We start from the raw sequence: 72,089 nt of genomic DNA, 5'->3' as shown, positions 1-72,089 counted from the left end.
ATAATATCACATAGAAAAAATGCATAATATCACATAACTCGTGTAAGCACATAAGACCTTTCGGTCACACATAATTACCACTCTAGGTAAGGTATAGTGAGAAGACTCACTTGGCACTGCTGATGTCCCGCAGACTCAACCCCAGCTACTGAATGACAAATTCCTAAACTGTCAACACCAAAATAACACCCAATTAATAATTGAGTCTCACTACATGACCATAAGTACATACTTGGGATAATTACTACATTACCCTAAGCTTGGCTTATTCAAGCCCAAGGCCTAATCCTTAGGCCCAAAGTCAACTAGGAATCAAAGCCCAACATATGGCCCAATCTTCCAAATTCAGCCTAAGCCTATACATGGTCTTATTCTAAGGCCCAACATCATGTAATCATTAAGGCCCAAACTGTGGCCCATTTATGGCCCAATTTTCCAAATTGAGCCCAAACCCCTTACATAGGCCTTACCCTAGGCCCATTATTATTCAAGTTCAATTTTTTGCTCTTGAACGACCAATTATTATCCGAATCATCTAGGCCCAATAGAAAGGCCCAACTTAAGGCCCAACGATAGTCGGTTCCATTCAAAGGTTTTCCATAATGGCAATAATAGTCCCTCCATGTCCCTTTATTCTAATGCAATCCGCATTTTACCTTTTTAACCCCTCATTCTGAAATTCCTAACAAATCAGCTCTATAGGTTACAATTTAGTCCCAATCCTCCAAAATCTCTTCAATTTGAGTCCTATAATTTACCAAGTAGCCCCTGCCTTCGTAAATTCTTTATAACTGTGACATCCCCATTTTCACGGCCAGAAAAGATCGAATTCGTTTATGCTTTTTAAAAATCAGAGTTCTTCTTTTAATAAAAATGTTGCGGAATTTGTTCCCAGAAAACACGATAAATACGTTATTAAAACATTTTCGAAGAAAAGTATTTTTTTCATTTCAAATCGTTTGGGGTGTCATCGTTAATACATAAACATAAGCATAAACAGAACTTACATTTATTTACACTAGTGATCTACATCTCTTTAAATCTCTCACTGTAATGTGACTTCATATCAACACCTGTGATATAAATAAATTGAGTGGGTCAGGTTGGGAAACCTGGTGAGTACATAGGGTTTTCAACCCACAATACTATAATTATTATGTTTTAACATCAAACAATCAACCCAATTACCCATCCCCATTATCTTCTTTACTCTTAAGGATTTATCCTAAGAGTTATCTATCCTGCATTCGTTTATTCCGAGGTCCCTTACTTCCAGGGTTATAGGACTGGCACTAAATCCATAGCTGCCAATGTTCGTTCATAAAGCACTAATTCCATATCTGCTATAGTCTATTCATCAGGTACTAAATCCATAGCTACCAGTGTTTATCTAATAGGTACTACGTCCATAGCTACCAATTCCTAACAGGTACTAAGTCCATAGCTACCAGTGTTTGTCCAATAGGCACTAAGTCCATAGTTGCCGATGTTATTTGTTAGGCACTAAGTCTATAGCTACCAATGGTAACTCACATCATCTTTTATCTCTCATCATTCATCTACCCATCTCATACCCAACATACTTGTATATTTAAAATACATATACAATTCAAATCATTTAAAACATGTATACAAAAAACGTTCACCCAGCATAGACAACAACTATTCAGATAATATGCACACACATAGCACGTAGTTTATATAAAATACTTCATATCTATGTGTAAGATGAAAGTAACTATGCACTCACCTGAGAAGGTGGTGACTCGGTACTCGTACAGCGCTTCGTTTACTTTAAAATAATTTCCTTCGACGAAACCTAGTATTATTACCATTAGATTTTGGTCTAATATTTACCATGACTAATTATTAGTCTTATTATTATTATTATATAAGAGTTTAAACAATACTTTCCAACCACTATGTACAGACAGGGGCCAGATATAAAACACCGGAGGGCATGACCATTTTGGTGTATAGCACTTCTAAAATCCAACAACCCTATGCGGCCCTTTAAACTAGATTCCCCGTATCGCGAGTAGTTAAAAAGATATTATAACGACACTTATATAAGTCATAATAATAGCTCAAATATTTATTATAAATTTATAATAACAGTACTAATTTTAAATATAAACTATATTTAAAATAGGGTAAACATAACTTACTTACAAGGGGATTTTAGCTAGGAGTCGGGCTCTGCTGGGGCAGAACTTCGTCGCTGAATCTTTCTAAGAAAGATTCGTGCAGCGCTTCAGCGCTCACCTTACTATACTAAAAACTATAGAAAGAGAAGTCGAATCACGAGGGACCGAAATGCTCAGGGGATAAGGAGAGAAAGACTCTTGAATCAAGAGAATGGTGGAAGAAATATGAGAGCCTAAGCCTCTTATTTATAGTAATTGAATTTACAAAAACAACTCTCCATAATTACTTATGGACCTTATAGTTATATAAACAACTAAACACCCCTTTATAATACTATTTTAAATAGATTTAATGATATTTGTACTAAACTAATATCGAAAGAACTCAACATTAGTCTTATAATGACCGCATCGCCGATACCTTTTTAATGATATATGCATATGTATATATATATATATATATGTGTGTGTGTGTGTGTGTGTGTGTGTGTGTGTGTATGTATATATGATTTATACTTTATTTTAAAAAGTAAATATGTTATTATAATTTGTAACTCATTCATACAAACTCCGTTTTTGACGTTATTTATATCCACGAGTAGGTGGAGACGTACTTTACAACTTTCATTTAGACTCCGTCGGCTAATTTTGACTTTATTTTTAAAGTTATATTTTTAACAGGTCGGGACAAGATTGGTCTGTTAAAATCTCATAACTTCTTCATCCGATGTCCATTTTCGTCTGTCTTTTTATCGTTACGATACTAATAACGAGATCTTCGATTCTCATTTAGGTTGTGTTAGCTAAAAACCTCTCGATCTAATATTCGAATTTCGGGTTGTACACTGCTAATCCGAAACTTTGAAAAATCATAACTTCCTCATACGAAGTCAGATTTGGGCGTTCTTTTTATGGACGCTTTCGGTTTAACGTATTCTATGACTTTCATTTAGATCGCTAAGGCTAAATTTCGCTCTATCATAAATTCACTATTTACGTTTCCCTGTATCATGTCGGTTCCGTCGCGAAACTTCGACATGTCAGATTTCGGCAGTCTTTATATGTACAAAAACCTTGTAACATATACTACAACTTGGTTAATATTATTTATTCTAAATAATATTTTTCCAAAAAGTCATTTTCGACCCCTATAATCTTTAAATTGACTAGCCTGGATCTACGGGCGTTACATTAACCCCCTAAACTTTCAATTATTTATTTATTTATCTAATAAATAAACGAGGTGTTACATTATGTAGCGGCGATTGGATACGTAAATGTTTTGTGGGTTTATTGTATAATTTTTAGGGTTAATTGTGGGTTTATTTTGGATTTTGTTAGATTTAGTTTTTATGTTAAATTGGTTAACTATTCAACTAAAATCGTCCGGTCCAATTCCAGGGCCGGCCTTGAGGAGCGAGGAGTGTGACCACATAAAGCACATATAGTGAACGGGGTCCAAATTTTATTTATACAATCTGCAACAGATCAGTGGTAAGATTTCTAATGGAAATCCATTTCTAAAACCTAACAACATATATTTTTTATGTCGAATCTTATCATAGTATTAATGAATCTTGCCTGTATATAAAAAAATTATATTTAGATGTCAATTTTTACTTTTTGCTTAAAGCCATCAAAATATATCTTATTCAATTCAATTGATAAATAGAGAAATTCACGTTTTTAGTTGATCCGTTTTCAACGGTTCACAGTCCAACCAAATCGATTCGACTCTAGGTTTAACGCACATTGCTCTTACTGGCCTTATGAAATGAAAAAATAAACAACAATACACAGGGGCATAACCAAAAAAAAAGTTTAGGGTGGTCCTTATAAAATAATTGAATATATATATATATATATATATATATATATATATATATATATATATATATATATATATATATGAAGATGATCAAATGAGAACACCTAAAAGGTTGAGAACGTGAGAATAGTTCTGGACCAATATTTTTATAAGGGTATATTAGTAACTTTATATAAATATAAATTAATGATTTCCTAAAATCTAGGGATAATGATTTTAATTTCCTAAAAAAAATTAATAGTTCTTTTTAGTTAATGGAATATATATAAAAAAAAATTATGATGATTTTTCCGAAAAATAATTTATGACCGTTTCTTTTTCTTTAAAAGGAAATCAGTACTCTTCAAATCACAAATGAATCCACTTTTATTTATGATCCCATTTTAATACACGTCTATTCACAATCACAAATGAATACACACTGTTATTCACAAATATCAAAAATAGATATTGTTTTAATCACAAATGAAGTATAACAAAATAGTACATAAATTACATCTAAAAGAAAATGATAAACACGAATATATGTACATTATCATTTATTCAACCAAGATACAAATACCTCTAATCAATATTGAATACATTTCAATCACAAATGAAATATACTTCTAATCAAAAATGAAATTACAATACATAAGTTATCTGTTTTTCTATCAGCATAAAAGCATACATATATCAACGACCATTGTCTATGAAGTATGAAAACTTTTAAATAGATATGATCTTACTTGTACTGTTAGTAGAAATTGGTGAGATTGAAAACCATATATTTGAGTAATCTTGTTGGTTCTTTTATCTTCTTTAGTATCCAAAATGTAACATCCCAATTTTCAAGGCAAAAAATTTCATTTTTAAATTAAGTACCTCATGAAATAGTATACCAAAACATTGTCAAGTTACATCAACTTATAAAAACCATAACGTCATGTTTCAAAATCACAATATCAAGAGTTATGAAAATCAGAGTACAATCCCAAAAACTCCATGTGGAGATCATGTGTGTGTGATGCGCTACTACACCGCCGACTCCTTCTCCTTGGACGAAGAGATATCTGAAACCAAAACTAAAACTGTAAGCACAAAGCTTAGCGAGTTCCCCCAACATACCACATACCAAAACCACATACATATTGTCGGTCAATTCCGGGGTGCCCGACCTACCCATGTCAAGCCATTCTGGGGTGCTGACCTACCCATGTCAAGCCATTTTGGGGTGCTGACCTACCCGTGTCAGGCTAATCTGGGGTGCCGACCTACCCTCCGGTCTATCTTAAACGAATACGGGGACTATTTCACCCCTACCACTAGCATATAATATCATATCATAATTATGATGTCAGACATATCTGGGGTTTACGACCTACCCATTATTCCCAGCGACCAAATCGGGGACTAGTCCCCTCCTACTGATACTATCTCACATAACATAGCATACTACCATACACATATATCAAGCACAAGCAACCTAGATGATTATCACAAAGACAATCTTCACAACTAAACAATTACCAGTGGGCCGACCTTGGTTCCTTAGACCCATTTTTACTAGAAATTAACTCACCTCGATGTCGTGTAGTGTTCGGAATGTCCTCGGCGTGAAATTCGACTCCCCTTGACTTCTCAATCCCTACACTACAAGCCTTCTAAGTTATCAATTCTAACAGTCAACCCAAACCAGGGTCAACTCAATTCAGTCAAAGTCAACATTGGTCAAAGTCAACATCAAGTTGACCTGACGCACCGAGTTGGTCTACCAACTGATCGAGTCCATACTCCTCTAACTCGAACCAATCCCCGTCTCTACTCGTCGAGTCTAGCAAGAACTCGATGGGTTCTTCTTCAATCATACCATTAGGTCCATCTTCATCCGACTCGCCGAGTTCGACCTTGAACTCATTAAGTTCATCTCCCTCATCAGAATGTGTCTAATCTATGACTCGTCGAGTTGTATGAACAACTCGTCGAGTCCATCTTCAAAGATTGGGAGATTGCATTGGACTCGTTGAGTCTGTTCATACAGTCGTCGAGTCCTATGATTTCCAGTTCCAAAACAAACCCCTAGCAGGTTGAGTGTTCCTTCCACTCAACCGAAACCATTTCCAAAAGTCGTTTTTGGGGAAAAAGCGTCCCGAATCGCTGAGTCCCTCTTTGTCCAACATTATACAGCCGATTATAATGGGTCTTAATGCATCAAAACCATAGATTTGACCTCCTAGGGTCCAATTTATACGTAAAGCTTCAAACTTGATGCACATGCATCGGGCCTTTAGCTCAAAAATCCATAAAAGCAGGTCTACAAGATGCATGGGGTGTTTATGGCAACAAAGTTGGCACCTTTATGCCATAAAGACCCCCAATAGCCCCAGATCCAAAGTGCAACTCTAAGTACATCCACAAAATTCGATTTTTGTTTCTCTATACTCATTAAACGGGTAAAAACAACCCCAAAACAAAATCTAAGAGATAGATGGTCAAGGTTCCAACTTTTTACATCAAATGAGCTGAGAATGGAGTAAAACTTCTGGATCTCCTTGCTTCTACTTGAACTTCCAAACTTCCTTCTCCTTCTCAAACCTCAAACACACAAGAAGATACACAAAATGGCTTGAGATCACTCAAACAAATCTAAGTTTCGAGTTAGGGTATTCTGGAAGTGATAGGGACGATGGAGGCTGGTTTGGGGGGAGTTAAATTGTTTAAATATGCAAACCCTAAATATTAGGGTTTTGTCCAGACAACTCCTAATCGTCGAGTCAGTCTTCCGACTCGTCGAGTAGGTCACTTAGACCCCCGATCAACAGTCGAGTCTACTCGACGAGTTGGGGCTCCAACTTGCTGAGTCCCTGAGTAAATTGCAATCTTCCTTGAATTTAAATATGTACCAGGAATCGGGTGCTACACAAAACCAACATCAAGTGTTATAATCATTAATGCGTCAAAGTGTTATAATCATTAATGAAAGGGACTCAACGCTTACCTCTTGATCTTTGGATCACTAGTAATAATTAATGATTAATGATGCTGGTGCTTTTATGCCTTTTGTAGTGCATCCAAATCTTGCTTTCTCATGCTACCCTCTTGATCTATATGCCTCTTATATCCAACTACTATGAGTTAGAGCGAGACTCAACCAACTTTGATTTATGATTTTTCGCTAGTATCCAACATCACCCCCAAAAACAAAGGAACTTGTCATCATTATTGTTCTTAAATTCATACCTGTAAAATGAGTTCAATGATATTAAAAAAAAACAATTCACAAACTATAATAATGTATAGGGAATGTATATATACATCTTCATTTATTCATAAATGCTTGTATATATGGTTATAGTTATATTCGTGCATAATTATAGCTATATTCATGTATGATTATTGCAGAAAAGGAAGGAAAAAAAAACAAATGGCAAACAGATAGAAATATTTAAGTAATTTTGTTTGCATCAATATAGAGAAATTTGAATGTTCTATTGTTTTTTCTTGTCATTGAGGGTGTAGCAAAAGGTTAGCTTTGATTTTCATTCATTGAATATCATAAGGAAAAAAAATCAAAGAAAATATTGAGAAAGAATCGAACAAGCATTCAAGTTCCAGTTTTCTGAATTCGGGCATTTCATCGAGCCCCTTATGTGCACAACTTATCTTTTTCCCCTATTAGTCGATTTAAATGAGTAAAGTACCATACCTGAGAAACATACACATGCAAAAGAATGTCGACTCTTGAATCAAGATGCAGGTCTGGAATATTTGTAACCAAAATGATATGCAATCAAGTATTTGCTCGAATAGTGGAAGAAGATAAGTTGTATGCGATTTATGTATCGAATATTTGACATCCAATTTATGCATCAAATTACCTATATGTGATTCAAACGACACAGTGGAAATCGAGATTCACTTTGGAAATCGACACATTGGCACAATACTCGTCGATCGATTTGGAGTAGATCAGGGGAAGGTCGTCTCCTCTTCTGCACGAGTGATGAGTAGATCAGCCATTCATTGTGATGGGTTTTATGCATAAGAACAATCCTATGTGCTCATACAAACCCTAATGTTTGGATCTAGGTTTATCTATTGTACATGCTTTGAATCCAAGACTCGCAACCCTAGATCTATCACATATAATTCGAAAAATAACATCATAAGAACATATCTAAGTGTTTACATCTTTCAAATAGCTTGAAATCCTTGTAGTTTCCTTGATCTTGAGCTTAGAGTCACAATTGTAACTCTTCTAATGATTCACAAACCCCACAAGCAAGAAGGCAATATGAGAGAGGGTGAGAGAAGCTAAAATCGGCCCTAAGGTTCTCTTGGAATAAAGTGTAGCCGGTTTTCATAGCCTATGGGTCCTATTTATACTACAGGCTGCTAGGGTTTCAGTCTAAACCCTAATGGACAGCTTAGCCACCAAGCAGCCCAAGGAACCTTCTGGAATAAGGCCTTGGATGAAAATATGATGGATCCCCCATCATAATTTCGTTCCCCCTTTAGCCCATTAGGTTTCCTAGCCCAAAACTCAGCTATCACACATTTGACAGTTTATGCCCCTTTATTTAATTAATTTCTTTTAGTCACCAAATTAATTCCTAATTAATTTATGACCAATACTAATTAAATAAATATGATGTCTCCTTTAATATAATATTCTTATAATATATTAATAAACCATAATATTCTCTCTCTTTCTCTCTCTCTCTCTCTCTCCTTAAATTACCTTGTCAAGTTGCTTTGGTGAAAGCAACCGAAAAGGACCATGCACAACCGGGTCAACTACATACCAAATATAGTTACGGGCTTAGACACTAATCCAACACATCGTCACTCGATTAGATGAGGATCGAACATTCTCCAATCGATTATGCCTCCTGATCTCTACTCTGTTCGTGAATCCTTCTCCTCCAATCAACAACAATTTGGAGATCTTGTTTCCCTTTCCCTTTTTTTGGCTTCATCGATTCCCTTTTGGTGGTGGATCAATGATGTAGGTGGAGGCCTACCTAGGTTTACAGAGAGAGATGAAGAGAGAGAGAGAGAGAGAGAGAGAGAGAGAGAGAGACGAGAAATGGAAGGAAATAAGTGATTGGTTGACAAATTATATGAATCAAACAACGGTGGTAAAGATCCAATTACTATAATACCCTTATCACCATTTGAAGTTACACTTTAATGTCTATAACTTTTAAAACTTTACATAAATGACCCATTCGATAATAACCTTAGATTTAGTTTTTTAAATGGTTCAGATCCATTTTTGCATTCTCAACCTTTTGGGTGTTCTCATTTGATCCAACTCCTATATATATATATATATATATATATATATATATATATATATATATATATATATATATATCCGACCATTGATTTTGAAGGTCTTATACGAAAAGTGAAAATAGCCTTTGAAATACAGTTTTTTTTATGTATAAGAAAAATAAATCTAAAAAACTAAAAGCTAAATAAAATTATCTAAAAATGGAATTATGTAAATTTATAAAACTTGAGGTATGAAATATATAAAATTTGAAAACTAACTTACTAAAAGAATTGAACTTCTAAATATTAAGGGTCAAAATGTAAATTTAAAAATAAATTACTTAAAAAAACTCAAATGTAATGGAGTAGAGTCTGTGTGCTTGGAAAAGAAATACAATGTCTTACTAACTGAACTACAAATATCTTTTAAATAAGTTGCATCCAAATAATCTATTAATTTTATAGGCAAAAAAAATGTTTGGGTGGGCCTGGGCCTACCCTGGCCCTAAGGTGGCTCGGCCGACGATACATGTCAACTTCTCTCTAGCTTTCTCACTAATGTAATTTCTCCTGTTAGAATTAGTAAATACGATTATATACTTAATTAATAATGTAATAATTTGATTCTGGATTTTGTGGCCACGCCCAAACAGCCGCTTTTGGACGTGCGCCGTGGGGAGTAATGCAATGTCATTGTTAGCCAACAATTATATCTTCACGTGTGCATACCGGATTTTCGCTTTTTAAATATATTTAAGAAATGCCTATAAAGAGGAATCATTGTACTTTTTATTTTTTCGAAATTGAATATTATATGCCACAAATTATGAGTAAATTACACTAATAGTCATGTGGTTCGAGGTGATCAACATGTTTCATATATATATATATATATATATATATATATATATATATATATATATATATATATATATATATATATATATATATATATATATATATATATATATTTTAATTCGAACTATCGCATGGTATTTATTTTGTTGTTATTTTAATCGTTGTCATACTTGAAATCACCGTTTTATTCATAAGGGAGTCCAATTAATCCCAAGATGGTAACTTGACCTACCTAATTTTAGAGCTTTTATTACAAGTTATATATAAAAATTATTTATGACATATAGTATTTTTTTTAGTAACTATCTTAATTTGTTTACCATAAAAATATAATATAAATCAAAAATTGAAAGCCCATGTTTTATATTTCGTTAGCTCAAAACTGAATTCACTTAACCCAATGCATTAAAATTAGATAAAAAAAAAAAAATAGGGAAAAAGAATTAACAAAATAATCGTCGGTTCATTCCTCCCATTCCGCACACAAAGAGGCAACAAACGCCGATCAAACGATTATTGTCGTTGCCTTTCACACCGTAAAAATCGTTGATGTCTGACGACCTTCCCCTAAGCCACCAACCACAACAACGCCAACTCCAACATAAGTCATCAATGGCTCCAATAATCCAATTGCATCACAACTCACATGCTTCAAACTTCTTCATATCATATTTGTAAATTGTAATTGATTACTTTCTTCAACTTGGATTGAGTTTGATACTTTGACATACCGTTCAAAATCAGAAATTACTGGTTTGTAATTGAGTAATTTTTGTAATTTGGATTGTGTTTGATACTTTGATAAATTGTTTAATAAGTGATACAATGGTATGTTTTTAATACCTCAAAATTGATATTTATATATATCTGGATATTTAAATTGTCTTTACAATTGATACTGTAACACCCTGTTTTGATTCGTTTCATAATTCGATGTCGTGACCCAAAGATCAAGTATCTTGGGTGTTATGAGCTTTTGGTTACTTTAGTGTAAAAAGTTTAGATCTTGAAAGTTTGTGACCTTGTTATGGATAATGTTGGAAATTTTATCCATCTAAACATCATATTGTTTTAGATCTAAAAGTTGGAGACTTTGACTTAATAGATTAAGTTAAAAAAGATGCACTTTTGGTTTATTTGAGACTTAAAGACTAGATCTTGGTTGTTTGGACCATTCTAATGGATAAAGTTGGAAATTTTATCCATTATGGTGTAACATTGTGTTTATTAAATAAATAAATTAATTAATTAGCCCTAAAATCAATAATTATATAGCAAAATGTTGGTCTCGAGAAGCTATTTGGCATAATTTAGAGGTTGGGGGTTAAAAGTGTAAGTTCCGGGATCAATTTTGTAAAGATTGTTATGAAGACGGGGGCTCTGTGGTAATTATTGGAACTTAAGTAGAAAAGAATGAGAGGATGAGGGACTAAAAATGTTAACATGGGTGAAGTTTGATCATAGGACTTAAATTGGAAAGAATTTGGAATGCAGGGGCTAAAGAGTTAATTATGGATCTCATTTGAAAATAACTGTAGAGGGAGGGGCTACTTGGTAAAACATGGGACTTAATTTGTAAGGGATTTCCATGGATGGGGTTGAAATGGAAAATATTGGATTACATTTTAAGAAAAGGGGCATGGGGGACTATAGTTGCCATTATGGTAAACTTCTAAATGAAGCGGGTATTTAAGGGTCCCGTAACCCTAACCCTAGGGACCATATGTGCAATCGCCATCTCCTTCCTCATTTCCGGCAGCCGCCTCCACCATTGAAGCCTCCTCAGTCGTTGTTGACATCATCGGGTCCGACAGCCGTCATTCCGCTTTGCTGTTGCCGTCGACGTCATTTCCGACAAGTAGAGAAGCTGAGAAGCGCTGGAGCATCTAGCGTTGTTGCTGATCCAAACTGCCGACGAGGAGACGTCGAGGAAATGTCCCAGTCTCCGCTGCCAACTATCGCCGTTGTTCTGTTGCGGCGGCAGAGAGAGAGAGAGAGAGAGAGAGAGAGAGAGGGAGAGATTGATGGTGGGACGTCGAGTGTGTGCAGGGGTTGGCCATGGCTGCCGTTAACTGGTTCTGATGTCGGTTATTTCGTTCAACGCCATTCGCCACCATGGCCGTCACCGCTGCCAGCTTTCTTGTGTTGCTGCCTTTGCCACCCACCTTAGTGGGTGTTGGATTTATTTTCTGGGCAAGGGATGTGTGTCCGTGTACTGTGATGGGATGAGGCCGCCAGAGTGTCCTTTGACCGGAGATCCAAAGAAACCACCACCGCCACCAATGTAGGGTGGTGGCTGCTACCATGTTCAACCGTCTGTCGCCATAAGGTAGCTATATGTGTGTGTATGTGTGTTATTGATGAGTGTGTGTAGCTTAGTGTGTGTTGATGTGTGTTCGAATATCGTGTTGTAATATTATAATCGATCGAAACAGTAAGAAAACTCTAAACCACCATCGTAAGGTGGTGGCTGCCGCCACCTGCCGTTGTGTTGGGTGGCAGTGTGCCTAGCTTACGTATTGACTCGTCTGGGATGCTTGGATGGAGTGGGCCCAAAGAGACCCCAATTGGCTCAATGAAGCCCAAATTGACCTAAAAGCCCAACCAATTGATTAATGGGATTGTATCGGTTTGGAAACCCTAATTAGGGTTTAGAAAACCCTAATGCAATGAAACCCTAATTTTGGGGATTGGTCGGGACCCGCATCAGAATTAATTAATAAACTTAAAATATTAAATTATAATCATTGGCAAATTAACCTACGGAAATATTGGACTTAATGGATTAAGTCCTTAATTGGTTAAGTAGGAACACTTATCCCAAATTGTTATTTTATGTGAAAACCCTAATTTCACTTGGGCCTTGAGTTAGGCCTTCCTATTGGGCTTGGCGATTGGACTATTGATGGGCTATCCGAGAACAAAAGTAATGGACCAAGATAATTAGATGGGCTTTAGGGTAAGGATTTGACGTAATGGATTAAGTTTAAAAAGATGCACTTTTGGTCCCTTTGAGACTTAAAGACTAGATCTTGGTTGTTTGGATCATTCTAATGGATAAAGTTGGAAACTTTGTCCATTACGGAGTTATTAGGAACCAATAAAAATATGATCTTGGTCCTTCTATTCCTTCCATGCATGAGCTGGTGGTCTTTTTTTCAAGTTAGAGATTAAGGGCTTTGGTTTGGGAACCATTAAGCCATGCAAAGTAATAAAGTCAAGAACTTTATGACTTATGACGTACCAAAAGAGTCGTATCTAGAAGTTTTGCATGTTTTCTTAAGGTATTAAGAGGTTTGTAGATGAATTTGGGATTCAACGTCGTACGCTGGGCGTACCAAATTAGTACGCTAGGCGTACACACCTGAATGGCTTTTGGGATATTTTTAGGCCTTGAGTCATTTTGGGTTTGGGACTTGCTTTGTTGAGCCAAGTATAGGAAGGGTAAGATAGTCTTTTACCCATTTTTATGAGTAGATACGAATTGAACCTTGAATTAAGGGAATTAACTTAGATTGAGTTTGATACTTTGACATACTGTTCGAAATCATAAATTAGTGGTTTATGATTAAGTAACTTTTGTAATTTGGATTGTGTTTGATACTTTGATAAAGTGTTTGATAAGTGATACAATTGTATGTTTTTTATACCTCGTAATTGATACTTTTACATAATTAGATATTTAAATTATCTTTGGAATTGATATTATAACACCTTGTTTCGATTCGTTTCATAATTCGAGGTCGTGATCCAAAGATCAGTGGGTAACGCTCGTAGATTCGGAGATGAAATTAGGCTTCAGCGTGTAACTCCCGCAGATTCGGGCTAGTCGGTTTAGAGATAATAAGCGTTAAATAATAATAGAATATAATTTAGAGTAAATAATATTAACCAAGTTATAGTATATGTCACAAGGATTATGTACATATAAAGAACGTTGAAATCCAACTTATAACAAAGAAGTTATGACTCGTTGAAGTTTCGCGATTAAACCGGCACAACTCTGCGAAACGTAGAAAGTAAATTATTGATAAATTACTCTTTAGCCTTATTAATCTAAACTAAATTCATAGTATTCATTAAATCGAGAGCGTGCATATAGAGAACGTCCAAATCTGACTTCATAAGAGGAAGTTATGATTTTTCAAAGTTTCAGCATAGTAGTATACAGCCTAGAAATCGAATTTTAGATTGGTCAATTTTTAGCCAAAATGATCTAAATGAGAATTGAATATCTCATTAATATAAGTTCAACGATGAAAAGACAGTCGAAAATTGAGGTTGTATGTAGAAGATGTGAATTTTACACGGTCGTTAACAGTGTAATCTTCTCAGACTGATAAATTTAAAATCGGTCGAGAATTAGCCAATGGGGTCAAAAGTAAAGTTGTAGATCTTGTGAATACCTACACGTGGATATAAAGAACATCAAAAATGAAGCTCGTATGCGAAAGTTGTAATTTTTTTTTAAATTGGTTGTTTTACTTGCGTCCTGCGCCACATGGCAGCACCATGCGAAGCCTTGGTGCCTACGCAAGTTCACGACGTGATTTTTGATTTCACGATGTGAATTGCCCCTAGACAGCCTATAACTAGAGGCGCAAATCACTTGTTTTCTTCACCCCTTTCCAATCCTCTTCTCCCAATTATTCCCAACCCATCTCTTCTTTTCCATAATACTTCCTAAGTGCTATAGGTGAGTCCCAGAGCGCTAGAAGGCTCCAATAAGAAGAGTTTTCGGCTAAAAAGTTTTGCCCCCCGTACAGCCCGACTCCTAGCTAAACCCCCTTGTAAATGAGTTATGTTTACCCTTCTTTAAGTATAATTTATATTTAAGTTCATTATCATTATTATGAACCAATAAGCAATAAATGTGCTAAGTATAAATTATAAAAATTGTTATTATAATATCTTTTAACTGCTCGCGGTACGGGGAATCCGGTTTGAAGGGCCGCTTAGGTTATTGGATTTCAGAATAGCTTAAATTCCAAAATGGTCATGCCCTCCGGTGTTTTATGCCTGACCCCTGTCTGTACATAGTAGTTGAAAAGTATTGTTTAACGCTTATATAATACAAGAAAAACAATATTTCTCGATTAATAATTAGACACAATAAATATTAGAATAACATCTAGTAATAATGATACTAGGTTTCGTTGAAGGAAAATAAAATTGTTAGAAGTGAAGCGCTACCCGAGTTTGGAGTCATCGCTTTAACAAGTGAGTGCATAGTTACTTTCATCTTACACATATATATGAAGTATTTAATTTATTTGCATATTATTTGTGTTCTTGATATTTATGTTGGATGAACAAAATATACACGTTTTACTTGATTTAAAATGTATATGTATTTTTATACCAATAAATATATTAAGTAAATATTGGTAGATGAAAGATGAGATGAATGATGAGAGATGAAAGATGACATAGATGATGAGAGGTGAAAGATGATGAGAAACCTTGACCCAAGCGATGGCCCAGTTATCTAGCAGAGTATAGATGACAACCACAGACTATTCTAGACAGTCCAGTGGAACGCTATCAGGCTCGCAAATTATAGGTGTCGTGAACGATATGTTCACCAGATGTACTCTAAAAACCATGGCAGCTATGGACTTAGTGCCTTACAAATGAACGTTAGCAGCTATGGACTTAGTGTCTTATAAATGAATGTCGGAAGCTATGGACTTAGTGTCTGTTAGATAAACCCTGACAGTGATGGACTTCGTGCCTTTTCCTTAAGACAATCCTTATGAATAAATGAATGAAGAATAGATGATTCTTACAGAAGATTCTTAATATTAAGGAAGATAATATGGATGGGAAATTGGGTTAATTGTTTAATGATTAAATATAATAATTATATTATTGTGGGTTGAAAACCCTATGTACTCATCAGGTTTCCCAACCTGACCCACTCAGTTTATTTGTATCACAGATGTCAATAATTATATTATTGTGGGTTGAAAACCCTATGTACTCATCAGGTTTCCCAACCTGACCCACTCAGTTTATTTGTATCACAGATGTCAATACAAAGATACATTACATTGAGAGATTAAAGGAGATGTAAATCATTAGTGTAAATGAATGTAAGGCTTGTTTATGCATATGTTTATGTATTGACGATGACAACCCAATGTTTTAATAAAAACAAAATACATTTCTTCGGAAATGCTTTGATAATATCATTATCATGTTTTTACTGGGAACAAATTCCACAATATTATTCTTTAAAACGGTCACTTTGATTTTTTAAATAAGCATAAATAAAAAATTTAAAATGACTGTGCATTTGGGGATGTCACACAACATCATACGATGGGCATACTAGGTTGGTACGTTGGGTGTACACACTTGAATGGATTTTGGGCTATTTTTGGGCCTCGAGTCATTTTGGGTTTGGGCATTGCTTTGTTGGGCCAAGTATAGGAAGGGTAAAATAGTCTTTTATCCATTGTTATGAGGAGATATGAATTGGACTGAATTATGGGAAATTGTCCTAATTATTAATTAAGGATAATTTGGATGTATTCAGTGTGAGGTAAGTCTCCTCACTATACGAAGGGGGTAGAAGGCACCAATGACAACCCATAGGATTATGTTATGTAAAAGGACCAAGTGGTGGCACCTGGTAATTGCATGAAAGACTTGGAAACAACTCCCGACAAATTATATGCAAGACCAGGGTTTGGACCTTGGAAGATATATGTAGTATGCTAGTTGTCTTTGTGATACTTGCATGGAAGGCCAGGAGGTGGCTCGTGGCACTTGTCTGTGAGACTCAGGGTTTGGACCTCGACCAGGCAAGTAAAGACCATGATATGGCTCATGGCATAATGGCAATTATAATACTATGAATGGCACATAACAATCTCTATTATATGTATGGTTGCGGTATTTTAAGGAACTCACTAAGCTTTGTGATTACGGTCTATGTTTATGGTTTCTGTAACACTCATAAAATTTTCTCCAATTTAAAACATTTTAATCCATTCAAAAAAACCATTAAGTTATTACAACTTGTTTTCAAAATAGTTTAAACATCAGAGTATCCCCAGAACCAAATCACAAAATCATGAAATATGAGGAGCGGTACGATCACGCCTTTGCCTTACCACGATCTCCTGATGTACCTGAAACAATAAAGTGAAACTGTAAGCCCGAAAGCTTAGTGAGTTCCCCCCAAATACCCATACACACATAACCATACACATACAACAATGAACAGCATACTATGGGTCCAATCAACCGTCGGGTTGGAATAACCCAGGCCCTCAACCATCGGGTTGGAATGCCAACATACTACGATCCCAATCATCCTCGGGATGGAATACTCTCAGCCCACAATCATCGGGTTGGAATGCCCACACACATATACATACAATAACTACTATGGGTCCAATCATCCCTCAGGATGGAATACCCTAGGCCCTCAACCATTGGGTTAGAATGCCCACATACTATGAGTCCAATCATCCTACCGGGATGGAATACTCCTAGCCCACAAACATCAGGTTGGGATGCCCACCTACTATGAGTCTAATCATCCTACCAGGATGGAATACTCCTGGCCCACAACCATCGGGTTGGAATGCCATACTAGCAAACATGTGCACCTATCAAATACTCACATAACAGTCTACAAAACGACATTCTAGGGCCCTATCATCCTACCGGGATGGAATACCCTCTACTACTACTCAATCATGTGCACATATAAGAGGTAATCTCCTACCAGCATACAGACAAGCAAACCAACTCCAGGTCACTAAGCATAGCCACATCCAATCTACCAGGATACCGATGCAACCAACAATACTAACACATAATCATCCTTTCTACCAGAATGCCAACTAACATATCACAGCAGTAACTATCTCAAATAATCAATCAAAGGGCCGGACATGGTGCCTTAGACACTTAGGTATAGTAAGGATAACTCACCTTGCAACTGTCGAACCGAACCATGAAAGCACAATCCCGAAGCACTGCTCCAGACTCCAACACCTATAGCCACTAATGGTTCATTGATGAGAATTAAACTCTAGATCAATTAGATCTTTCACAGGTATGATTGTGGAAATCAAACAAGTCAAAAACAGTAAGAGAATGAACACAGAATAGAATCAAATGTATGCTTATGATTCAAAATAAAGTCACTCCTCAGCAGAGCTCGATGAAGAACTTCCGATGTAGAGGCGAGCTAGGGTTTACAAAACTTAGAGAAAATAAATGATAAAAGCAATGACTTCTAAGACTGCATGCATGCAGCTTATATACCAAACCCTAGTACAAAAACATGCACGGTTGGACAGGCCGAATACCGGTAATCAAAACCGGGCTAAGGACCGAGCCCATGACGCAATCTAATAGACCCAACAATCTCCCCCTTGGTGTCAAATGAGGTGAGGGATCATTACTTTTGAGTTGGATTCACTGTCTTTATTACTTTAAACAGACGAGGAATTCTTACGAGAAGTGTCTATCTAAACTGTATGTACTATCTCAGCATCTCAGTGAATAATTTCTTATCAGCAGCACTGTTTTGATTGCACCTCTGAATTATTTCCAAGATATGCTCCAGGCAAGACGTAGAGAAGAGGTGTTTGTCAACGAGAGAGAACAGGCATTTTTTACCTTCGCCTCTGATGAACATAACGGTGTGGTACTTTGAATCTATCTTCTCGTTGACCATAGTGTTGACGTTGCCTGCTCTGCCCATAGTCTTTATCGTCGTTCGCTTGTGAATGGCAGAGGTAATCTCCTGGTCCATCTTTGCTACCTCGTGAATGTAGCATACAAGCATACGCTTGACATGATCAATTATTGGCTGGTACTCCTGAGGATTTGACAGAAGAATGTTGTTGAGGAGTATCCAATCATGGGGATTAAGGTTCGGTAGATCAGCAAGGGTAAAGTGGTAGACTGAGCCTTCGGTTCCTCGAGTCACCCTGAATTTGACATTAATAAACTTCCCCGATGAATAGGGCTTCATAACCTTGATAGTGGTGATTTTCTTGGAACTCCATGTTAGGTACTGAGGTTGAGCAAACTCCAAGTAAAACTCCAACAGATCCCTATCTACCTTCAGGTCTGGGGAAGGAATAGCAGCAGTCGAATTGAAGCAATGGAAGATAAATGCCTTTCGTGTGATTGGCATATCGAACTGTACATCCTTGGAGTTTTCAAGTCCAAAGGACATTACTGGATCAAGCCAGAGAATGCTTGGCTCATCAACTGCACATCTTTGAAGTGAGTCTATAGTCCAGACAGGAAACATGCACTTTTTCTTCTCTAGGAGCTCCGCTTCCTTTCGCTTCTGCTCTAGCTCAGCTCGTTGTTTCTTGAAACTTTCTTCCATTTCCTTTTCAGAGGTCTTTACTTTATGGAAGGGATTCGTGGGATTCTCAACATAGACATCATCCTCATTGTCTATGTCATCCTCGCCAATTATCTTCTTCTTTTTCTCCTTGTTACTGACCGAAGCTTCATTACCCTTCGGTTCAGTAGATGGTTTCGGTTCAGGAGGAGGTTGAGTTGTCACCTTTTCTCCCCCTTGTTTCGGTTGGACACCAGTCACCGGAACACCCTTGATACAACTAAGGATATCCAATGCCGGTCTGAGCTTGTCTGCCAGATGATGCATGATGGTTATAGTAATGATCGGATCGTGAGCCTCAATGAGATGAAGGAGGATGGAGTGAACATCAGCAGCAGAACTCCTAATGACCTCCCTTTCTAACTTTAGGTCATTAACCTCAGCATTAGCAGTACGCATCTTGTGGGTTTGCAATTTGAGCTGTGAGGTGCGTATATCCAACTCATCCATAATGCGATTCTCTACAGCTAACTCCGCCTCCAGCTGAGTCAATCGGTCATTGATGTTAGCGTGTAGAGTTTCATTAGAAACTTCAATGGCCTATCGAGCAGCTTCAAGGTTTGATCGTTCAGATTGAAGAGACCATTAAAGGTTCTCCACTGAAGCGTTCACAGTTTGAGCGCTCTTTGCAGCAGCAACCTGCATGGAATCTAAAACAAGTGAGCTTCAGAGACTAGTTTATCGACTTTTGCGGTCGCTTCCTTGCACTCCTTAGTAGAAGCATCAACAACAAGAGAGGCTTGTTGACACTGTGAAGTAGAGGCTTCAATTGCTCTGGCTGCAGCAGATAATGTGGCACTGTGTTTTGTAACAACATAGGAGAACAAGGTCTTCAATGCAGCTTTAGACTAAGCGCCGGAGGAAGAGGATGAAAGCAGTTGATCAAGCTTTTCATTTACCGCCTTGAGATGATGCTTTTTGACAGGCTCATCGTCATCATCATCGCTCTGCACACGGTACGGACTGAAATACGTGGAATCAAATTCCAAGTCCTCACCGCCTAGAATTGGGGTTGTTTCGGTAGATTGAGTGGGTGATAAGGGTTTTGAAGTAGGTAGAGGGTCGGTTGTGACAGGTGGTTTGGTTACACATGGATTGGGAGTAGTAAAGTGAGCTCCTGTGGTAGTAGTGGTAGTAGTGGTATCTGTAAAAATAGGAGGAGGGTTGGGAATTGTAGTGGATGGTTGAGTGGTTGGAATAGGAAATATAGGAGGGATGGATACTAGGATGGTTATAGGTGGAGGTGAAGGAGGATTAGATTGAAATAGAATTTCTGGGGTAGGGGAGCGAGGCGAAGTGTCACCCCGGCCCGAAGCCTCATCGTCTGAGCTTTCACTCTCAGATTCCGAAGGAGGAGCATTCTTGTGCTTGGAAGGGACATATTCTGAATCTGAATCACTTGAGGATTGCAAAAAAAACTCTCCTAGCGGGCTTTTTTTTTTTGTTTCTTTGGTGGAGCCTGTGACATTGCAGCCTTGTCGGACTTTCATTTCATGGGGGTCTGCCCCTTGGTTGTTCTAGAGGTAGGTCCATCCTTCTGAGTATCAAGCTTCTTTCCCCTTTTGGTTGGCTTGTCAGCCTCTTCGATAGAGAGAACCATTACTGGTGTAAGCTCCCTTGGCCCTGATGATTGAAGCTTCCTGTATTGTTGGAGAACATTACTCGACGCAGAAATACGCCCGAGCATTGCTTCAGGAATGGATCCAATAAAAGAGAACTTGGTTGGATCGGTGACAATTATTTTGGTAGTATGAAAGGTAGCAATGGATGAGAGAAGAGAATCCGCCATTATTGGAACGCGAAGACGGTCCATTGCCCAATTCGTGATGATCGACCAAAATCATCCACATGAAATCTCAGAATGCCTTGATGAAGAGACCAAGCTTTGAACCAACTGCTGCCAGATAATAGACCCGTAATCCAGCTCAATCCCATGCTACAACCCATACAGCACAATCATGAAAGACTTGCTCGCACCATCTGAGCCAGCACTTCGCTCAGAAAGTCCCTTGAACAGCAGCGTGAAAAGGCCATTCCATTGAGGAGGAAGGCAGGACTTCTTGAACTTTATGAAGGTGGTTAGGGTTTCAGTATACCCCATCTGATGAACATAGAAAAGAATTGACCAGTTGTAACGGAGTCAGGTTTTACCAGAGATTGATCTTGAGAAAGACCAATTAGGGCACATAATCGATGCTTAGAGATGGAGGTCTTCTCATCATGGAGTTCGAAGTGAATCCTTTCATTAACCTTATCGTAGTAGGCAGTTGAGTAGACAAGTGAAAGGCCAGACATCGGTACTGTTGGATAAGGTGTCTAAGTCCATAACTATTTCTGGTATGTACTTGACCTGACCCGGCATGGTCCATTTGGGTTGCATGGCACCATGCAATTGGATAGACTAAATGAGAGAAATAACATTTGGGGATTATTAATATATTATAAGTTCTAATATATTAATAATATTATTTGATTAGTTTGATCAAGAATTAATTTAGAATTAATTAAGTGATCAAAAGATAACTAATTAAATATGTGGGTTGATTATGTAAATCATCCATATCTTGTATAGTGGGCTAAGAGGCTCCATGGATTATCAAGTTGCGTTCCACCCATAGGATGCTCCATGGATGATCCATGGGAGTTACAAACCCATGGGTCATGGAAATGAAGAGTCATCACACATTAGGGTTTACATGGTGTAACCTTAGATGTGTCAACACTATATAAGAATCCCATTCTCCACCAAAACCAGCTACACATATGAAACAAGAGGGATAGGCCGATTTCAAGAAGTGTGCATTCTCTCAAAAAAATTTCCAAGAGCATTTGGTGTTGTGTGAAGCATTTGAGGCATCACACTTGGGGTGCTAGGCTCACAAGGTTTCAAGGAACATAAGCAACAACAAGGTAAGTTATTCTATCTTTCATTCAAGTTAAAAATTGTTCCCCATGTATGCTAGATAGGAATATAGCCTTGGAATTCAACTTTGCATGATAATTAGACAAACATAGATCCAAGGTTATTAGGGTTGCATGTACACTTAGGAAGTGTTAGAATGCTCAAAACCCATCAGTGGTATCAAAGCCTAGGCTTGTTTGTTTGTTATTTGTGCTAAAAGTTGAAAAAAAAAGTTGAAAAACTTGTTGTCTGCCTGATGAACTTGCCGAGTCCATGGTGGGACTCGTCGAGTTCACTTATATCTTCAACCTACTCGTCGAGTAGGTTCATGCACTCAGCGAGTAGGAGCGACAGAGTGCAGATTTTCGACTTTAATTGCTGGAAATGGACTAGAAACATTACCCTAAACTGTTTTGGTACTTGAAAACTTGTTTTAGATGGTGTAATGTCTTTGCTAATTCATTTACAACAACTAGTTATCAAAATTACAAAGTTTGAAGTGTAATTTTGATTTATGAAGGTGTTCATATTCATGTTCTTGTTCTTATGATGTTTAGATGATCATAGGAATTATTTGTAACCTATGTGGTAGATTAATTCTTGATCATAATGTGTTTTAATGGAGTCCATAACTTGTCCTCAAGTTATGGAAAACCAAAAGTCACTTGAATTAAAACCATTAAAAGAACACAAGAGTTAGGAAAATGAAGAGTCTTCATTTTTATTACTCTATTAAACTCATAAGTTACAAGAAATGAAAAGTTTTGAAAGTTTACAAAACTTGCCCTCAAGTTTTGGAACAAGTAAAGTCATGTTAAAACTTTAGTTCCAACCCTTAGAATTTTAAAAGTTAAAATTCAACCCTTATACTTATATTATCATAATTTAATAATTATATATATATATATATATATATATATATGTGTGTGTGTGTGTGTGTGTGTGTCTATGTATAAGAACAAAGTCGTCTTACCGTTAGTACGCCTCATTCACGAAGCCGGTCTATAAGGTAGGTATAAGGTTGTTGCCTATAAAATGGCAACTTAATGGGTGTCCACTCTCACCCACCACTTGCTTGACTGGTGGAGGGTCGTTAGCCGAACGGGTAAGACAAGGACTTATAAATTCTCATTAAAAGTATGATGAATATTATAAAGTAACTAAATGTTTTATTAAATTCCGAATCTTAGTTACTTTAGGAAAAATGTGAATAAGGTGCTAATCCATGAAATTACACTTTACACTTTGTTTAAGTCGTTGGTGGAGCGTGTGTGGTTAACCGGCACACTAACTTGGATTTAACAAGGTAGGTAAAGGGTGACTTAAGGTTTATTATAGTATCGGTGGAGCGTGTGTGGTTTACCGGCACATCGATTGAGTGATAAACTCTAAGGGTACCAAGTGATTTGCATGGTTACTTCACACCTCGTTTTGTGATCCTCGGTATCCCAGTCACAAAACTTGGAGGGCACACTCGAGATTGAAACATGCCTTTGAAAAGTTCATTGAATCTCAAAGAATCTAGGAATTTCTAAGAACCAATCAAAAACCTAATATCTAATATTTCGGTTTTCGTGGTGGAAATTGGTGAATCGTCATTCACCTACCTTTCAAATATGTTGTAGCTTGGATTACGGCATACCTCTTCTAAGTTATAATATACTGTGATTGGATCCTAGCCTTAATATTACATTTGGGTGTTTTATTAAGGACTCTCTTAATATCTAAACTAATTTTATCCTCTTCCTTCAGATATCTTCAAACAATGATGCTTCTGGCTCTAATCCAAATGGCTCCTTTACCCTTATGAACTTGTGTGGGAAAGTCATTTTTGATGGATCCAACTTCAATGAGTGGATCGGAAACATCAGGATGATTACCCACTATGAGAACAAAGAATATTTCCTTGACAAGGAGCTTAAGGAGATTGATGAGACCACTGCAACTCCTCAGGAGATCGCTGACTTTCAGGCACATGAAAGGGATGCTACGAAAGTGGCATGCATCATGATGGCCATGATGACAGCGGAACTCCAAAAGTCCTATGAGGATTTCTACCCTTATGAAATGCACCAAGATTTGATGGAAAGATACCATCAAAGTGCACAACAAGAGAGGTATGAAATCATATGCTCCATGATAACAACCATGATGAAGGATGGGGATTCCGTCACGAGCCGCATGCAGAAAATGCAAAGGTATGTGGATCGGTTGCTGAAGCTTAATGTGAACTTCCCTGAGGAGCTTGCAATAGATATGATTTTGCACTCTTTACCATCGTGCTATGATCAATTCCGCATGACATATCACATGAATAAGGAAGAGGTCACACTCAGCAAACTTCAGGGACTTCTCAAGACCGTTGAATTAGGTCTTAAGGGGAAGTCGGTTGTTAACACTCTTACTCCAAACTCCACTCCGGTTTTGGCAATCAGGAAAAGTCGAGGGAAGAAGAGAAAGAGTTCTTCGAAGGGTACCAAGGTTAGGAACCTTGATGGCTCTTCTTCAATTGGAACCAAGAAAGGTTTCGTCACTCCTTCTTCTAACCCAAAAGAGGATGAATGCTTCTATTGCTATGAAAAATCACATTGGAAGCGGAACTGCCCAAAATACCAGCAAGTTGTGAAGGATGGGAAAGTTAAACCCAACCATGGAGGTATTTACACTATCATTTCTAATAACTCACCCCATTCTAAATCTTGGGTCCTTGATACCGGTTGTGGTATTCACATTTGTTGTGTCTTGCAGGGACTAAGAAGAAGTGAGAATGTGGAGCAAGGAAGAATAAACTTAATCATGGGAATAGGAAAGTTACACCTGTCACCAAGATTGGAGTTTATACTTTGTCGCTAAGTAATGGGTTAAATTTAGATTTGAATAAATGTTGTTATTCGCTAGAAATGGCAAGAAATATTATTTCCTTTCATGCATTGTATAAACAAGGTTTCACCTTTTCATTTGATAATGAAGTTGGTTCGATTAATGCTTTCTTTAATAATGTTCTTTATTTTAAAGCATTACCTTGTGATGGTGTGTATGAAGCTGTATCTGTTGTAGATAACTTAGGAAATAATGTTTTTTATATTGATTCTCCTAATAATAATAACTTGGATAAAGCATCATTATGGCATTATCATCTAGGACATATAAGCAAGAAACGCATAGGCCAACTCCAAAAGGATGGAGTCTTGGAGTCGTTTGACCTAAGGTCAGGTGATAGTTGTGAATCATGCTTACTTGGAAAAATGACAAAGTCGCCCTTCACAGGCTCGTGTGAGAGGGGTGAAGGTTTGTTAGACCTTGTACACACGGATGTGTGTGGACCATTCAAACATGCCACAAGGGATGCTAATCGTTATTATTTGACTTTTACTGATGATTACAGTAGATATGGATATGTCTACTTAATCAAGCATAAGTCAGAGACTTTTGAAAGGTTTAAGGAATTTAAACATGAAGTCGAGAATCAATTGGGCAGGAACATTAAGATGCTTCGATTCGATCGAGGTGGTGAGTATCTTAGTTCAGAGTTCCTCGACTATCTAAGGGAATGTGGGATTGTCTCACAATTGACACCTCCCAGGACACCGCAGTTGAATGGTGTGGCTGAGAGGCGTAATCGAACCTTGTTAGACATTGTTCGTTCCATGATGAGTCGAGCTTTGCTACCAATCTCATTCTGGGGGTATGCCTTAGAGACTGTCGCCCATATCCTTAATCTAGTCCCTACAAAGAAAGTTTCCAAAACTCCTCACGAGATGTGGACTGGTAAAGTACCCAAACTAGACCACATCAAGATTTGGGGTTGCGAGGCTTTCGTGAGACGCGAGACTCATGATAAGCTTGAACCTCGAAGCGAGAGGTGTATTTTCATCGGCTACCCACAGCAATCCTTTGGTTACCTCTTCTACAGACCTAGTGATAATGTGGTCTTTGTAGCAAGAAGAGGAGTCTTTCGAGAAAGAGAGTTTATAAGCAAAGGAGACAGTGGGAGGCAAATTGATCTTGAAGAAATTCAAAAGTCAAGTGGTGAAGGAACTTCAAACGCTATCCCTCAACTTGAGGAGGAAACTCCTGTTGAGCCAATTGACGAATATGTACCTCTGAGGCGTTCCACGAGAGTTAGGAATGCACCTGAGCATTACTATGGTTTCCATATTCCTGCAGAAGGTGAGACACTTATTAGTGATGAGACACTAGTAGGTCTGGATGAACCTAACAGCTACGAGGAAGCCATGGCAGGCCCCGAGTCTGCTAAATGGAAAGAGGCTATGGATAGCGAGATACAATCCATGTATGAAAATCAAGTTTGGAACTTGGTTGACCATGTACCTGATCGTAAGGTAGTTGGGTGCAAATGGATCTTCAAGAAGAAGACCGACATGGATGGTAATGTACACACTTATAAGGCTCGACTGGTTGCAAAGGGCTTCTCTCAAATTCCTGGAGTGGAATATGATGAGACCTTTTCTCCAGTAGCCAAGATTAAGTCTATTAGGTTTATGTTAGCCATAGTTGCATTTCATGACTATGAAATTTGGAAAATGGATGTTAAAACCGCTTTCCTTAATGGAAAGTTGACTGAAGATGTTTACATGAGTCAGCCAGAAGGTTTTGTCAGCAACGAGTACCCTAATAGAGTGTGTAAGCTTGAGAAATCCATTTATGGATTAAAGCAAGCACCTCGCAGATGGAATCTTTGCTTTGATTAAAAGGTCAAGGAATTTGGTTTTTCTAGGACTGAAGATGAATCTTGAGTTTATGTCAAGGCTAGTAGGAGTATAGTTAAATTTTTGGTATTGTATGTGGATGACATACTACTCATAGGAAACGACACCCCAACCCTGCAGGAAGTAAAGTCCTGGCTTGGGAAGTATTTCGCTATGAAGGACCTTGGTGAAGCTGCCTATATTCTAGGGATAAGGATCTTGAGAGATCGGAGTAAAAGACTAATTGGACTTAGTCAGAGTACTTACTTGGATAAGGTTTTGAAGAGATTCAGCATGTAGGACTCCAAGAAAGGAGAGTTACCCATCCAGAGTAACGTCAGATTGAGTAAGACACAAAGCCTTAGGACTGAGGCTGAGAAAGTAGAAATGAGTCGAATACCTTATGCTTCGGCTGTAGGATCGATCATGTATGCTATGACGTGTACTCGACCTGATGTAGCCTTTGCCCTGAGCATGGTTAGCACGTATCAGGGGAACCCTGGCAAGGCACACTGGACTGCGGTAAAGAATATCCTCATGTACCTACGAAGGACTAAGGACTGGGTCCTTACCCTCGGTGGGAGTGATGAGTTGAGAGTTGTAGGGTATAGTGATGTTATCTTCCAGACTGATAGGGATAATTTCCGCTCGCAGTCGAGCTGGGTCTTTACCCTAAACGGAGGAGCAATTTCTTGGAAGAGTTCCAAGCAAGAGACAGTGGCTGATTCAACTTGTGAATCAGAGTATATTGCAGCAAGCGAGGCGGCAAAGGAGGCTATATGGCTAAAGAACTTCATCGGAGACCTTGGAGTTGTACCAGCTATCAAAGAGCCAATGGAAATTTTCTGTGATAGTGAAAGCGTTGTTGCCTTAGCCAAGGAACCAAGGGATCACGGGAGATCCAGACACATCGACAGAAAATACCATTTTATTAGACATCGAATAGAAGAAGGACTCCTCGTGGCAAAGAGGGTATCATCGGATGAGAACCCAGCAGATCCCCTCACGAAGGGACTGACTCAAGTTAAGCATCTCCAGCATGCTCGGAGCATAGGGCTAAAGGATGATATTAGATTTAGTAGTTAGATAACCTCGAAATTTGTAAAGTGTAATTGACATTAGATGATGAATAAAAGATCTCTGTTGATCCCTCTGGTGAATCAGTGGATCACAAGACTTATAGAGGTATCATTGGTTCGCTAATGTACCTCACCGCAAGCAGACCTAACATTGTCTTTGCAACTGGTGTGTGTGCAAGGTACCAGGCTGATCCAAAAGTGTCACACATGACTGCAGCCAAACAAATTCTTCGGTACCTAAAAGGAAGCAAATCTCTGGGTCTATGGTACCCCACAGTCAATGACTTCAGTCTTCAAGCATTTACTGATGTAGATCATGCTGGATGTAAACTTGATCGAAAAAGTACATCTGGTGGATGTCAATTTCTAGGAGGAAGACTTGTCAGCTGGTCCTCGAGAAAACAAAATTGTGTATCTTTATCTACCGCAGAAGCAGAATACGTGGCCGCAGCTAGCTGTTGTTCCCAAGTCCTTTGGATGAAGACACAATTGCTAGACTACGGGTACAGAATGGTGCAGATACCAATTTTCTATGACTCTGAAAGTTCCATAGCGATCTCTCATAATCCTATTCAGCACTCCAAGACAAAACATATTGAGTTACGATATCATTTCATCAAAGATCATATTCTGAAAGGTAATATTGAACTCATCTTTGTTCCTACCCATGAAGAGATTGCTGATGTCTTTACAAAAGCACTTGACTCTACAAAACTCAATGTATTCCTACAAATGTTGGGAATGATGAATCCAGACCCGCAATTCTTTTTGAATTGTTGGCTACTGAAGACCATCCTTGGTCTCCATTGCCGTTCTAACTGAGAATTACATATGATAGATGATTTTAGTACTACAGTCTAGGTACCGCAACCATATGTCATACGTATCTCTCATGGGTCATAATGGTTTGCTATTACTAATTTTTGTACAAGTGTTTTCCTCTCAGTTCCTCACTGCAGTCTTTCCTTAGTTCATCCGCGATGAAGATTCTCAACCGCAATGACGTTTTCATTCGTGATCTTTGTGATAATTTCTCAACTCTTGTTTTCAACTCAAAAAAAAAAACTTGTGTGCTATTTAATGATCATTCATTAAATAAAATAAAACATTCTCATTGAAACTGTCACCTTTCAAAAAAAAAACTTCTATCAGACCTATTTTAGGGATGATGACAAAAAGAACATATTTCCATCCAACTCATCCTTAATTTGTCCTTTCCTCTCCCAAACACGTCCCATCCGTTACACTTCCTCTCGCATCACCCCCACGATTACCTGACGTATAAACATGCGTCCTCCTTTACATTAAATGCAAACCGTTTTTGGAAATCTCCCAAAATCTTTTCCAACCCATTTTAAATATGTGGCTGAGATTCAATCCATATTTCATCGATTCCCCCAAAAAAACCCATTGTTTTATCCTCTTCTTATCTTTTACCTAGGGTAAAACCTTTTTCACCCCCCTTTATAAACTCATCTTCTTCTCCATCAATCCTTTACGCTTTCTGAATATCGATTGTCTCTCTCAACTTTCTAAAACCTCCATAACTCTCAAGAACTTTTTCTCACAATGGTGAAATCTAGTGCATCCAAGAAGCAATCCAAGGCTTCAGGATCTGTGAATCCAACAGGTTCCGACTCTCCAACAATAGATTCAAGCAATTTCAGAGCAATTTTTGAAGATCACCCCTCATACAATGCCCCAACCAAGCTTATGATCAAGTTTCTCAAGAACCATATTCTGTTTGGTCCATTCGATGCTTTTACAGACGTCGTTCCAGTTTTAACACTCTCCAAATGTGTTTTTTCTGCATATCGTCCATTGTAGAACCCCTAAGAAGTGCATCTCAACCTCATCAATGATTCTTTGGTCATTTGACCAAAGAGAAATTCTTATCCGCCATTAATCTTCTGATTCACCCCTCCATCAAGATTTTATCACCATCAATGTCTGACATCACAACCGCACTCTACCAGATGGGGTATCAGAAACCAATCCGAGGTATTGGTAAGTTTAAAAAGAACCAACTACCTGCGGTTTGGCAGTTTGTGTGCCACTTTGTCATCCGTTGTCTATGCGGTAGAACCGGAGGCATCGACAACATGGGATTGAAGCTGCTAGAACTGGTGTGGAGCATCTACACAGGCCACGATGTCAACTATGGATAGATTCTTTGGGATGATTTCCTCTAATATATCCCCAAAGAGCACCAAAGGGAGAACCCAACCGAGCTCACATTTGCTCGGTTCTGGTCACTATGCATCTCAGACTTGCATGCGGATGCTGGCATTGACATGGGCAGTGACATCAACTTCTTTGTCACTAAGGATCTAAAAGGGTACAACCCTATTTCTGACCAAACTTTATTTGGACCGATCCGCAGGCTTCCCACCCATATTCTTATTTTTCTTGGTCTTGAGATTGCTGATGTCTCAGACCACATTGAGGCTACGGAGGGTATTGCCCCATACCCTTCTACCCCGCCTCTTCCATCCGCAGCCATTATCCCTGAAGGTACCGCGGTCCCCTCTGCCACTACACTATCCAACCTTTCTCAAAGAAGAAAGAAGTTGGCATCCAAGAAGAAACAAAGCACACCTAAGAAGGATGCTCCAAAACGAACCGCACCCTCCAAGAAACGCAAGACAAAATCTTCCCCAACCGTATCTAGCGCTGATTCAGATAAGGATAGGTAACCTATCTCTATCCTCAAGAAAAGGAAAACAACCGAAACCTCTAGCCATATGCATGACCGGACAAATGCTGAAGTCTCTAAAAAGGCTCTGGTAGTCCTTGGAGTGGTTGCACACCCATTCGATACCTCTATCTTTTCCGAGTCAGACTCAGAAAGTGAGTCTGATTCTCATCTACGTGGAGACTCCCCCCCCCCCCCCCCCCCCCCCCGTGAACTCCCAAGTGGATGACACTCATTCACGCCCTAAGGTCTTCAGGGCTTCCCGACTGCATTGCATTTCCCCATAGGAGTTGCACTCCATCCATCTTTCTGTTACCCAAACACTACAAACACCTTCCCACCCGCAGGGCAATTCTTTCTCCCATGCCAGAACTGGGCCGAGGTCAGACTTGACCACGGGTCAAGGAGACCGAGGAAGCCCAGGAAATCCTACTCTGCTTTCATCTTTTACAGGTGGTTTAGGCATGGTGAGCACAAATGTGCAAGGATCCGTGGACTCGAAGGACACTTCGGTGCGTTTTGAAGGATTTGACGGTGATAACTCAAATGACTCCTGGTTACAGTATAACCCAGTAACCGAGTCGGATAAAAAGAAGTATGTTGCATTCAAGAGGGCTTTCCAAGCTCGCAAGGAGCAACAGATCAAACAGGAGATCCAGTCTGTGGCTAGGTATTGGGCAAATGTCATCAGCAATGCCAATACCGTAGCCACAATTCAAAAGGTTCAAAACTGGACGGATCAGATGGCAGAAACAATGCTGAAAGCTCAAGCTTCAGGCACAGCTGCAGGTACCTCCAAAGTTCCTCCTACTCCAACTCCTATTCCATCTCCCACTCCTACATTCAACCCATCACAAGATGAAGGGCCTGCAATCGAACTAAGCTCAGCTCCTACCTTCGGTCTTGATGATGAAGACGTCCAAGAGGTCAACAAACCCTCTCCTTTTGACGACGACCTGATGATGTTTGATGAAGAAGAGGATTCCAGTGGTTCTCATCATTCAACTTCCAAGCCTAAAGAGAAGAAGAAGAAGAAGAAGAAGAAGAAGAAGAAGAAGAAAAATGTTGTCACCCGGAAGGAGTTCATGAGCCTTCAAGCCAAAGTAGATTAAATCTTGGTTGCGGTTAAATCTACTCAACCTCAATCTAAAGACACTCCAGGACCGCAGTCATTGATTGAAAGAATTGAACGACTGGAGATAAGGGAGCGTATGGCTACTGAACGCATCTCTCTCAAAGTAGAGATGGGGATCCGGTCCCTTGATAACAACCGTAAGGCTGATCATAAGGACTTCATAGTTGCAGCAGAACGCCTCATTACTGAGGTGACCACAATCAAAAAGGATCTTCAAGCAGCCATCGCAGATCAAGCTGCTCAGTCTCAGAAAGTGATGAGACTCATACTGCTTATGAGTCCACTATCTCTGTTCTTCACGCAACCATCAACAAAATGCAGAAATCTCTTACCTCCAACTTCCATGGCCCTAAGATCCTCCAGCTTACCAAAGAAATACATAAGCTACTCTTCAACTCCTCCACTCCAAACAATTCCAATTGGCAGAGGCTATCAAAGCTCAGTTTTAAGAAGTCTGTGCCAAGGGGGATGGACTTAAGCAATGGGTTGAGGAAGCACCGGCATTGCATTCCTCAAGAGGGGGAAGTGAAGAAGAAGAAGAAGTCCACCACTCTGATACATCTATCCATCAGAGTCCCCCTCTCACCACTGAAAAAAATCCAACACCGCAACCCTCACCGCAACCATCTCAACATACCCCATCTCCCTACACTTCACCTCAAAAGCATACTCCCAAAAAGCCTGAGACTCCTCTTCACTTCAAAAATCTTGAGGAGAACATGTCATCCGCAAGCTCCACAGACTCCCCTGCCACAGCCCAAAGAAAGCATGATTGGAAGGCGGCCAAGCTTGCTGAACTTATCTGGAGAGAATGCGGATTCAACACTATGATAGATGAATCCTTGATTAATTCATGGGTCAATCCGCACCGCAGGCTATTGGATGAAGACTACACCCCGCACCTCACATATGTTGAACCCTATGCTGATGGATACTGGGATATTCTAATTTCTCCAAATGCAAAATACTTTGCAGTATTTGAGTCATTTGACTGCAGCCTTCCTGCTCACAAACAACTGCCAATGGAGTTTGAAAGACTTAACTGATATTATGCTAAGCATGGCTCCTCTATTGAGAATGTTTGGTCTAACGATAGACCATCCGCAGTCAAGAACTACAAGATGCGGAAGTTTATGAAGGCTGATTTCATCCAGTATACCCTCACCAGAAGGGAGCATGACTACATCCACACCCAGGCAGACTTCCCATGCATGAATCCGGAAGAAATCTTCCTTATTGCCAGGGTGTTCCAAAACAAGGCAGAAAAGCACCCTAAAATGCAAATAGCGCTTGAAAAAGCCAACTCTTTTCTGAGGGATACAGTCTGTGACTTTGCCAAGATAGATGCGGATATCTACCCCACCATCATCAAGAAGTTTGATCTCCCACCACTTGAACCTATGCCAATGCCTACCGAAGGCTTCGAAGAAAGATCACTAGGCGCAACAAACTTCTCTGAACTTGGAATCATATTCAAACGGAAGACTGACAATGTCAAATACTTCATTTCGATGAATGCCATGCACCGCCTGCCCAAGAAACAACTTAACATCTGTCAGACCGCCGTTGAAAAATCGAAGCATACTACTGCAGAAGTCAAGTTTGAAATTTCAAGAAGAATCACATGGCTAGAAAATGTCAGAAAGTTCTGGTGGATTTTGATCAAGTTCCTCAAACTTGATAACTGAACCGCAGTTAAAGAGGTCACTTAGGGGGAAATTATTGAATCATAAAAGTGATCCTCTTGAACTCAGCTACCGCAACCATCTCTCTACCGCAACGGTTCAACACCCGCAGCCAATCCAGCACCCAGAGTCAGTTCTTCATCAGCAACCGCAATCAGTCTTTTGCTACCACAGTCTACTTAACTAGATTACTTTATTTGTCATTTATGTAATACACTCTATTATCCAGTATGCCTTGCACGGCTGCTTATAGAGTTGTAGTCTAGTATAGTTCAGAGTCCCTATAAATAGAGACTTATTCTCTTGTATTAAATACCTCTCAATCACTGATAACTTATGTATTATTCAGAATACATTTCTCCAAGTTATCTTCTTCATTTCTCTATCTTTCTATTCTTCTTACACTCAATTGGTACCAAAGCATATCTGATTATAACCTCTCTCCGGAGCAAGTCCTTATGACTTCTTCACTAAGTTTGATCTCACTTACTAACATTGGTTTGAATGCATTCCAAGTTATGAATCAACTTAAGTGTATTCTTGATATAGCAATTGTTGTCATGTACATTACTTTATGTTCCGTATCTAACTCACTAACTTCTAACTATTAATATTATTGTTGAGCTAACAGATCCTTGAGATTAACTATTCCGCTATATACTTGTTCTAACCATTTTGTTCAAGTGTGTCTCAAAGTTTTTCTCTCAACATCTAGCATCTCAAGGAGGTATAAAGTCTTTATCTTAACGAGTTAATGGATAGATCTTTGGATCCCCCCCCCCCCACCCTTTTCTCTATCTCTTGTTGCCTTGGATGGTTGAACCTCATAAAGTTTGCAACTTTATGAGTCTCCAGGCCACTTGGAGCATTTGGCTCTTTTGGATCTAGTTTGGAATTGAGGTTTCAAGCCATGCATGGAATCTTAGCATTTTTGCCCTATTTTGACATAATAAGAGCTTAATACATGCATTAGACATGCATGTCTGAAAACCACCGATTTTTTATGGTGTGCTTGGTGTTAGAGACTCTTTTGAAGCTTTTGGTCAAGAAACCTTATGATTGGATGGTTATTGCTTAAGCTATGAAGTGTTTTTGGATCTTAAAGTTGAGATCTATACATTTTGGAGGGTTCTATTGGATAAAGTAGGAAACTTTATCCATCTAGACCCTATTTTGGGACCAAATCTGGGTTGGAGACCATTGGAATCGAAGATATTGGTTGAATGCATTAAGCTGCTGAAAACCCTGTTACCACGACGTGGCAAGGGGCTGGTCACGACTGTTTTGTCGTATTTGAAACCACGACGTGGCGGTCAGTTGAGTTAACTTTTCATGACCTTTTTGACCCTTTAGCATAGTTGGACCCAAAGGGGTATTTTGGGTATTCTGGTTTATATTGAGAATTGGTCTCTTACCCTAGTTTGGACTCATAGTGGAGTCATGATCCAATTATTAATTGGATGTTATTTTGTAATTATAGCGCGTGAGATTTTAGTGGGCCAACAGTCAGAGAGTTATCTGTGAGATTCAACAGTCTGAGGTGAGTCTCCTCACTAGGTTTAACGGTTCTAAGGCACCAATATCGTCCCATTTACTTTGTTAGGTAGAATGCTAGTTGTCTCTTTGATACTTGTATGGAAGAACAGGATCTAGCCCCTGGCAATTATATGAAAGACCAAGATCTGGCCCCTGGTAATTGTGTGAAAGACCAGGATCTGGCCCCTGGCACTTGTACGTAAGACCGTGATTTGGCCCTCGGCATTGTATGGAAAGACCATGGTTTGGCCCATGGTAGGAAATGGTTATAAGACTATGATTTGGCCCATAGCATTTATTTTGTATGGTATGTGGTATGTTGGGGAACTCACTAAGCTTTAGGCTTATAGTTTTCAGTTTATGTTTCAGATACTTCAACCAAACAATATAGTTCTTCCATGATTGTCAATACTAACAAATATGCCAAATGTCATGTCGTATGAATTCACCTTGTATGTAGTATCAAATACCACAACATCTCTGTATTTTTGGTACAATTCAAAACAATGATCATGACATCAAAAAATATGTTCTAGCCTATTTTCACTATCTAGTGTAAATGCATATTGAAAATTAAGATTTTCACTTTTAGCACTTTTACAATACTCCAAAAACTCTTTGCATCATTCTGTAAGTGTAGTTCATGATTTTTGATAAAAGGTGTATATATATATATATATATATATATATATATATATATATATATATATATATATATATATATATATATATATATATATATATATATATATATATCAACTATAATAAATGAATATCCAATTTGCCAAATGTCAATCTCTCATTAATTTTGACACTTATCATTTTGTGATATTTTTGAAATAAATAATATTCACATGTCAATTCTTAGGTTTTTCAAATTTTAAAATTAAAAAGTCACAAAATATTTATATATTTATATATGTAAAGTATTAAATGTTATAAATATGATATTAAATTGCAGTTAATACATTTCTTTATTTCTTATTTCAAAATTTTAATTTTAAAAATATTTATTGTTTACACTTTAATATTTAATTTCTTTTTTAATCAACCCGTGTAATACACGGATTTTATACCTAGTATACTAATAAAAGAATAACTTTAATATTATTTTGACATGTGTTACTATAATACAACTCTTCAGTAATATTATACCACGTGTTAGGAAGATATATTAGGCAAATCATTATCATAATTAATGACAATAAGGTTTTAAATAATATGATTTAAACCTTTTATAGAAACATTTTTTTTTAATTATATGTTCAATTTGAAGCTAAAAATAACTTCAAATTTTTGGTATATCTCTTAATTAATAATTTGATTAAAATTATTTATTTAAAATAATTGATTAATAAGTATGAATTTTTCATGATTACTGTTGATCATAAGTTTCTATTTTTTTTTTCTTAGAATGAAACTCACAAAAAAGAAAAAACTTTTAAATTTGTAATTTTTTACAATTTTACTCTTGAGATATTCCCCCTTCCCTCTCCGCGCAATTTTAAGCCATAATTTCTATGCAAATTCTTAATTTCAATATATAATAGTATTGACTTCGGCCACCAGGCGACCCAATCATTTTCGTCATGTTGGACTGGATTTTTATGGTAAAAATGGAGCTAAGATTTTTTAGTATTTTGGGTTAAAGATTGTTTGATAATCTCTAAATAGAATTGTTTATGGGATAACAAAAAAGTATGTTGCTATTCCCTGCAACTTGCCCTAATAAAGGGGTAACATAAACAAAATTGTTCAACCATACATTGGACACGCACTGCAAATTTAATGACCAAAATACCCCCCATAATACCAACTTATGGAGGAAACAGCTTCCAGGTTGATTGAGGTTAAAAACTTAAATTATTCCTACATTTAAAATGTTGAAATCTATTACACTAAGAAAATAGCAACAAACTTTTTCAAGATTCTAAGTAAGCTTCCCAACCCACTTTTTCAAGCTTCTCGGTTTTTTCCAACACTATGTCTCTTGCATCTTCTTGGAATTGTACCATCCTGTGAAAAGACAATTATGCCCACGTCACATGTGTGTCCAGATTTGATTTTGTGTTTTAATTTTATCTTTGTATTTTTGTGTGTATTCATAGAGAGGGAGGGAGAGAGAGAACCTTGCTTGAAGGGCAGTATCGGAAACTCCCAGCATTCGAAGAGCTAACAAGGCTGCGTTAGTGGCATTATTGATTGCAACTGTTGCAACAGGAACCCCTCTTGGCATCTACAAGAAATAGCAACGTACTTTCACTTATTCACAAGTTTCAATATTTTTACAACAATAGGAAAAAGTAAAATCAGAATAGTATATTATAATAAACAAATAGATGAGATGAAAGTAGATTGGTATTTTTTGTATCTATATAATATAATATAATATACCTGAACAATTGAGAGAAGGGAGTCAAGCCCATCTAATGCAGAAGCACGTACAGGAACTCCAATAACAGGTAAGGGTGTCAATGCAGCTACCATACCTAATTACATTACACACAACATGTTCAAATAATCATTTATATATTTTAAATTTGGAAAAAAAAAAAAATGAAAAATACAAAACCTGGCAAATGGGCTGCACCCCCTGCACCAGCAATGATAACTTGGATGCCTCGTTCTCGTGCAGATGAAGCATAAGAAAACATCAATTCAGGTGTTCTGTGTGCTGATACTATTCTAACCTTCATGTCATGCATTCATCCAGGAAGGATACGTTATTTTAATATCATAAATCATAATAAAGAGCTAAATGCAATAAATAATGCTATAAGAAACAAAAATAAAGGGAAATACATTACTATTTCTTGCATTTAACCCTTATAATAACCTCACCTCAGCAGAAACATCAAAATCTTTCAAAACTTTAGCAGCTTCTTTCATCACTGGAAGATCTGAATCAGAACCCATTATGATTCCAACACGTGGGGCCACTGCATCACCAACATAAATTCTTCACCATTAATTTTAGACCGGTTTGGTTTCTTTTTCTTTCTAAAGATGTGGATGAGGAGGGCATTTATGTCCTTTTGCACAGATAAAATTCTACTAATTTTGGCTGGGTACCTGGAGTCTCATCTGCATTTTCTTCATTTAGAAGTGATTTCACACGTGCTTCCACAATGCCCATTGATGGGCCCACAACCGTGATGTGTCCCATCTTCCTTTGCTTTCGCATATCTAAAATAAGCACAAAGAGTAAATTACAATTTAGGACCATGAGTATACCTAATTTTGGTTCTTGTAACGTTTTTTTGTCATGGTTCCAAGTAAAATAACCATTTTTTGTCCCTAAATAAAGCTGATATTTGCAATTTAGTCCCAACAATATAGTCATTTTACTTTTAACAGGGACCAAAAATGTTGCAAAAAACCTTCAAACAAGGACCACATTTGCAAGAGAAAAACTTTTGGGGACCAAAACTGAAAAATTCAGCTATACTCAAGGACCAAAAACGGGCTGATTATATCAAAGTAAACAAATAATTTGTTACATGGAATCCATACCCGGCTTATCATACCAATGAACAGATGCCCCTGGAGTACACAATGCCCTTCTAATAAGCTCATGTGCCAAAATAAAACCTCGTTCTCCCTATACACCATTATCACATATTAAATACACTTTTCTAAATTTAATAATTCATCTATTGAAAAATTTAATAAAACTTAGTACCTCATCTTCACCTAAAATGTTATACATAATGGAAGCTGGAGCTTTCATTGATGGATCACCAAGAGGAAGACCAACAACTGCCCTCAAATGTTGCTCATATTGTGAAGTATAACAAGACTCAATTGTATGGTGTCCACTGTTATGAGGCCTAGGAGCAACTTCATTTAATAAAATCTGTATTCAAACATAATAATAATTTCAGTAATTTTATACCTAAATAAAAATGTAAAGAAAGAATCAAAAAGTATTATTAGAAGAAAAAAAAAAAACCTGGCCATCTTCTGTTAGAAACAACTCAACTGCAAACACACCAGCACCTTCCAATGAAGCAACAGCTTTTGAAGCAATATCAGTTGCAAGTTTCATAATCTTCCATGACTCATTAGCAGGAGATTTAACAATGTGACATATGTTTTCCCTATAAAAATAAATTAAAAGAAACCACATAACATATAATATTATTATTAATTCATACTATTAGCATAAATAATAAAAATAACTACATCCAGATATGATCTTTCTTGCCTGTGTACAGTCTCCACAACAGGATAGCATGATATAGAATTATCTCTACCTCTTGCAACAATTACTGCAAGCTCCTAAAATAAACATGAAATTATTGGAATCGTTATATTATATAAATTTCTTTTTATAAATATAAATTGAACTCCAAATACATGATTATAAAATATACTGACCTTAACAAAAGGTGCCCATTGCTCAACATATAATCCATGACCAAATCCTCCTAGAGCTGCATATGATAAATATATTACAACTTTGTCAAGGCTAAATCTTATTATAACACCAAAAAGATTAATAAAATATAAAATTATAAATTAGTACCATTTATAGCAGAAGTTAACACTTCTTCACTTTTAGCAACAGCATTACCCCTTCCATCATAGGCTAGCCTTCTACTTTTTACCATTAGAGGATAACCAAATTGTTCACCTGCTCTTTTAGCACTTTCTTCATCTTCTATCTGTCCCACTAAAAAATATAAATTATCTTTTTTTTTTCAGCTAAAGATTAATAAAATAAAATGGTACTTAAAATCCAGACCTGTATGAACTTTGGAAGTGGAATGCCATGTCGAGAAAAATGAACTTTTTGAAGAAACTTATCCTGTGACAAAAAACTATTACTATCATCATTGTGTCACCATAATCCAACATACAACGTTACTTAAAGGGGCAATATTAGAAATATTTAACAAAGAAAATAAAATACCTGGATAATGCGAATGGTAGAAGCTTTAGGCTGGCAATCAACCCCTTGTTTTTCAAGCTTCTCCAAAGTATCAGCATCAACATGCTCAATTTCAACTGTTAGTATTTCACACCTATGTAGAAAAGTCAAGTTAGATTGGGACACATTGACCAAAATAGGATCCAAAATGTTGACTTTAACCTCTTAGCAAATTCTTCAACTGTGGTGCTATTGTCATAGCTTCCCACCATATGATGGTGGCATATGGTACTTGCAGGGCAGTTGACCATAGGATCCAAAATGTTGACTGTTATTGACATTTGGGAAGCTGCTTGACAAAGCATGCGTCCTAACTGTCCTCCACCTAAAACACCCACAACTGTTTCAGAAACTCCATGAGCTGGTGCATTCTCCTTCCTACATTTTTGAAACTTAAACAGGGATTACAGAATAGAAATCCTAAATTCATGAAATTATATATAAAAAATGTTGTATAAGTTATAACCTTTGTGAAACATCAGTTTCCATGGATGCACGACAAGATATCGAGCGATTAACTTGTTGGTTGATCATTGAACATGAAGAAGAAGGGCATGAAGAAAAAGATGTGCTGTTGAAGTTCCTCTTTTGTAGTTTATAATGTGAGGCTGGAGTAACACCAACTTGATGGGTGGGAGTGTTGTGAAGGAAGCTGCTTGGGCTCAGCATTCTTGTAACAAAACAGTAACAGTTAGTAATTTTATTGATAAGAAGGTGAAATATTGCATTTCATGTGAGATAGAGGAGGTATACATATGAAAATAAAAGTAAAAAGTACTTACAAATACATAAATATGGAAGAATCCAAGAATTTGTGAAATGAATTTGGTTAAAGATCCGCAAAGGCCTGCAACAATGAAACAATAGAATTATAACAACTATCCCTGACCTCAAAAGTAATAGAAACTTGTTAATCCAATTTCCCATGTAAAAAGCAATAGTCCCCGTCCAACTTGGGTTAAAAGATGAACAAGAAAATCACCATAATTGATTTATAAAATAGAATCTAGAAGGTTTATGAGCAAGGAAAAAATATGATCCAAGTATTCATCTGCAACAACATATTCAACCTCAATTACATGAATTTGACCTAAACATTCAAAAACCAAACACTGTACACCAATGCATGGCTACCAGACTAATCGATTTCCCGTTAATTCTTTAAAATAGGTCCGAATAAACTCTAATCATCTGGAATGAAAATAGAAGGAAGAAGATAGTAAGCTCCGAATACACAGGGAGAACGAAATCAAACTTCCCGACATTATTTAACTGTAAAATCGATGTCCGATTGGAGATATAAACAATAAAGCAAGTTGGACCAATAAAGTTTGGGGGAATCAGAAACTCCTTTACTAGTGGAGAAGACTTGCCCTTGGTCGGAGTTGCTCAACGTAGAAAACACGCTGCCGTTAGATACGCCGTCGTGAAGAGCTCAAAAAAGTGAGCTACAGAGAGACAGTGATTCTGTGAACGAGGGAAAATAAATTAGTACTATTACCTTTTCTTTAACCTATTTTTCCTTACCCTTATATTTCGAGCTTTTAGTGGACAGACCCCCGATCTTTTTGAAAAGTTATCATTTTAGTCCATCTACCAAAGAAAATATCAAAGCTCAACCAATGGTTTATGGTTCCTTCACTCTGAAAAGATATTAGAGTAAGTGACGAAAATAGTCCCTGAACTACGTGATTTTTTCCATGTTTAGACTAAAATCCAAACATTTTTTTTCTAATATAGTGCCCTTACAAGTTACAACAAGGTTTTATTAAACGTAGATCTGGCAATTCCAGATACGAATAACACAAATCTGTAAGAGACATGACACGACACAAATACATATTGAAAATTGAGATAAAGCTTATTTCTTATCGTGCAATCATATCGTGTTAAATTCATGGTTGATACGTTTTCATGATATGAATATACGAATTATCAAGTCTAGTTAAACATCCTTGTGTCCTCAACTTTAATGACTTAGTTGTTAGATCAATGAAATTTTGAAAATGACGAAATGTAGTCTTGTCTTCTTCGTCCTTTTATTTTTCATATAGCTAACAAAATTTAACTTTTTTCTAGCCAAACCATAAGTAAAATCAATAATAAATTACATAAATCATGAATGTAGTTTGAGATAATCTAAATATTTTTTAACTCGAACCATTCATATAATTTGTTGTTTTTCAATTAAATATACTTCTTTTAACTCGTTATTGTTTTAATGTAATTATACCATACATACCGAATATTGTATCGTACGCAATTAATGTTGTATTGTACGCATGAATATTGCATCAGTCCAACACAATGAATGTAACATATGTTTCATCAACTTGTACCATACACAATGAATGTTGTATCGGGCCAAGAATCGGAAAAACTAACATTGATATGTCACAATCGGTCTGATCCACAGTTCGTAGAATGCTCCCAAATCGGTCCGGTTCCAGAATTGGTTCTAGTCCGATCCAAATGCTCACCCTAGTTGGATCTATAAATTAAATATAAAAGAAAATCTTAAACCTAGTCCTTTCTTCTCCCACGCTCATGCCTGCTTTCAAATGTTTAATGAGATTGACAAAATAAGTTTAATGAGATTGACAAAGTTTTATTGAGGGTATAAAATGATATCATTTTACATAGGTTTTAAAGTAGTTGTATATTGGTGGTTCTTTATTAATTTTCTAATGATATAAAAATAAATATATAATAAAAAAAATTTTAAAATACAAATATTACCCGCTAAAGTAATATAGTCATTTTAAATAGGAGCCAGAAGCGTTGTTTGAGGTTAACATCTATAAAAGAAGAAAGATAAGTTTTCATTAGATAGAAAATTCTTAATATAACACTCAAATGAAATATTAAGGCTATGATCCAACACAATAATTCACAATTCATAAAAGGGATGTCGTAATCCAATTGTAAATTATTTGAAGGTAGGTAAATGACGATTTACCAATTCCAACATGAAAACGAATTTTTTAAATGAATTAGGGTTTGAATGAAATTAAATTCCTATATCTTTTGAGATTCATTGAACTATTCGATGGCATGTTTAATCTCGATTATGCCCTTCAAGTTTATGATTGGGGTATCGAAGATCACAAACAATGTGTGAATAACCATGCAAAATAGCTTGGTACTCTCGATGTCATTTATCACCCAATCAATATGTCAATTAACCACTCACGCTCCATTGATCAATGATAATTTACGAACTACCCATTGCCACTCTTTGTTAGTCCAAGTTAGTGTGTTTGTTAACCACACACGCTCCACTAACGACTGACAAAGTGCAATATGCAATTTCATGGATTGGCATCAAATTCATATTTTCCTAAAGTAACTAAGATTGGGAAATTATAAAAATATTTAGTTACTTTAAAATAATTATTAATGAGAGATTAATGTCATATCCTACCCGTTCGGCTAACGATCCTCTACTAGTCAAGAGTGTGGTGGGTGAGAATGGATACCCAATGGCGGTCATTTCATAGGCTACTTCCTTAAACACCCCTTATAGACCAACTTCGTGAATGAGACCTACTAACGCTAAAACTGACTTTTCTTATACATACATACATACATACATACATACATACATACATACATACATATATATATATATATATATATATAAATTAAATTTTTTTAATCTTATAATTGTATAAGGGTGTATTTCAAACTTTTAAAATACTGTTATTCTAGAATTGAAGATTTCAAAATTAAGCTTTTATTTAAATTTTAAATTCCAAAACTAAATGGTGTAATTTGAAACTTTTCAAAATTACTAGATTAACTTTTAAATAATTAAATTATTAAAATAATTTTGTCATTATCTTAAAATTTGACCAAATCAATCTTATTTGATAAGGAAATCAGATTATCATTCAGAAAATTCAATTTAAGACATTAAAAACGAATTATAGTAATTATCCTAATCCAAACAAGATATGAAAATCGAAAAATCATGAATCTGGCAAGTCAACTCGTCAAGTCAGGCTATGAACTCGTTGAGTCAAACCAACTCGTCGAGTTCTACAAATAGATTACGAATCTGTTTTACTTCTACTTTAGACAGATCACAATTGCATCAAATACAACTTAAAAACATCATAGGTTCTGATACCAATAATGGGTTATAAGCATAATAACATCATATATATATTCATGCAACACTAATTGCTTTGGGTCTAATTTTTTCACTAATTGAACATGCAAATGAAATTCCAAAGCAATAACCCTAAATCTAGCATATATGATTCGAAATTCATATATAAAGAGGGTTAAAAAGATTACCTTGCTTGTTATGTAGCAATAACAAGAAATCCTTGATTGATCTTGACTCTTGAAAGCTTAGTACCTCAAATGTTGCACCTCTAATGGCTCATAAACACCTATAGCAAGAGGATGAGAGGAGAGAGGAGGGAATATGAAGAAAATTGTCTAGGGTTTCTATGCTCTTAGCATTAGCCGAAACCCTAGGTAAAGGGATCTTTAAATAGTTGAGGTTGCTAGGGTTTTTAGGTGGAAACCCCAATTTCCTGCTAAGGCCTTAAGCATTTCATGAACCTCCTCTTCTAGAAGCCTTGTACGAATTCTATAAGGTCTCCCTATAGTTTTCGTCCACTCCATTCTAAATGAGTCTAGCAGCCCAGTTTTGCAACTATTAATGATTTGCAAAACAGTCACCGTTCTTTTAATCAACTCCTTTAATCCTAAAATTAATTCCAAATTAATTTATGATCAAATAATAATTAAATAATATGATTTCTAATTAATATGTTATCTCATAATATATTAATAAATCATTGATTAACCTCTATCTCCATAAGTCATCATGTTAAGTTGCTAAAGTGAAGGTAACCCAAAAGGACCATGCTACTATCAAATCAAGTTCATACCAACTATAGTTATGGGCTTAGATAACAAATCTGTCACAACTAGCATTTTTAGCTAGGAAATTATGTCCTCATGTAAACATCAACTATTGAGAGACTTATAATCTAAGTGGATATCATATGTTATGCTCAATCAAAATCATCCATTTGAATCAAAACTCCCAAGTGAAGTTTAAAACCTAATACAATGCATCTCATGTACTTAACTATGGATCTGAAACCCTAAATATCCTAGTTCAAATTTAGTATGGACTAGGATCCTCTTATTGGGCCTAATAGGCCAGTAAACCTTCTATTTGATGATTTTGGCCAGTAAAACCCATTTAGTCTCTAGTTAGGCCCACATTCGTCAAACCATAGCAATTGGGCCATGTTGGGCCTTAAATAACTCACTTATTTATCATGGGCCATGATGTGCCATGAACCATTCTAATGAACCATGATGGGCCGTGAACCTAACTCTTCATCGAAATTGGGTCGTAAACCCAATCCTTTCACCACACTTGGGCCGTGAACCCTCAAGAAGGGCCCAATGGGCCGAAAACCTTCAACTTAGGCCTCATAATTTCGAACCAAATCAAGAAAAGGCCCAAACTCTTTCATTCCTTTTTCCTTTCTCGGTTTTGTGATATAAAAAGAAAAAAAAAGTTTATATGATGCAAGACTTTGACACACCTCATCTTTACTTAGTGGTAATCTAGGTAAAGTAACTCACATATAACTAAGCATCTACTCTCTAAACCATCATGTATTAACCACTTGATCCTCTCTCCTCCTTCTTCTCTATTTTCGGCCGAGAATCACAACCCACCACCATTCTCATTTCAACCTGAAACACATACTATAATTCCTCTCATATTCCTCCAAGAACTTCAAGAAAATCCTCCCCTTCCCTCTTCAATATTCGTGTGAGCTAGTGTGTGAGTTCAAGAGTACTTCATCTAAAATCCACTTATCTTGGTAAGCTACTTCCACTCAAGAGGTTCAACTTCATGTTCATGTTAAACTTACTTCTCCTAACATGTCATTTTATGATCATATATCTTGAAAATCTCCTCAAGGAAACATCTAGGGCCAAAATCTCCTTCAAACTCTTCATCAAACTGAAATCATCCAACAAAATTGAGTTCATACCCCTTATTTTCAGTTTTTACTTTGGTTTGGGGGAGAATACAAGTTTTTTTGTGTAGATCTATGTGTGTATGCATGATTTTGTGTGTTTTTCATGTTATATATGTGATTATGTGTTATAAACTCCATGAACCTAAAGATCTACTAAAAGATGATGCTACTTGTAGAACATAACACTCATTTCAACTTATCTTACAAGGAAATGATTTTAAAATACATACAAGTTACTTAAAACTAAGAACTTTGCATAAAAGGGCTATTTTTGACAAAATTAACAAAAAGTGAGGTTCTCATGTTAAATAATACTATTATGAACAATAATGTGTAAGACTTGCATTAGATGACCATTCTATGCATAGACTAGTTTTCATGACCATTAAGACTAATCACTAGATCAACTCTTTCATAATTCGAACATTTAGTTAATTGCATGATAATTGAGTTAACAGTTTTTATAATTAATACTATTAATTAATTGGACCAAGATAGTTAATCATATTATAAACCGTTAATTGATGAGATAAATCCATTGTGCTTCTCAATATTCAATTGTAGGAAAAAGGAGGAATTCGAATCTAAGTGAAAATACCTTTAAAATACTGGTTTAAAGTCATTCTTTGTTTGTTAGTTAAATTGATGTTTTAACAAAGCCCCGACTTTACTTTATTTGTCTTTAGTTTAATTAATAGTATTTATCTGTTCTCAAATCATACCCATTCCCTTTGTGTTCGATATATTTTCTTACTATAACTATATTATTTCACAATTAGGTACACTGCCTAGTGTGTAACAACTAGATGAGATAAATTATAATTTATAAATTCAAAACTAGTGCATTTATCATACTTCAATATGAAATCCAAAATATGACCAATAGTGTGAATTGAGGTATATATATATATATATATATATATATATATATATATATATATATATATATATATATATATATATATATATATAACTTACTCTACAATATATAATTAAGGACAAATTATAGGGATGGTCCATGTGGTTTGGGATAGTCTACACTTGATCCTTAACTTTTTTTTAAAACTCATACAATCCCCATGATTTGGTTTTGTTTTAGATATGGTCCCTGTTAGACATTAACTGAATATATTACCCTTATCCTATCTTATTGTTAATTTATTTACCTGTTATTCCATAAATCGTTAAAATGGCCCAAATTTATTACGAGGAGATGCGGTTAGGGGGGGGGGGAGAGGTTTCACTTTTGGTGTAGATAGATATGGAGATGTAGATAAGGACAAATACGATTAAACTGGACTTCATAAACTCAGTTCTCGATCCACGATCGAGGTCCGTGGAAAGGGTGTTCCAATTAACGATGGTGTAACCAGAAAATAGGTGTCATCTACAAGTGTGATGACCTGGTTATCATTAGTAATTTTTTGGTTGAAACTGGTTAGGAAAACCAAGACGTAATCGAGTCTGATTGGTCTAATCTGGTCTCTCATGTCGATTCCCCTAGTTTATTTTTCTTGTTAATCGATTTTTCTCGGTTTATATTTAGGGTTTTTGCATCTGGGGTTGCATCTACGTTTTTTGACTTAGGAGCTTTGGATTTGGATTTGACTTTGAGTTTCTAGTGCAATTTTGGATTTGGATTTGAGTCGTAGGTGATTTTGGTTATGGATTTGATGTTCAACTTTGAATTTCGTTTTTAGATTTGTGTTGCAGATTGAATTTTAGTTTTATATATAAGTTGCAGGTTCCATTTTGAACATTTAGGTAACTTTGTGTTGATTTTGAGGCGATTCCCTATGGTAGTGGATCTTTAATGGATATTTTTTTTACCTGAAAATATAATTTACTTCTAAACTAATAACACCTAATTTCACATATGCCAACGACGTGACATGGACCCTCAACCTCAAAGAGGAAGGGCACCATTTTCATTTTATACAGTTAGGCTAGAAACCCATTGGTCTTTAACGAAGATGATGACTGAAGTTGTTGTGCTATCGGGAACTGAGTTCATCTATTTAGGGAAAGAAAGATGGAGATGATTAAGGTGGGGTGGGTCCCCTTCAAACAGTATATCAATAATTTACTTTGTTTGATAAAAACTAGAATAATAAATAAAGAATAACAAAATAAAATTATATTATTAAAGAAAAAATAGTTTATGTCTTATTATAAGGACCAAATTCGAAACAAAACCAAATCATAAGGATAGTGGAGTTTAAAAAAAATGGTTAGGGACCAACCATGTAAACTATCCCAAACCACAGGGACCATTTGTGTAATTTGTACTATAATTAAGCATGGGTAAGCTTCTTCCCTGCTTCGGTCATGTAACAGCCAGAAATTCAGGTACAACCATTTAGCCTTCATCTTTTCATAATTGTCATTTTTGGCCCTTTGTGTTGGGCGAGTACGTTGGGCGTACAAAGAGCATGCTACGCGTACTCGCGCGCTTAATTGAAATGCGTTGTCACCCGGGTACGCTGGGCGTACCTAAGGTTACGTCGGGCGTAACCGGTCCAGACCCAAAACCCTAATATGGCTTGAGGGCTATAAAAGGAATGAGATGGCCTTGTCCCTCAGCCACCATCCTTCAGAAAGAAACCCCAAGAGATCTTTTCCTTCGTTTTAGGTTGGGTGTGAGTGTTCTAAGCTTCAAGGTGTCATTTCAAGGTAGCAAAAGAGAAGAGGAGTCCATTGTGGAGGCTAGAAGTTGGTGGACAAGTGTAGATCCGAGGATAACAAAGGTTGGAGCTTCTTCCTGAGGTAAAAAGTTCAGATCTTGCCTTGTAGTTCTATTGGTGTACTTCTTGGACCAAGTTCTAGGGTTTTTGGTCCCAAGATGGAGACTTTATGAGCAAGTAGTCTCCATTAGCCTAGATCTATCATATTCCAGGTCTATTTGAGTTGTATGTTCATAAAAATGTAATCTTTGACGTAAATATGATGGGTTTTGAGCATTCTAACACTTCCTAAGTGTACATGCAACCCTAATAACCTTGGATCTATGTTTGTCTAATTATCATGCAAAGTTGAATTCCAAGGTTATATTCCTATCTAGCATACATGGGGAACAATTTTAACTTAAAGTATAGATAGAATAACTTACCTTGTTGTTGTTTGTGTTCCTTGAAACCTTGTGAGCCTAGCACCCCAAGTGTGATGCCTCAAATGCTTCACACAACACCAAATGCTCTTGGAAGAACTTATGAGAGAACACACACTTCTCAAAAATTGGCCAAGCCCTCTTGTTTCTTAGTGTAGCCGATTTTGGTGGAGAATATGTTTCTTATATAGTGTTGACACATCTAGGGTTAAACCCTAATGTGTCATGACTCTTCATTTCCATGACCCATGGGTTTGTAACTCCCATGGAGCATCCTATGGGTGGAACCCAACTTGATAATCCATGGAGCCTCTTAGCCCACTATACAAGATATGGATGATTTACATAATCAACCCATATATTTAATTAGTTATCTTTTGATCACATAATTAATTCTAAATTAATTCTTGATAAAACTAATCAAATAATATTATTAATATATTAGAACTTATAATATATTAATAATCTCCAAGTGTTATTTCTCTCATTTAGTCTATCCAATTGCATGGTGCCATGCAACCCAAATGGACCATGCCGGGTCGGGTCAAGTACATACCAGAAATAGTTCAGGAACCGATCGGCAATCGTAGCTCTTTACAAGGTTTCTCGGAACTGAGAAGATGATGGTACGCCATTTAAGATAAGTGATCATATAATCCTCTGTTCTAGATATCAGTCGGACAAATACACGGAACAACGTCTTACTTATTGTCCAACAGTTTGTTTCCCGATTTCCGATTTGTTTGACAAAGAACTTCATTGAACACATCAATTTAGTTCTGACCGGGCCCGGTACATGGGTCAAAACAAAATCATCGAGGGGCCCAGATATCAGTTTCTAATCCAAGAAGGAACAGATAAACTTCGACTCATATGTTTGTTCTACCACTCATTGAATTACACACAAGAGCACGATTTATAACATCGAGTTACCAATGCATTTTCGTACAATCAATGCATAACCAACTTGTAAGTAACAAATCATATCTCTAGGTTTGAAGACTTATACGATATTACCGTCTCACGATAACTCGAGATAGAATTCCATGAAGTGATTCCAGTGAGCGTGGGTTGAGTCCAATGCTCAGAACTTATGAGCACTCATGATTGTTGTAGCCTTGTCCAAGACCTCTACAACCAACCATGACAGTCTTGATTCATACCTACTTCCGACATATGACCGACTGTGGAGGTTTGAATAATATGTTATACCAAACAAAATTATCCTGGAAGTCAAAACACGCAAAAGAAATATAGTAAACGATCGACATGAGATAGCAACATTTTACTCATAAATAAAACATTTTTATTCATCATCAGATGTCAATTACACTTTACAAATTTCGAGGTTATCTAACTACTAAATCTAATATCATCCTTTAACCTGATGCTTCGAGCATGTTGGAGATGCTTAACCCGAGTCAGTCCCTTCGTGAGGGGATCTGCCGGATTCTCATCTGATGATACCCTCTTTGCCACGAGGAGTCCTTCTTCGATCCGATGTCTGATGAAATGGTATTTTCTGTCGATGTGTCTGGATCTCCCGTGATCCCTTGGTTCCTTTGCTAAGGTAACAGCACTTTCACTATCACAGAAATTTTCCATTGGCTCTTTAATAGCTGGTACAACTCCAATGTCTCCAATGAAGTTCCTCAGCCACAATGCCTCCTTTGCCACCTCGCTAGCTGCAATATACTCTGATTCACAAGTAGAATCTGCCACTGTCTCTTGCTTGGAACTCTTCCAAGAAATTGCTCCTCCATTTAGGGTAAAGACCCAGCCCGACTGAGAGCGGAAATTATCCCTATCAGTCTTGAAGCTAGCATCACTATACCCTACAACTCTCAAGTCATCACTCCCACTGAGGGTAAGGACCCAGTCCTTAGTCCTTCGTAGGTACTTGAGAATATTCTTTACCGCAGTCCAGTGTGCCTTGCCAGGGTTCCCCTGAAACCTGCTAACCATGCTCAGGGCAAAAGCTACATCAGGTCGAGTACACATCATAGCATACATGATCGATCCTACAGCCGAAGCGTAAGGTATTCGACTCATTTGTGCTATCTCAGCCTCAGTACTAGGGCTTTGTGTCTTACTCAGTTTGGCGTTACTCTGGATGGGCAATTCTCCTTTCTTGGAGTCTTGCATGCTGAATCTCTTCAGCACCTTATCCAAGTAGGTACTTTGACTAAGTCCAATTAGTCTTTTACTCCGATCTCTCAAGATCCTTATCCCTAAAATATAGGCAGCTTCACCAAGGTCCTTCATAGCGAAACACTTCCCAAGCCAGGACTTTACTTCCTGCAGGGTTGGAATGTCGTTTCCTATGAGTAGTATGTCATCCACTTACAATACCAAAAAGCTAACTATACTCCCACTAGCCTTGACATACACACAAGATTCATCTTCACTCCTAGAAAAGCCAAATTCCTTGACCTTTTCATCAAAGCAAAGATTCCATCTGCGAGGTGCTTGCTTTAACCCATAAATGGATTTCTCAAGCTTACACACTCTATTGGGGTACTCGTTGCTGACAAAACCCTCTGGCTGACTCATGTAAACATCTTCAGCCAACTTTCCATTAAGGAAAGCGGTTTTGACATCCATTTGCCAAATTTCATAGTCATGAAATGCGGCTATGGCTAACAGAACCCGAATAGACTTAATCTTGGCTACCGGAGAAAAGGTCTCATCATAATCCACTCCAGGAATTTGAGAGAAGCCCTTTGCAACCAGTCTAGCCTTATAAGTGTGTACTTTACCATCCATGTCGGTCTTCTTCTTGAAGACCCATTTGCACCCTACAGTCTTTCGACCTGGTACATTCTCAACCAAGTTCCAAACTTGATTGTCATACATGGATTGTATCTCTCTATCCATAGCCTCTTTCCATTTAGCAGACTCGGGGCCTGCTATGGCTTCTTCGTAGCTGTTAGGGTCATCTTGACTTACTAGTGTTCCATCACTAATAAGTGTCTCACCTTCTGCAGTAATATGGAATCCATAGTAATGCTCAGGTGCACTCCTAACTCTCGTGGAACGCCTCAGAGGTACAGATTCGTCAATTGGCTCAACAGGAGTTTCCTCCTCAAGTTGAGGGCTAGAGTTTGAAGTTCCTTCACCACTTGACTCTTGAATTTCTTCAAGATCAATTTGCCTCCCACTGTCTCCTTGGCTTATAAACTCTCTTTCTCGAAAGACTCCTCTTCTTGCTATAAAGACCACATTGTCACTAGGTCTGTAGAAGAGGTAACCAAAGGATTGCTGTGGGTAGCCGATGAAAATACACCTCTCGCTTCGGGGTTCGAGCTTATCATGAGTCTCGCGTCTCACGAAAGCCTCGCAACCCCAAATCTTGATGTGGTCTAGTTTAGGTACTTTACCATTCCACATCTCATGAGGAGTTTTGGCAACTTTATTTGTAGGGACTAGATTAAGGATATGGGCGGCAGTCTCTAAGGCATACCCCCAGAATGAGATTGGTAGCGAAGCTCGACTCATCATGGAACGAACCATGTCCAACAAGGTTCGATTACGCCTCTCAGCCACACCATTCAACTGTGGTGTCCTGGGAGGTGTCATTTGTGAGACAATCCCACATTCCCTTAGATAGTCGAGGAACTCTGAACTAAGATACTCACCACCCCGATCGGATCGAAGCATCTTAATGTTCCTGCCCAATTGATTCTCGACTTCCTGTTTAAATTCCTTAAACTTCTCGAAAGTCTCTGACTTATGCTTGATTAAGTAGACATATCCATATCTACTGTAATCATCAGTAAAAGTCAAATAGTAACGATTAGCATCCCTTGTGGCATGTTTAAATGGTCCACACACATCCGTGTGTATAAGGTCCAACAAACCTTCACCTCTTTCACACGAGCCTGTGAAGGGTGACTTTGTCATTTTTCCAAGTAAGCATGATTCGCAACTATCATCCGACTTTAGGTCAAACGACTCCAAGACTCCATCCTTTTGGAGTTGGCCTATGCGTTTCTTGCTTATATGTCCAAGACGACAATGCCATAATGATGCTTTATCCAAGTTATTATTATTAGTAGAATCAATACACAAAACATTATTTCCTGAGTTATCTACAACAGATACAGCTTCATACACACCATCACAAGGTAATGATTTAAAATAAAGAACATTATTAAAGAAAGCATCAATAGAACCAAATTCATTATTAAACGAAAAGGTAAACCCTTGTTTGTACAAAGCATGAAAGGAAATAATATTTCTTGCCATTCCTGGCGAGTAACAACATTTATTCAAATCTAAACTAAACCCACTACTTAGCGATAAAGTATAAACTCCAATCTTAGTGACAGGTGAAGCTTTTCTGTTCCCCATGATCAAGTTTATTCTTCCTTGCTCCACATCCTCACTTTTTCTTAGTCCCTGCAAGTCACAACAAATATGAATACCACAACCGGTATCAAGGACCCAAGATTTCGAATGGGGTGAGTTATTAGAAATGATAGTGTAAATACCTGCATGGTTGGGTTTGACTTTCCCATCCTTCACATCCTGTTGGTACTTTGGGCAATTCCGCTTCCAATGAGCTTTTTCATGGCAATAGAAGCATTCAGCCTCTTTTGGGTCAGAAGAAGGAGTAATGAAACCTTTCTTGGTTCCACTTGAAGAAGAGCCATCAAGGGTCCGAGCCTTGGTACCCTTCGAAGATCTCTTTCTCTTCCTCCCTCGACTTTTCCCGATTGCCAAAACCGGAGTTGAGTTTGGAGTAGGAGTGATAGCAACCGACTTCCCCTTAAGACCTGATTCTGCAGTCTTGAGAAGTCCCTGAAGTTTGCTGAGTGTGACCTCTTCCTTATTCATGTGATATGTCATGCGGAATTGATCATAGCACGATGGTAGGGAGCGCAAAATTATATCTATTGCAAGCTCCTCAGGGAAGTTCACATTAAGCTTCAGCAATCGATCCACATATCTTTGCATTTTCTGCATGTGGCTCGTGACGGAATCCTCGTCCTTCATCATGGTTGTTATCATGGAGCAGATGATTTCGTACCTCTCTTGCCGTGCACTTTGATGGTATCTTTCCATCAAATCTTGGTGCATTTCATAAGGGTAGAAATCCTCATAAGACTTTTGGAGTTCTGCTGTCATTGTGGCCATCATGATGCATGCTACTTTCATAGCATCCCTTTCATGTGCCTGAAAGTCAGCGATCTCCTGTGGGGTTGCAGTGGTCTCATCAATCTCCTTAAGCTCCTTGTCAAGGACATATTCTTTGTCCTCGTAGCGAGTAATCATCCTGATGTTTCTGATCCATTCATTGAAGTTGGATCCATCGAAGGTGACTTTCCCACACAAACTCATAAGAGTAAAGGAGCCATTAGGATTCGAGCGAGAAGCATTATTTGAAGACATCTGAAAGAGGAGAACAAGTTTAGTATAGATTTAAGAGAGTCCTTAATAAAACACCCAAATGTAATATTAAGGCTAGGATCCAATCACAATATAATATAACTTAGAAGAGGTATGCCGTAATCTAAGCTATACCATATTTGAAAGGTAGGTGAATGACGATTCACCAATTTCCACCACGAAAACCGAAATATTAGATATTAGGTTTTATTGGTTTTTAGAAATTCCTAGATTCTTTGAGATTCAATGAACTTTTCAAAGGCATGTTTCAATCTCGAGAGTGCCCTCCAAGTTTTGTGACTGGGATACCGAGGATCACAAAACGAGGTGTGAAGTAACCATGCAAATCACTTGGTACCCTTAAAGTTTATCACTCAATCGATGTGCCGGTAAACCACACATGCTCCACCGATACTATAATAAACCTTAAGTCACCCTTTACCTACCTTGTTTAGTCCAAGTTAGTGTGCCGATTAACCACACACGCTCCACCAACGACTTAGACAAAGTGTAAAGTGTAATTTCATGGATTAGCACCTTATTCACATTTTCCTAAAGTAACTAAGATTGGGAATTTAATAAAACATTTAGTTACTTTATAATATTCATCATACTTTGAATGAGAGTTTATAAGTCCTTGTCTTACCCGTTCGGCTAACGACCCTCCACCAGTCAAGCAAGTGGTGGGTGAGAGTAGACACCCATTAAGTCACCATTTTATAGGCAACAACCTTATACCCACCTTATAGACCGGCTTCGTGAATGAGGCGTACTAGCGGTAAGACGACTTTATTCTTATACATACATACATATATATATATATACATATATATATATATATATATATATATATATATATATATATATATATATATAATTATTAAATCATCATAATATAAGTATAAGGGTTGAATTTTAACTTTTAAAATTCTAGGGGTTGGAACTTAAAGTTTCAACTTAACTTTACTTGTTCCAAAACTTGAGGGCAAGTTTTGTAACTTTCAAAACTTTTCATTTCTTGTAACTTATGAGTTTAATAGAGTAATAAAATGAAGACTTTTCATTTTTCTAACTCTTGTGTTCTTTTAATGGTTTTAATTCAAGTGTGACTCTTGGTTTTCCATAACTTGAGGATAAGTTATGGACTCCATTAAAACACATTATGATCAAGAATTAATCTACCACATAGGTTACAAATAATTCCTATGATCATCTAAAACATCATAAGAACAAGAACATGAATATGAACACATTCATAAATTACACTTAAAACTTTGTAATTTTGATAACTAGTTGTTGTAAATGAATTAGCAAAGACATTACACCACCAAAAACAAGTTTTCAATTACCAAAACAGTTTAGGGTAATGTTTCTAATTCATTTCCAGCAACTAAATCGAAATTCTGCAATCAGTCGACCCTACTCGCCGAGTGCATGAACTCACTCGCCGAGTTGGTTGAAGATACACATGAACTCGACGAGTCCCCCCTATAGACTCGACGAGTCCACTCGCAGACAGCAAGATTTTCGACTTTTTTTTTCAACTTTTAAGCACAAATAAAAAACAAACAAGCCTAGGCTCTGATACCACTAATGGGTTTTGAGCATTCTAACACTTCCTAAGTGTACATGCAACCCTAATAACCTTGGATCTATGTTTGTCTAATTATCATGCAAAGTTGAATTCCAAGGTTATATTCCTATCTAGCATACATGGGGAACAATTTTAACTTAAAGTATAGATAGAATAACTTACCTTGTTGTTGTTTGTGTTCCTTGAAACCTTGTGAGCCTAGCACCCCAAGTGTGATGCCTCAAATGCTTCACACAACACCAAATGCTCTTGGAAGAACTTATGAGAGAACACACACTTCTCAAAAATCGGCCAAGCCCTCTTGTTTCTTAGTGTAGCCGATTTTGGTGGAGAATATGTTTCTTATATAGTGTTGACACATCTAGGGTTAAACCCTAATGTGTCATGACTCTTCATTTCCATGACCCATGGGTTTGTAACTCCCATGGAGCATCCTATGGGTGGAACCCAACTTGATAATCCATGGAGCCTCTTAGCCCACTATACAAGATATGGATGATTTACATAATCAACCCATATATTTAATTAGTTATCTTTTGATCACATAATTAATTCTAAATTAATTCTTGATAAAACTAATCAAATAATATTATTAATATATTAGAACTTATAATATATTAATAATCTCCAAGTGTTATTTCTCTCATTTAGTCTATCCAATTGCATGGTGCCATGCAACCCAGATAGACCATGCCGGGTCGGGTCAAGTACATACCAGAAATAGTTATGGACTTAGACACCTTATCCAACAAAATATTGAGCCATGCATGAGATCTAGATCTTTGGAGGAGAAAAGAAAGGTGTTAGAGGGTGTATGAGCCTTTATAGCCATGCCAAGGCTTAAAGGTTTTGACTTTATGGGATTAGAGGCTTAAGGAGAGCCAGATCTGAAAGTTGAAGGAGTGTCTTAACCGTTTAAGACCAAAATCCATGGAATGGATGAAACTGAGACTTACGTTGGGCGTAACTCTCAGTACGCGCAACGTAAGGGGTAGAGACCCCCGATTGTAGTTCATCGACGTACGCCCCGTGTACAGAAGCTGGTACGCCCCACGTACTGTTGGCTGTTGAGTTTTGTTGACTTTTAGGGTTTTGGTCAACATGTGGACTTTGAGTCAAGGAGGGGTGAAATGGTCTTTTACCCCTCTGTGGGATAATGAAAAGGTTTTAGCCTAGTCTTGGAAGCCTATATTAATTAGATTGATATTTCGTTGTGATTAGGCGAGGTTGGGTCGTCGTTTCGAGATTCGGAGAAATCGAGCACGTGAGATTCTAGACTTCCTACGAGGTGAGTCTTCTCACTATACTGTACCCGGAAGGGTATCTATGTGTGACCGGAAGGTCGGATATGTTGTGAGTTATATGCATTGTATGTGATTAAGTTAACCGTTTGTATGTGGTATGTATGCTATGCTTGATATGGGCCGGAAGACATTATGTTATGGGCCTGAAGGCATTGTGATGTGGACCGGAAGGTCGACGCGGGTATGACCGGAAGGTTTACTGGGTCGGGACGGAAGTCCCCTGAGACACATGGACCGAAAGGTCATGGCCTGGAAAGGCGTATGTGCGTAAGTAGTATTTTGGGGAAACTCACTAAGCATTTATACTTATAGTTGTTGTGTTATGTGTTTCTGGTACTAGCGAGGACCATGGGAAGGCGCCGACGTGATTTGTACACACTGACGGAAGATTTATTTTATGATCTTGGGATTTGACATATTTTGTATTATGATTATGATACATTGGATTTTATGGCCTGTTTTGGATGAAAACATGTTTTAAGAAATGAAAATTTTATTTTGAAAATTCACGTTGTTACAGGTCAGCGTAGAAATAGAAAGTCAGCGCAAAAATAGAAAGAGTCGCGCACCTTCTTCAACTCTCTGTACACCACTCGGGGAATGCATTCTCTGATCACAATCTTAGTTATAACGTTAATTTCCTCTAAACAATTTCATCTTCTTCAAGTTCATCAATGGTTGATGCAGCACTAGTAGGAGACTAGGAGTTGGATTAGGATCCATTGTTTCTAATCTATCAGATACCATTATACACTACGTAAGAAAGCCTGACAGTTTAGATCCCAACTGATTCGATTAGAAGAAACTGTCACGAGAATTAAACCGATGATTAATGAAATGGAGAAACTAACCGCAGTAGTAGATCGCCCGAAATCGGAAAAGGAGATGTTCATCACTCTTATGAGACACGCTGAAGACCTGGTTCTGTAATGCATACGTATCAAGTGGAACTTTTACAAGAAATACATTCACACGTTAAAATGGATGAGGTAAATGCATCGATGTTGAGATTCCTTCAGACTGATGTTCAGTTTTTGATGTTTAGGAATATACAGGATCCGCAAGTGGAGATAGGTGTGCAAAGGAGAAGGATCGAAGGGGATCAGGTCGTCGGTTGTGTGGCATATCATCGGTGAACGGCGATGTTATAGGATTTGACGATCGAGTAACGGATTTAAGGGTGATGATCCTCAAAGATTCGGCAAAAATCTTGCTACCCTGTGGAACAAATTTCATAAATTTCAATAGGGTAAATGGCACAAAAAACACTTTTTTTACATAGAAATTCGATTTTGACACTGTGTTTTTCAATTTGTTACAATTCTGACCATTTGACCAGTTAACCAGGTTACATGATGACGTGTCAGTTTTGATTACGTGACATGCTGACATGATATGCTGATGTGTCAAAATTGATTTTTTTTCCCACAAAAAACACTATTTTTCATTTTTTTCGATTTTGACACTAAGTTTAATTTTTTATTTCAATTTTGACACTTTGTTTTTTTTGTTCCAATCGAACATCATTTATCAAATTTTGTTCAATTTTGCCTATTTTTCATTTGAAACCGTATAAATATATTTTTTTAATTACATTTTAAACCGTATAAACATATTTTTTTCGTTTAAAAACCACATTTTTATTTAAATACAAGATGTTTTTGTTTTCTTACATTCAAAGCATTAGTTATATCATGAGAATCAAACTAACCATGAGTTTCTAATAAGATGTAAATGTTTGATGGGTTGAAAACTTGATATCCAAGTTTTGATCGACTACACGTCTCCAAACCTTCAAACACATTTTAAAGTTGCATATTTAATATAAAATACAATTTTTATATAACTGATACATATTTATACATAAAAATATGGTTTGAGTGTAAAATAATAATAATATTTAATATGTATTTATACAAAACTATGGTTTTTAAATGAAAAAAAACATATTTATACGGTTTAAATGTATTAAAAAATATTTATACGGTTTCAAATAGAAAATTGTCAACATTGAACAAAATTGGAAAAAATGATGTTCGATTTGGAACAAAAAACATAGTGTCAAAGTTGAAAAAAAAAATAAACATAGTGTCAAAATCGAAAAAAATAAAAACTTAGTATTTTTGTGAGAAAAAAATTTAATTTTGACATGTTAGCATATCATGTTAGCATGCCACGTCATCAAACCTGACACGTAATCATGCCACGTCAGCATGTAACATGGTTAACCGGTTAAGTTGTCAGAATTGTAACAAATTGGAAAACACAGTGTCAAAATTGACACACAAAAAAAAAACACGATGTCAAAATCGAATTTCTGTGTAAAAAGAGTGTTTTTTATGTCATTTAGCCATTTCAATATCTTCAATTAGTACATCAATCATAGAGTTCACACAACTGTGAAAATTGTCCTTGATCAAGTGCAAAAATAGGCAACAGTTTCAACGAATGCATATACACAACAAGTTGCCAAGCCTTGTGGAGATCGATATCCGACTCTTGTTATGATTTAATCACATTTCCCGCAATGTTATGCAATCTAATCCGCCTTAGGAAACTCAACATCATTAATTGCCTCAACTTGAGTTCACTTTCTGAAGGTTTTGGAAACATGAGGTATTTGTTAGTTTTGCGGCTTGCATCATGCTCGAATCTTATAGATTTGCCTGAATCGACGAGAAACCTGAAGAAATTAAAGGCTATTGATCTATCAAACTGTTTAAATCTAAATAAGTTGCCGGAGCATATAGGTGAGATGGGTGCTTAATCTGCCACCATTGGTCAAGGGTTTACACCAATTGGAAATTTTCTGCCACAAAAAAACCTCCTTCTTGTGGAACGATCTCATAAACGTGAAAATACAATTGGTAGAAGAATATAGATTTCAAACATGAAAGTAGAATAACATAAGTAGGTGGGTATGATCCTTAAATATATGTAGCTACGATCTTTTGTGTAAATCGTCCACCGTTACTTGTATTTATGGTTTTTATGAATTATCTACGACTGATGACAAAATGTAAATGTTATTCCATTGGTATTTTAAATTTAACTGTAAATGTACTTTTTCTATATATATATATATATATATATATATATATATATATATATATATATATATATATATATATATATATATATATATATATATATATATATATATATATATATATATATATATATAACAAGATAATCTAAATTGTAATTACGTTGATATACTTGTCAGATTTTGTAATGTAACATGCTAATATTGGGTATACCATCAAGAAAACATGTATCCAAAATTTTATTTAGGTAAACAAGCAAAACCAACTAAACGTACAATACCAATATTGGGAATAGTTAAATAGGTTACACGAAACATCAAGAAAACATGTATCCAAAATTTTACATACATTAAAAGTTCAATAGATAGAGAAGACAACCAACATAAGAATGCCCTACTAATAGCAAATATGAGAAGGTAAATCACAATATATCATATTAGCAAATAAGGTGAATATGTGATTATAAGCCTTGAACTTAAAACCGGATTAAACATGCACATCTCTTAGGATAATCTTCGAAAGGGTAGCAATTCTATCTTCTTCCACCAATTGTACTTCCACATCCTTGAAATCCCTCCATAACATTGCTATTTCTTCATCACAAACAACTTCAAGTGAGCCTAAATCATTGAATGACAATGGAAGCTCATGAAGCCCGGTGCAACCTCTCATATGAATCATCCCCAGACTACTCAACTCACCAATCTCCCATGGCAACTTATTCAAATGCAAACAGTCAGATAGATCAATAACCCTCAATTTATGCATGTTTCTCATCGATTCAGGCAATTCTTTAAGATTCCGAAATCCTTCGGTAAGCGAACTCAATTCATGGCAATTGGTAATGATTAGTTTTCTAAGGTTGATTGTATTGCAAAGCATTGAAGGAAATGTGATCAAATCATCGCAAGAGTCTATATCAATCTCCGAAAGCGTAGTTGTTAACTTATTGGTTATGTATTCGTTGAAACTGTCGCCTATTTTGCACATGATCACGGACATTTTTTGCAAGTTTTTTAACCCTAGGATTGATGTAGAGATTGAAGATATTGAGACGTGTTCTAACCTAATTGTAGTTAGATAGGATAAAGATTGTGGCAAGGGGAAGTTTTGAAGGTCTGAGAAGTTATACCCGTAGTTTGTTATGATTAGAACCTTTAGTTTCTTCATGCTTTGTATGAATTGTGGTAAGTGGTATACTTTTGACATGAAGTTCAATATGAAAACTTCAACTTCAGGGGCTCGAATGTCGTCCCATTTTAAAGAGAATCTTTCATCTGCCGTCATATAGTATGCATGATAGGATTAGAAGAATGAATAATGAAATTTCGAACTAGATATCATGTTATAAATTTGGGAAATGGGGTAAAACAAACCAGTGGTAATGGACAATATAGTGGCATTGATAGTATGAGGCAATTGGGGAAGGTCTTGTCCATTTGCATTTATGATTAACCTCTTTCTATGCTCTATTGGCTCTTGGTTGCTCAAACGAATAGCTAGCATTCTCATCAAATCGTGTTGTATAACAGCTTTCTCCTCACAATAATTGGCAATCATAGGCGAATCTATCCTACAATCAAATGAAAATTTATTCAAATTTGTCAAACCATTAAGTTTATTTCTTAATGTTAAATTGAATTCAGAAGCCAAATACCGAATTGGCAATAGAGTTGCAAGGTTTCTATAAGAGAGCTCTAAGAGACGTTTTATGGTAGCAAATCCGTGTTCATCATGATTGTATAAATGAACCCAGATGTCCATAAGCATTGTAGCCGATATTTTCTCATCTTCAGGAAATAATCCCAAATCCATGTAACATTGCTTGATTACAGATTCTTCTTCAAACACATCCAAACTTCGTGCTAGACAATGTTCTATAGACTGATGCAAATCCAAAACAGATTGCTGCCCATCAGATAGTTTGTTCAACATGATACACCAACTTACAAGGGGTTTACCCTTTAGCAAACCACCAATCACACTAAGGGCTAGTGGATGTTTCTTGCAACACTTCACCAACTACAAAAAGCTTATATTACTTAGCTAGAAGTTCCCAAAAGATATATGAATCCTACAAAGTTCAGTTTTATTTAATAAAGGTTTCATTCTACCTTGTCAACAAGATCATTCGGTATATATTTATTCACATGTTCTGAAAATGCAGAGTAATTAAACAGTGTGGTGGCATCTTGTTCGTTCAAAAGTTTCAATTGATATGTATTGAATTCTGTAAAAGTGGTTCTAGATGTAGCCAGAATCTTGTATCCTTTGAGATTGAACTTGAAGCGGTTAATAATCGAATCAGATAGGTTGGTAATGGAATCAGGCCATACATCATCCAGAACTAATAGTACTTCAGATCCATTTTCTCTTAAAAAGCTCCCCCATTGATTGATTGCATCATCATCGTGAATAAAATCGGCTTCCTTTCTCTCCAGTAAATTTTTTATGACGATTTTTAAATTGGGGGTGTCTGAGATGGTAGCGAAGTAGATGTTTCCACCAAAATTTTCTGTTCAAACGAGAAAACTGTAATCAATAACAGAAAGATCTGATGGTAGCGAAGGATGAAACGAGTTTGAATACCTTTAATTTCGGGATCATGGCAGAGCATAGTTACCAACGTAGTCTTCCCACAGCCTCCTGGAGCAGAAACAACTACAAATGAACATTCATCTCCGACTGAATCTTTGAGGACCATCTCCTTCAATTTTCTAACTCGATCTTCGAATCCTATCACAGAACCCTTCAACGACGGAATCCTACAAGATGAACGACTTGAATCCCCTTTCATCATACTCATTATCACTTTCTGATCTCGTACCATCACCAACTGAACATCAAACCGAAAGAATTCCAGCATCGATTTATTTAAAGCATCTAATTTCAACGCGTAAGTGTATCTCTTGTATAAATTCCATTTGACACGCTTGCATTTCAGAATTAGGGCTTCTGCGCCTTCCATCTGAGCGATGAACATATCATTTTCATGTTTCGGTCGATCCAATACTTTAGTTAGTTTCTCGATTTCAACAAAGATCGGCTTGATTCTCGTGATAGTTTCTCATATTTTAGTGAGCTTGGAGCTAAACTGCGAGGGTTTCTTTAATACGTCTATGATGACATCTGATAGTTTAGTAACAGCGACCCCTAGTACAGCCCCCAAAAATAACCCACCAGCCATTGATGAACTTGGAGAAGTTGAATTTGTCTGGACTTAATGAACTTTGAAACTGAAATTGTGATCGTAGAAATGAGAATGCATTCCCGACGATGGTCTGGAGAGAGTTGAAGATGATCAGTTAAGGTGGAGATGACCGAAGAAACAGGAAGAAGCTTCGCTAATTTGACCAGAAGTCAACTATTAAAATATATTCCATGTAGATACGGGTCACATGTGTCGTGTAACATGGTTGTCAAATTGATTATTTTAGGATTATACTGTCCCTCAGTTGTATAAAAAATCAGAAGAGGGATGCAGAAAGCAACTGACTAATCGATTAGTGTTACTTTGAAATATATTTACATATTATTGGTATTTTATTATTTTAAACTTATCAATAACTACCCTCACGCAGACCTTTTTCTGCCTTTCCATCACGCGGCAATGGCCCTCCGCATTACTTCGCCGTTTCGTCATCATTCATCAAACTTTCTTCGCCATGAATCGTCGTTGACTCTTTGTTTCTTTACAGTGCCTTCATCGTGTTCTTCATGTATATATGTTACCTCTTTTGTTATGTTCGTGCCTTTACTGTCACACCAAGACAAAAAACGGAAAGGAAAATCGCAGGTGCTTTGAAGTTGAAGGTGGTGTGATGGGTGTTATCTAAGTTCCGACATGGGGAAAATGCTCAAGCGGTTAACTTAGACTGGTTTACTGGTAGTGCCTGAAAAAACGAAAACTGAAACTTTTAAACACCTCTTAACCTTCGGATGAACCGGTGAAGTAAACTTTGTGACTCTCGGTCATCTTCTCAGGACCCAAGAAGGACTCCCACCGGTTGATTTAGCATCTTCCTTTCTTTTCTTCGATCCTACAACACATTAAAATGCAATCTTATCACATCACGTATTAAAAATCTCCAAATAAGAACTTAATAGAGTTAGATAGTGTGTTTTACCTGAAGCAGAGTCATACACCTTGGCTCTCCCATCTGTTATATCTCTCAAGTAGTCAGGGCAGTTTCATAACCAATGCCCCCTCTTTTGGCAGTAGAAACGTATGGATTCTTCTGGAATGGTACACAAGACTATCTAAGAGTCATCCTTTCTCTTGCGTAGAGAAAACTTTTCTAGACTTCCAATGTTGCCATTTCCCATAGACGGTTGAGATATTGATTTACCAGAAAATTTTGCTTGACCAGTGCGCCAAATCATTTCTGATTCGGCAACAATAAAAAAATAAGTCAAATCACTGAGGGTTACTTCGTGTTCCATCATATAGTACTCTCTAAAGAACTTACCATATGATTCGGAAAGTGAATGAAGAACCAAGTCAACAACCAACTTTTCTGAGACATCGACACCCAACATTCCCAATCTATTAATATGCAACTTCATATCCAAGACATGAGCGCATACCGACTTTCCATCTTCGTGTCTTTTCGTTAATAGGGCTTGAGTGACCTTAAACTTCTCAGGTCTTCGAACACGTGGGTCAGGGAGAATTATTGGAGGAGGTGGAGGAAGTGAAGAATGATTTCCATTTCCACAATCCAATCGTGGAACATCATCTTCAAGCGGAAAACTTTTTCCAACGGATTCAGGAAGACCATAGTTGTTAGACTTTGACATCTATAAAACGGGAGAAAATTCAAGTTAGTTGATTGAGCCCTTAATAAAACACCCAAATGAGATATTAAGGCTAGGACCCAACACACTATTCTACAATTTGGAAGAGGGATGCCGTAATCCAAATTGCAGAACATTTGAAGGTAGGTAAATGACGATTTACCAATTTCCACCATGAAAAACGAAAAAAAAAAAATTAAGTTTTAAATGAATTGAAACTCCTAGATCTTATGAGATTCATTGAACTTTTCAATGGCATGTTTAAATCTTGATTGTGCCCTTTATTTGAGACTGGGATGCCGAGGATTACAAATAAGTTGTCAATAACAATGCACATTAGCTTGGTACTCTCGATGTTACAAATCACCTAATCAATGTGCCAGTTAACCACACACGCTCCATTGATCTATGATAAACATCAAGCTACCAATTTCCATCCTTCATTGGTTCCATATTGGTGTGTCAGTTAACCACACACGCTCCATTAACGACTAATAAATGTGCAATGTGCAATTTCGTGGATTAGCACTAATTCCCCATTTTTCCTAAAGTAACTAAGATTTGGGAGTTTATAAAAGTGTTTAGTTACTTTGTATTTCATTAAACTTATAATGGAAGGTTGTGTCCTATCCTACCCGTTCGGCTAACGACCCTCCACTAGTCAAGAGTGCGGTGGCTAAGAGTGGATACCCATTCAATCGCAAATTTATAGGCAATTTCCTTAAGCACCCCTTAAAGACCAGGTTCGTGAATGAGGCCTACTAACGGTAAGACTGACCTTTTACTCATACATATATAATATTAGACTTTTAAATTTATATATAGTATAAGGGTGTATTTTACACTTTTAAAATACTAGGTTGTCTAATTTAATAAAATTATACTTTTAATTTAATTAAATATAAACCATATCATTATGGATTTATTAACTCTCTTTTAATTATACATTTAATTAACTTAATAAGACCATAAGGGTGTAATTTGAACTTTTTCAAACAACTACAGTTTTAGAATTTAAATTTTTCAAAATTAAACTTTTAACCAAAAATTTAAATTCCAAAACTTGAGGACAAGTTTTGAACTTTTCAAAACATTAAGGTTTAGAATTTAAATATTTCAAAATTAAACTTTTAATCAAAAATTTAAATTCCAAAACTTGAGGGCGAGTTTTGAAACTTTTCAAAACTATCTAGATCAAATTACAAATAATACAATTAATCCAATAATTGGTGATTATCTAAATATGACCTAATTCAATTTCTTGCAAGATAATCCATCAAATAATTAAATAATCAAAATTTATCAGATAAGGAAATAATTATTCAAATAAATGATAATTATCTTCTATTTTGGTAAGGATAATCACTCCATATCAATAAAAATCGTATTTTATCAACAAAAAACGTTTTTGGAAATTATCCCACAGCAAAATAGGTCAAAATCCCGCGAAATCAGCCATCTGCAACTCTGACTCGTCAAGTTAGCACTGGACTCGTCAAGTTCCATGTGGACTCGGCGAGTCCAGCACCCATAAAGTAGAATTTTGCGATTTTAAGCTTGAATGATTATGTAATACATCAAATACATTATACAAACAGCCTAGGCTCTGATACCACTGATGGGTTTTAAGCAAAACATCAATCTTATAGTGTACATGCAAACCCTAATGCTTTGGATCTAGTTTGTCTAATGAACATGTAATAATCATCCAAAGCTCATAAACCCTAGATCTAGCATACAATAATCGATATTATCATAATAAAAGGATTTAGATCTTACCTTGATTGTTATGTAGCAATAACAATCTCAATTCCTCTTGATCTTGACTCTTGAAAGCTTAGTGCCTCAAGTGTTGCATCTCTAATGGAGTCATAAACAACATAAGCAACAAGATGAACAAGGAGAGAGGGATGAGGCTCCAAGATACTCCAAGGAATGTTTAGCCACGTTTTTGGGAGCCCTAGGATTCCTTTTATACTTGTGTGGACTGCTAGGATTTTTGGGTGAAACCCTAATTCTCTACTTAGGCCTTAAGCAACCCATGGAGTCCCTCTAGAAAGCCCTTAGACGAAATCCATATGGGCTTCCCATAGATTTCGTTCAATCCCCTTTCAATTAGGAATCCATAGCCCACAATGCAATTATCTTGTAATTATAATATTAGTCCCCCAAGTTTAATTAATCTATTTTAGCCACAAAATTAATTCTTTACAAATATTAATTAAACAATATGATTTCTCATTTAATATATTATTCACATAATATATTAATAAATCATAATTAATCCTCTTTATCCTTAATTCATCCTATCAGTTTCTATGGTGAAGGCAACCCAAAAGGACCATGCTCGTAATCAGGTCAAGTACATACCAATACAGTTAGGGGCTTAGACACCTAATCCAACATACCTAAGGTTTGTTGACATATCGCCTCAACCCTACCGCTCTTCCCGAGCCTCCGTGCCTACGGCTTACAGCCGGCCCGCATCGGGTTTCTTGGTCTACCGCACAAAGTAGGCCCGCCTGAACCCATAACAAACACAATATTTCAACATATAAATAATCAGGACCAAGTAGGCACATGATACATGCAAACAGTAATCATAAAACTCACTACAAGCTACTAATCCTTTCACAACATACAGTCCCGCTACCAACTAACCCCCATAGAATGCATAACCATAAGTAACCAGATGTGAGATATCCACCCGAACAGATGGTCCTACTCTAGAGCCACAACCAAACAAGGAATAGGCAAGAGAACCTAGACCAAGAGATCTCAGGCTATCCTACATGACCACCGAAAGTCCCTAAGGGCACTCCATAGATGATAACCAGCAAGCATAGATAATATACAGTTCTATAGGTTATTACCATAAAACTGATGGGTTTTAGTCATAAGAACACCCTATGTGCTCATACAAACGCTAATACTTGGATCTAGGTTTCTCTATTGTACATGCAATTTATCCAAGACTATCAACCCTAGATCTAGCATATGATAATCAATATAACATATAATTAGGGTTTATATCATACCTTGATTTTTATGTAGCAATAACAATCACAATTCCTTCTTGTAATGACTTTAGAAAGCTTAGAGTCACAAATGTCACCCCTCTAATGGTTCACAAACACCAAAAGCAAGAGGATGAAGAGGAGAAGAGAAGGAGGCTGCCTAAAACCATCCAAAACCCTAGAAGGAAGCTTGTCCACGTTTTTGAGGCATAAGGGTTCTATATATAGTGAGGCTATTAGGGTTATCTAACAAGGAAACCCTAATTTGGATGCTTAAGCCCTAAGCAACCCATGGACTCCTTTAATTAAAGGCCTTGGACGATTTCTAATGGGTTTCCCCATAGAATTCATCCAACCTTATAATATAAGGTAATCCATAGCTCAATTGCAATTATCTTATAATTACAATTCCAGTCCATTAAGTTTAATTAATCTCTTTTAGTCACAAAATTAATTATCAATTAATTCTTGACTAATATTAATTAAACAATATGACTTCTCCTTTAATAAATTATTCCTATAATATATTAATAAATCATATTTAATCTTTTCTCTGCATAATTCATCCTATCAAGTTGCTTTGGTGAAGGCAACCCAAAAGGACCATGCACCATCGGGTCAAGTACATACCAAATTAGTTATGGACTTAGGCACTAATCCAACAGTCTCCCACTTGGATAAGTCTAATAACTATTATGTGTATGACTTTAGATCCTGATCTGCAATCGTAGCTTTCCAAAGCCGTTGTCAACTCTGATCCTATCAGATACGCGTGTCCTTTAGATAAGGGATCATATATTCCTCCATTCTAGATATCGTATAAGACATGATTTCAAATCATTCTTTCTATACTATTTCTCGAATCCCGATTTATGACGACTGACTAATTGAACAAATCAAATTAGCCCTAGCTCGTCCGAGCATTTACATTTGTCATCACTAAATCATCGAGGGGCCCAAAGATATCGCTTTTATCCTACTTTGGATATAAGGAACGGATAAACTTTGGCTCAATGTTTGCTTGCACTCACTCACCGAATCACACACAACAATATTTTTTATAACACCAAGTTACTGGTGCGTTTACATATCATCAATATGTAACCGACTTGCAAGATACAACTCACACATCTCGGTTTCAAGAATATAAGATGTTATCGTCTCACCAATCACTTGTGATAAAATCCATGAAGTGATCCAAGTGAGAGAGGGTTTAATCCAATGCTCAAATCATATTCATAAGCACTCATGAATGTTGCAACAAACATTTGCCTATGTCTAATACTCTTTAGACAATCCACACACCAATTCACGACAGTCTTCATTCATACCTACTTCCAACATATTAATGATTGTGGTCCGTTTGAATAATTTGATTGTTCTTAACCAATTATTCAGGAAGTCAAAACATGCAAGGTGAAACACAAGAATAATATTAATCCCATATGGCCTCAAACCTTTGAGTATAAATAAAACCCCTTTTATTCATCACCATATCGATTACTCGTTATTTGTTGTTTCGGGTAATCAACTTCTTACTTGAATTACAACACTTGTCCCATGCTCTCAGCATGCACACAATGTTTACCTATGGTGCTTACTTTGTGAGATAGATCAAATGAACACATTTCCAATCATACTCATTTCACAACTCCCAATCCTTATCACAAGTGTAAGAATATCAAATTCTTGCCACTTATAGAATATGTTAGATTCTAACATTTTATGCAATGATCCTTTCGTAATGTTACCGCACTAAAGTCACAATGACTATTGCCAATGAAATTACAAAGTCCTCTATCGGAGATTGTTACAATACAATTCCTTAGATATGATGTCTCTCACTCAAAGTACATTTCTTTGAACATCCTTTTGCATAAAGTTTCTAATCTAGACATAGATTCTCAATATCTAACTCCCAATATGGAAACCTTTTCATACTTACCATATGACATCTTATTCTTAATAGAATCTTATCTATTCATAATAATGTCGATATGCTCCATCCAATACTATACTTCCAACTACTCACAAGCGACCAATCCTCGACGAACTTTGGATTGTCCTTTGATAGTTGTTTAATTATCTTAGTCAAAACCGATTCTTGTCCTTTTTCCCTCTAAATGCGCTAGACATTTGGAAAATTTTAGAATGGTCAAATATTATAGCATTTGCAATCGATCCTATACCCGAAGCGTATGGGACACGATTCATAATGTCTTACATGAAGATTTAATAATTTATCAATCTTCTTCCATAATATTTTACGTGCTACGTTCTCATAATTCGATATATGAAGAGGAATGCCGTAATCATAATCGAAATTTAAGAACGCACTATGTATCCTTTGACTAAATTTATTAAAATTTATCAATCTAAGCTTTAGATTTTGAAACGAAGTACAATATTCTCTCCCTTAATTATAGCAGAACAACTATTCAACTCTTACAACTTTGCAAAGTTTGACTCTTGTTTTCTATAATTAATATTGCTAACTTGCAATACTTACCTTAATAATCATACAATCATAACATTTATTCTCCCACTATCATGATGATTATTATAAATATAACACTTATGCTCCCACTATCTTTGACATGTATTCAGAAAACTGCTTAACTTCTAGAAAAATAATACTTATTGAATTTCTTAAGTTCATGTACTTAATACCTAATGCTATGATAATCCTTTATCAAGGCTTTTTATTCTCATATACCTTTATATAAGATAGCTCATATGTGTGTCTAAACAATTAATACTAATTGCCAAATCTCACAATTTGAATCATGGAAAGGGATACCGTAACCATAATCGAATTCGAGAATACAATTTTGCAATTGCTATCTTCTTAAAATATCTCTTAGTGAAGGCCTTTCCTCACAGTCATTTTCATGAAGGAGGGAATCTTATCACACTTAGATTTAATGGTGTATGTGTGTGTTCCTATCCATGTAGATTTGTCAAAACCTAAGTTTGCGACAAATCCAAACTCATATGGGTCGAACATTCTCAATCTTGATTTCTTGCCTTATGGTAACACGACTGCCCACCATGTCTTCCAAGTAGTTAAGCAGCTCACCTTTTCCTATCAATGTACTTTTCATTGATCAAGGTCCTTGCCTTTTATGAATTCAAATAAGAACTCATAGAACTCACATGCATAATTAACTCAATTGGAATGGCACAGAAACAAAATAACGTCAACATGATAGGTTATAAACCTCAAGTCGTGTGCTAGTGATGATCAATAAGGTCTATTTTGATTTGTTCTTGAAACCTTTCAAGACATTAAGACTCCCACTGACTCCTTGACATATAAGATTCTCTTGTCAATAAACATTTCTTGACAAACAGATATTCAAGAGTTAGTGTAGCTTTTATCAAAACACTTCATAAATTTGTCCTAGTTGGTCTTTGTCTTATCCAAGACATCACAACTTTCCTCATTTGATGAATGTTATAAACCTTCTTATTACTCAATGTCAAAATCTTAACTCTAAGACTTGTTTTGGAACAAAGTATGATTGACTTCTTGATCTAACCATTTCTTCAATTCTTGATTCCTCTTCTTAGACATACAATTGTACTAAGACTTACTTAGAGGATCAATTGAGATATGGTTCTTAATCATTAAGGCCTATCATAAAGCGTAAAAG

The 72,089-nt window shown here is 36.7% G+C and overlaps 3 protein-coding genes across 3 annotated transcripts; 1 reads left to right on the top strand and 2 right to left on the bottom strand.

Moving 5' to 3' along the window:
* Window positions 1-28,290: 28,290 nt before the first annotated feature.
* LOC145017077 (secreted RxLR effector protein 161-like) lies at window positions 28,291-28,989 on the top strand. Its single transcript, XM_078975170.1, has one exon. It carries the CDS (start codon window positions 28,291-28,293, stop codon window positions 28,987-28,989), a length of 699 nt encoding a protein of 232 aa, XP_078831296.1.
* A 7,917-nt stretch (window positions 28,990-36,906) lies between these two features.
* On the bottom strand, window positions 36,907-41,662 carry LOC145015836 (phosphoribosylaminoimidazole carboxylase, putative / AIR carboxylase). The gene is made up of 18 exons (XM_078974309.1): window positions 41,525-41,662; window positions 40,934-40,998; window positions 40,618-40,821; window positions 40,314-40,529; window positions 40,134-40,245; window positions 39,966-40,028; window positions 39,747-39,885; window positions 39,599-39,654; window positions 39,426-39,499; window positions 39,171-39,318; window positions 38,901-39,074; window positions 38,732-38,819; window positions 38,291-38,404; window positions 38,060-38,157; window positions 37,791-37,908; window positions 37,613-37,707; window positions 37,348-37,454; window positions 36,907-37,234 (listed from the first exon to the last, which is right to left on the bottom strand). Exons 2-18 carry the CDS (start codon window positions 40,939-40,941, stop codon window positions 37,141-37,143), a joined length of 1,908 nt encoding a protein of 635 aa, XP_078830435.1. The 5' UTR covers window positions 40,942-40,998; window positions 41,525-41,662; the 3' UTR covers window positions 36,907-37,140.
* A 19,185-nt stretch (window positions 41,663-60,847) lies between these two features.
* Window positions 60,848-64,050, bottom strand: LOC145017286 (putative disease resistance protein At5g66900). The gene is made up of 5 exons (XM_078975344.1): window positions 63,209-64,050; window positions 62,734-63,134; window positions 62,277-62,641; window positions 61,996-62,192; window positions 60,848-61,896 (listed from the first exon to the last, which is right to left on the bottom strand). Exons 1-5 carry the CDS (start codon window positions 63,600-63,602, stop codon window positions 61,106-61,108), a joined length of 2,148 nt encoding a protein of 715 aa, XP_078831470.1. The 5' UTR covers window positions 63,603-64,050; the 3' UTR covers window positions 60,848-61,105.
* Between the last annotated feature and the right edge of the window lie 8,039 nt (window positions 64,051-72,089).

Source organism: Lactuca saligna, chromosome 9, assembly GCF_052625555.1.
Source record: "Lactuca saligna cultivar CGN05327 chromosome 9, ASM5262555v1, whole genome shotgun sequence".
Taxonomy (NCBI): domain Eukaryota; kingdom Viridiplantae; phylum Streptophyta; class Magnoliopsida; order Asterales; family Asteraceae; genus Lactuca; species Lactuca saligna.
This window is presented reverse-complemented; position numbering and strand designations above follow the sequence as displayed.

Coding starts and splice junctions, on each gene's coding strand:
- LOC145017077 (XM_078975170.1), top strand. CDS start 28,291: ATGTACCTCACCGCAAGCAGACCTAACATTGTCTTTGCAACTGGTGTG.
- LOC145015836 (XM_078974309.1), bottom strand. Junction 40,246..40,313: donor GTTGAAGAATTTGCTAAGAG/GTTAAAGTCAAC, acceptor TTTTCTACATAG/GTGTGAAATACTAACAGTTG. Junction 38,405..38,731: donor TCATTGGTATGATAAGCCGG/GTATGGATTCCA, acceptor TGCTTATTTTAG/ATATGCGAAAGCAAAGGAAG.
- LOC145017286 (XM_078975344.1), bottom strand. CDS start 63,602: ATGTTCATCGCTCAGATGGAAGGCGCAGAAGCCCTAATTCTGAAATGC. Junction 63,135..63,208: donor CCATGATCCCGAAATTAAAG/GTATTCAAACTC, acceptor TCGTTTGAACAG/AAAATTTTGGTGGAAACATC. Junction 62,642..62,733: donor CGAATGATCTTGTTGACAAG/GTAGAATGAAAC, acceptor AGCTTTTTGTAG/TTGGTGAAGTGTTGCAAGAA.